The 72,089-nt window shown below is 40.6% G+C and overlaps 1 protein-coding gene across 1 annotated transcript; it reads right to left on the bottom strand.

Moving 5' to 3' along the window:
- Positions 1 to 21,113: 21,113 nt before the first annotated feature.
- ERICH6 (glutamate rich 6) lies at positions 21,114 to 52,297 on the bottom strand. Its single transcript, XM_059388349.1, has 14 exons — positions 51,919 to 52,297; positions 50,951 to 51,008; positions 45,647 to 45,738; positions 42,832 to 42,894; positions 42,501 to 42,556; positions 42,293 to 42,409; positions 39,673 to 39,783; positions 38,626 to 38,783; positions 38,116 to 38,186; positions 37,015 to 37,160; positions 30,971 to 31,056; positions 28,913 to 29,068; positions 26,209 to 26,437; positions 21,114 to 21,377 (listed from the first exon to the last, which is right to left on the bottom strand). The coding sequence occupies exons 1-14, from the start codon at positions 52,295 to 52,297 to the stop codon at positions 21,114 to 21,116; spliced, it is 1,986 nt and encodes a 661-aa protein (XP_059244332.1).
- Positions 52,298 to 72,089: the final 19,792 nt, after the last annotated feature.

Here is a 72,089-nt window from a genome sequence, read left to right as displayed (position 1 = left end):
TTTAGATGGATTTTTTTTTTTTTTTTTTTTTTTTTTTATTTATTTGACAGAGAGAGATCACAAGTAGGTAGAAAGGCAGGCAGAGAGAGAGAGAGGAGGAGGAAACAGGCTCCCTGCCGAGCAGAGAGCCCGATGTGGGACTCGATCCCAGGACCCTGAGATCATGACCTGAGCCGAAGGCAGCGGCTTAACCCACTGAGCCACCCAGGCGCCCTAGATGGATGTTTTAAAAGGAAATGTTAAATCTTTGGATATAAAATTGATTTTAATTGCTAGATTTTCCTGGACGCTACGTGATACTTAGATTTCAAAGTCACAACCAATCTTGATTTTTTTTTTTTTGAAGATTTTATTTATTTATTTGAGAGAGAGAATGAGCAGGGAAAGGGGCAGAAGGAGAGGGAGAATCAGACTCCCCGCTGAGTGGGGAGCTTTTTCTAGGGCTCAACCCAGGCTCCTGTCCCAAGCTGAGGGCAGATGCCCAACCCACTGACCCACCCAGGTGGTCCACCAATCTTGATTTTTACATAAAACAAATTACTCATTTTTATTTTTTAAATATTTTACTTATTTATTTAACAGAAAGAGAGCACAAGCAAGGGGAGTGGCAGGCAGAGGGAAATGGAGAAGCAGGCTCCCCACTGAGCAGAGAGCCCCTTGTGGGCCTCCTTGTGGGGCTGTATCCCTGGGACCTAGGATTATGACCTGAGCCAAAGGTGGACACTTAACTGACTGAGCCACCCACACGTCCCAAAACAAATCTGTTTAAATGCTTATAGTTCTGAGCAGAGAAATGTATATACTTTTAGTTTCATTGTAGTAACCATAACAGAACCCATAAAATCAGGGGATACCCAATCTGAACTTAATTCAACCCTCCCACCAAAGCAAAGGACTTACTAGTTCATGTAACTGAAAAATCCATTGTAGAGTTGTCCTCGGGATTCAAATGTGATTGAACTCTCCATCTAAGTTGGTCTCACTTCTCCATGAGCCTTCACCCAAGTGGAAGAAGACTGGGGAGGGGGGGCTGGCTGGGATGAATGGGAGAGGAATGAGCATGGATAAAGTCTCAGAAAACTACTCTGGTGCAACTTCAGCCACATTCTTATCTTTGAATCCTATTTCTCACTTGATAGCCACTTGAAAAATACCGGGCTCTGTTAACCCTTCCTTTCCTCTAATTACTCCCTCCACCCAACCTCCTGTTATTCAGGATTATAATTCTTTAAGATAAGTTTATGGTTTTGTGGTTATAAACTGCTCAGATTAAGTGTTTAGCTATTTAGGAATTAATCTGGAATGGATAGAGCCAGCATTGGGTTGCTTGGCCTGGTTAATACAGGTATTAGAACCTGGGCAGCCAGTTCTCAAATTCCCTCAGGCGGCCACTGGCTGTGCTCATTGACTTTGTGTACTAGCAACACTTACAAAGAAAAAAACAATTACTACTCCTTTGTTTATTGTTACTGTTGAGTTGCTAGGAGCACATCTGTTTGCAGGTAAGTGTGCTGATGACATTTACTAGAGATGGAATCTAGAGTCACTTTTTTTTAAGATATTAAAATATATGCTTAAACAATAGGTTACGGGTAAATGTGATTGTCCCAGTAAAATTCTATAATATATAGAAATCTGGTGTTGTAAAATATTTTGAGATGTACTTCAGTACTTGAAGGAAAAGACAGGAGAGGCTAAGTATCTTGCTGTGATTCTATAGTTTGTGCAGTTAAAAAGAAAAACAACTACATCCTTGGTGCAGCTTGGGGAGGAAGGAATGACAGCGAAGAGGGCTTCGTTAGAAATTACTTTGGGTGGGAAGAGACAGTAACAAAGCAGACTTAAAATTTTAATCTCAGCTTCACTTCACAACTGTTTATTTTACTTTTACTTTAGCTGAGATGGACTGGAATTTTCCAAATCAATCAAACTAAAAAAGGCGAGGGAGTACAGGAAACACCAGGAGAGAAGGCAAGTTGACATGGCAAATTCTTACCTAACACAAGCAAATGCAAGTTACAGATTAACTCAGCCTGTTTCCCCACCTGGAAAGACCCTTTCCTAAAATCGGATTTACGAACTGCGGTTTTCCTGACCATTTATGCTCTTTACTGCTTGTGTGATAATTGCAAAAGCCTATGAAGAGATTTCCATTTACTTGTCCTAGGCAGGGAAGTTACCTCATCCATAAATAAGTTGAGTTTAAAAACACCGTGCCTGCCTCGGAGCTCGAGTTTGGATCATATGTTATCTTTAGGCTCTTGGATTTTTAATTCAGTGAAGATTTATCATGTCACCAAATTAGGGTTTCTCAGTGTTTCTCTTGAAGCACAGGTCTGCCTGGGACCGTGGCTCGATGTGACCCAAGTGCAAAAAAACTTTGTTGATCTCTTTTAGTTTAAAATCCATGCAGGGCGCCTGGGTGGCTCAGTGGGTTAAGCCGCTGCCTCCGGCTCAGGTCATGATCTCAGGGTCCTGGGATCGAGTCCCACATCGGGCTCTCTGCTCAGCAGGGAGCCTGCTTCCTCCTCTCTCTCTCTGCCTGCCTCTCTGCCTACTTGTGATCTCTCTCTGTCAAATAAATAAATAAAAATCTTTAAAATCCATGCAAAAAAACCACCTCATTTCACTCCAAATCGTTCATACTAGTTTTAACATAAAAATTTTGTTTTATTCTTAATAACGTTCTAAAGCTTCAAGCAAAATTCATACTCTTAAAAACTGTGTTTCTCCTCAGGCTATGTGTAACTTCGGTTCCATTGCATCTATTTCTCTTGGGGTTTGGGGGAGTGTGCTTGTGTGTACACATCCTAGGAAACAACGTGATCTATGTTATAGACTCACTTTCTTTAAGTTTATATGAACTTTCTGTATAATCTGCAGTAAAGCACTATGCTCAAGAATTACTATAGTAACTGAAGGAGTATGTTCCAGGAAATTTGTTTCCAGAAGATGCATGTAGAAAGATCATATGAGAAGCACAACTGTGAGTTATAAAATGTTATGTAGAGTCACAATACTGAAAAGCTATTTATTTATTTATTTTTAAGATTTTTTTTTTTTTTAAAGATTTTATTTATTTGACAGACAGAGATCACAATTAGGCAGAGAGAGAGGAGGAAGCAGGCTCCCTGCAGAGCAGAGAGCCCGATGCGGGGCTCGATCCCAGGACGCTGGGATCATGACCTGAGCCGAAGGCAGAGGCTTTAACCCACTGAGCCACCCAGGCGCCCCTAAGATTTTTATTTATTTATTGGAGAGAGAGGGAGAGAGAGAACGAGCATGAGAGGGGAGAAGGTCAGAGGGACAAGCAGACTCCCCATTGGAGCTGGGAGCCCAATGTGGGACTCAATCCCAGGACTCCGGGATCATGACCTGAGCCGAAGGCAGTTGCTTAACCAACTGAGCCACCCAGGCGCCCTGAAAAGCTATTTAAATACTGTACAGCGTAAAGTAATGACAAACAAACACGCTGAGAACTTAAGCCTCTGAAAGTCTTAAGGAGTGCAAAAATGGTGGTCCAATAAATGCTCCTACAAGTGAATGGGTAGATGAAGGAATGGGTTTTGTTACACCATTGGTTCTCAACTGGGAGTTTTACTCTGTAGGAGACATTGGTGATGGGATACTTTTGATTGTCGTGACTGGGAGGCAGGGGTTCATTGTTTCTGTCAGCCGTGTGTAGAGCCAGAGATGCAGCAAAATAACCTATAATGTCGGAGATAGCTTCTCACCGCAGTGAGTAATCTGGTCTAAAATGCCAGTAGGGCTAGTGTTGAGAACTCTGGGTTAAGGTTAGGAGAGTTGGAGGAGAGTGCTGGGAAAGGGGAAAAAAAAAAAAAAACCCTAAGACTAGTCAGGGGGCACATGCTCAGAGAAATGCTTGTGCAGAGTGGCCTCTTGGGGTCCTGGAATGGAGCCTAACAACCACAGCCTCTAGTTACAACTTAGGCAGGCAGATAACAGCTGAATCTGCCCGATGGGGTGAGAGAAGTCAGCCCTTCTTTTCTACTCAAGCCTGAAAGGGATTTGCTATCAGGCCTAGTGTGCCTTCAAAGCATCTCCTTTGCCTCTTTGAGAAGTTTTTCTGTGTTAATATTTTAAATTACCTTAACAGAGCAAGTCTTTCATTCCAATAATGAAATAAAGGCTAAATTGAAGGTGACTAACATTTTAGTGGGAAAGACTCAGATGTGACATGCCAACAAAGAGAATTTGCTCTGATTAAATCCTTTTTCTTTTTGAATAGGGGAAGATGCGGGGGAACTTTGAGGACTTAAAGTTGATAGTGGGCCACCTCAGGGGGCAGAAGGGGATACAGAAAGAAGAGGTTTCATAGTGCTTTCTAGGGAAGTTCCAATTCCTTGGAATGTGTGGGAAAGTAAAGCTGTGATCAGAAGCAGCTTTGAAATGTTTATAACTTAAGGGGGAAAAAAAGACTTTTGGTGTAGAGTCCCTCGCTACCCCTCTCCCCACAAAACTTTTGTATTAATGAGTTGGATGGTAAGAAGTGGTAACATTCTAAACCACTGGAGTCCAGAAATGCTTTCCAACAAACAAAATAACCTGTATTTTAATCCTCTGGGCTTCTACCTTAGGCTGTCTGAACAGGGAAAACTAGCTTTAGAATCTGCACTGAGAGCCAAGCAAATCCACACTTGTAAGTCAACCCTATTCTTGGAATTTTCCATCTTCAGAATAACGTTTTCATTTAGTTTCTTAAAAGCTTTTTTTGGAGGGTTTCCTATGTGTTTGGTAACGAGGAAGATAAAAGTTGTGAAGATGTGTAACACAGTTTCTCCATTCAGGGAGCTTATAGCAGAAGAGACAACCACTCCAAAATAACAAACAGCAAAACATGTTAAATCCTGGTAAAAGAAGCCTCACAAAAGGGCTGAGGGAACAGAGGGATGAGGCATTGGATTTAAATCCTTGAAGACAGAATTTTCAATAAACTGGTGTGAAGGGGGAAGGCACAGAAGGATCAGCATCTCAGCACAGAGGCACAGGGTCTTTGTGGTAGTGCCTGTAGGGGAAGGGGGCTGGAGCATAGGAATTGGAGGGTGGGGGCAGAGGAGGAGGGATGGATGATATGGTAGGAAATAGGCTAGAAAGGGAAGCTGGGGAAAGATGATTGAGGGCATTAAGAGCTGAGGAACTGGGGGGCATTCTGTGGATGATAGCAACGGAAAGTTTTTGTGCAGATGAGCAATACGATCAGATCTGGATTTTAAATGATTCTGCCTATAGTGAGGATATGCGGGTGGGAATGGAGGGGCAGCAGCAGAGGGAAAAGAAATATCCAGAGTCTCAACAAAAACATTATTCTGGCATTCTCTTTTTATTTCTTTAGACATCTTTGACCTTGGAAATATATAAAATAATTTATTCAATTAAAAAATCACTGTCAGCTTTTGTGTTCTTTTAGTCCCTTTGTATTCCAGGGTTTTCTTTTATCTTAGGGTTCAGTGTCATGCCGAAACTGGACTCCCTCAGAATTTTCCTTAAATCTAAAGTTTCATGTTTATGATCTAGCTTTTAACCCTTAGATATCATTTACATTCCTCTTGGTATCTGTTTTCTGCTGCTTGGCTAAGGAGTGTCCCTTCTTGCCCTGAGAGCATGAAATTCACTGTAATTAAAGTGCCTGTGGTTTAGTGTGATTGTTCTTTCAAGGTGAGATCAGGGTTGGTTCCTGGTGAGGCCTCCCTTCTGGCTTGTGAGTGACTGTTCACTCACTGTGTCCTCACAGGATTTTTCTTCTGCACCCACATGGCAGAGAGAGAGAGAGAAAGGTGTCTCTGGTGTCTTGTCTTATAAGGACACCAGTCCTACAGGATTAGGTCCTCATTCTTATGCGCGCGCTTACTTTCTTGTTTTTCTGAGAAGTTATCCTTGCCCTTTGTGGCCCATCCCAGAATATAATCTTGGCTTTGATCTCCAGGGACAATACATGTCCCCTGAGTACTGATTTCAGGAAGGGCACTGACCCTAGACATTCACTGGAGGAATTAATTTTTCTTAATTAATTCTAAAGAAAATTATATGATAGAAAGTAAATTGATTACCCTTTTGGACTAAATGAGAATTCCATGTCAGTACAAGTATGAATAGGACTGGAGGTGCTATCATGCTGAAATCTGAAATCTTGCTAGGGCTATGCTGGGGTGCCTGATATATATAGGTTCCTCACTCCCACCCCAATCAAGATGTTATAACATACTTGTTTTTTTTCTTAGAAAATAGTGGGTGAAGATTTCTCAAGTGTCCTTCATGGTGGGGTTGTGACTCTCCATCTTCTCCGTAATTTCTGAAAATCATTTAGTTAAGAGATACAAAATGTGTTGCAAAGAGACTCATGCTTCTGGCCATGATGGATTAACTGGAACTGAACTAGCCTTCCTGAATAAAGTAGAAGTAGATGAAATATGTGAAACAGCTGTTTTCAGAAATGGGACAGCAGGCAGTGCAGGACCTTGATCCCTAAGAGGAAAATAGCAAGGAACCACATTCAGTGGTCCAGGCTTTCCCTTGGAGGCTGTATTGGCCCAGGGTGCTCTAACAAAATACCACAGAATGGTTGGCTTAAACAGTAGGAATTTATGTTCTCATAGTTCTGAAAATTAGAAGGCCATAGTCAAGGTGAGATCAGGGTTGGTTCCTGGTGAGGCCTCCCTTCTGGCTTGTGGGTGACAGTTCACTCACTGTGTCCTCACATGATTTTTCTTCTGCACCCACATGGAGAGAGAGAGAGAGAAAGGTGTCTCTGGTGTCTTGTCTTATAAGGACATCAGTCCTACAGGATTGGGTCCTCATTCTTAGCGTTTACTTACTTTAATTACCTTACTGAAGGCCCTATCTCTGAATATAGCCGCACTGAGGGCTTCGACATATTGGAGGGAACACAATTCAGTCCATAACAGGGGCACTTTCCAGACCAAGGCACAGAGATCCCAAGCCGAACATAGTAATTTTACCAAGATGAGGATGCAGATTGGAGGTCAAAGTGGTGGCTAGAATTTTGGGGCAGAAACCATAGAAGTAGGAGCTCTGTGAAGAAAGACACACAAAAGTCTCTGTAGGAGTTTCCTTGAGTATTGCTGAAATCCCAGGAGGCTGCAGAAAGAACGGGGAGTTGTAGGCTGAACAATTCCCAGAGCTCAAAAGGACTGGGAAACATTTGTGTTGTGAGCTGCCAGAATGGAGTTATACATATAGGGCATTCAGTTGAGACTCTGGAAGGGTCACACCTTAGCAGTAGGGCTAAACTAGCCCAGAGTAAAGACTGCCCTCACTCACACCTGTGAGCTTAATAACAAGCCTTGAGCTTAAATAACAAGCCTTGGAAGACTCAACATGATTTAAAATTAAACCAAATGCCTCACAGAACACTCTTAACACCCTGTAAAAGAAACAACAAAATTTAACACTCCCCAACAAAGAATTTGCAATGTTGATTTAATAAGAAATGACTGCACATAGAAAGCAGGAAAATGTGAGTCATAGCCATCTGAAAAACCAATAAATAGAAACCACCCAGAAATGACTAAAATGGTAGAATAAGCAGATTTTAATATTTTTTTAAAACAATTTTATTCATTCCTTGTGTGAGAGAGAGAACAAGCAGGAGGAGCGTGAGGCAGAGGGAGAAGCAGGCTCCCTGCTGAGTAAGGAGCCAGATGTGGGACTCAATCCCAGGACTCTGGGATCATGATCTGGGCTGAAGGCAGACACATAACTGACTGAGCCACCCAGGCATCCCTAATACAATTTTTTATACATATGTTCAAATATTTAAAAAATGAATATAATGATGAGAGAAATTGAATGTATAAAAAAAGAACCAAATGGAATTTCTAGCAGTGAAAGAATGCATTATCTTTGAATAATTCACCAGAGGAGCTTAAGAGAAGATTAAACACTGATGGAAAGATTTGTGAACTTGAAGATACGGCAAAAGAAACTAAACTGAAGGAAGAGACCAAAGACTGAAAAAATTAACAGAGCATCAGTGACCTGTGGGACCTACTATGAGATACAATTTTTGAGTAACTAGAATCTCAGAGGAGTAGGGAGAAGAAAATATTAGAAAAATAATGGAAATATTATTTCCTTATTCCATTATTCCATAATGGAAATACTTGAAAAATAATGAAAAATGTTCCAAAATTTTAAAAGTTTTATTGAACTATCATTCACATGGCATACAATTCACTCTTTAAAACTATACAGTCTGAAGTTTAGTATATTTACAGGCTTATGGAACTATCACTACAACCTAATTTTATTTATTTATTTATTTTTAAAAAGATTTTATTTATTTATTTGACAGAGAGAGAGACAGTGAGAGAGTGAATACAAAAACTTTCCAGGGGAACTGGAAGAGGAGAAGCAGGCTTCCTGTTGAGCAGAGAGCCTGATGAGGGGCTCAATCCCAGGACACTGCATGACCTGAGCTGAAGGCAGAGGCTTTAACCCACTGAGCCACCTAGGCACCCCTACAACCTAATTTTAAATCATTTTTGTTCTTCCTAAAACCCCTGCAATCACAGTCAGTTTTAGAGTATTTTCATCACCTCAAAGAGAAAGCCTATGCCCTGTTACCTATCCTCTCCCTATTCTGGCATCCTCCAGCTGGAGGCAGCCCTAGTTTATGTCCTGTCTCTATAGATATGCTAATTCTGGATAATTCATATAAGTGAAGTCATCATGTAATATATGGTCTTGCCTGACTAGTTTCTTTCACTTAGTGTAATATTTTCAAGTTTCATCCCTGTTGTAGCATGTGGTCAGTACTTTTTATTGCTGAATACTATTTTCTTATATGGATACACCACATTGTATTGCATCAGTTGATGAACATTTGGGTTGTTTGCTTTGCCTGGTAAGAATAATGCTGCTATTAACATTTGTGTGAAAGTTTTTGTGTGGAAATATGTTTTCAATTCCCTTGGGTATATACCTAGGAGTGGAGTTACCAGGTCATTTAGTAACTTTATGTTTAGTATTTTGAGAAATGAACAGACTGTTTTCCAAAGTGGCTGTACCATTTTACGTTCCCACTAGCATTGTATAAGTAGTATATTTCTCTACATCCTTGGCCAACACTTGTTATCTTATCTCACTGATTATAGCCATCCTTGTGGTTATGATGTAGTATTTCATTGAGGGTTTTATTTACATTTTTTTCTTGATACCAGATGATGTTGCTCTGTTATTGGCCATTTGTATATCTTCCTTGGAGAAATCTCTGTTCAGATCTTTGCCCATTTTTAAGTGGGTTATTTGTCTTATTTCTGAGTTGTAAGAGTTCTTTATATATTCTGCAAACTAGATTTTTGTTAGATATGTGATTTGCAAATTTTTTCTCCCATTCTGCAGGATGTCATTTTCCTTTATGTCTTTTGAAGCACAAAAAGTTCTAATATTGATGAATTGATGTCTTTTCCTTTTGGTGTCATGTCTGAGAAACCATTGCCTAATTCAAGGTCATTTAAGATTTATGCTTATGTTTTCTTCTAATGGTTTTATAGTTTTAGTTCCTTTTTTTATTTTTATTTTTATTTTTTTTAAAGATTTTATTTATTTATTTGACAGAGAGAGATCACAAGTAGATGGAGAGGCAGGCAGAGAGAGAGAGAGAGGGAAGCAAGCTCCCCGCTGAGCAGAGAGCCTGATGCAGGACTCGATCCCAGGACCCTGAGATCATGACCTGAGCCGAAGGCAGCGGTCCAACCCACTGAGCCACCCAGGTGCCCCCCCCCTTTTTTTAATATTTTGTTTATTTATTTGAGAGAGAGAGAGATCACAAGTAGGCAGAGAGGCACAGAGAGAGTGGGTAGCAGGCTTCCTGCCAAGCAGAGAGCCCAATATGGGGCTCGATCCCAGGACCCAGAGATAGTGACCTGAGCTGAAGGCAGAGGCTTTGACCCACTGAGCCACCCAGGCGCCCCTATAGTTTTAGTTCTTAAAGTTAGGTCTGGGATCATTTTGCATTAATCTTTGTATTTGGGTTGGGGGGGGCTTTTGGGGAGGGGTACATGAATATCCCAGACCATTTGTTGAAAAGACGATTTTTCCTTATTGAATTGTGCTCTCACCTTGTCAAAAATCAATTGACTATAAACACAAGAGTTTATAATGGATTCTCAATTCTGTTCCATTGATCTATATATATGTCTAGTCATATGCCAGGATGACACTGTCTTGATCACTGTAGTTTTGTAGTAAGGTTTTTTGGCTTTTTTCTTAAGATTTTTTTGGCTTTTTTCTTAAGATTTTTCTTAAGAGAGAGAGAGAAATAGAATCTCCAGCAGACTCCCTGCTGAGCACGAGCCCGCCTGACACAGGGCTCAATGCAGGGCTTAATCTCACAAACCTGAGATGGTAACATGAGCTAAAGTCAGGAGTTGGATTCTTCACCAACTGAGCCACCCAAGTGCCCCTGTAGCGAGTTTTAAAATAGGGGTGTTTGAGTCCTTCAACTTTCTTCTACCTTTTCAAAACTGTTTGGGGTATTCTGGGTCCCTTGTATTTCCACATGAATTTTAGGATTAGTTTGTCAATTTCTACAAAAAAAAAAAACAGGATTTGGGTAGAAATTATGTCAATCTGTAGATTGGTTTGGAGTATATTGCATCCTAACAATATTAAGTCTTCTGATCCACGAACATGTGTGTTACTCTAATTACTTAGGTTTTAATTTCTTTAAACATTGTTTTGTAAATTTCAGTGTATAAGTCTTGGCTTCTTTTGTTACAATATGACTAGGTATTTTACCTTTTGATGGTATCCTAAATGGAACTGTTTTCTTAATTTCATTTCAGAATGTTCATTGCTGGTGTGTAGAAATACCATTTATTTTTGTATATTAATCCTGTGCCTGTGTTCTGTAACTTGACTGAAGTTGTTTATTCGTTCTAATACTTGTTCGTATGTGTGGATTACTTTGGGTTTTCTGTATATAAGATCATTCCATCTGCAAATATAGTTTTACTTTTTTCTTTTTTGATCTGGATGCTTTTTATTTCTTTTTCTTGCTGTGTCAGAACCTCCAGTACAATGATAATTAGAAGTAACTAGAGCAGACATCCTTCTCTTTTCTAATCTTTGTGGAAAGCATCCAGTCTTTCACCGTTAAACCTGATTCTAGCTGTTAAGTTTCCAAAGATGTCCTCTGTCAGGGTGAGGAAGTTCCCTGCTTTTTCTGCATTAATTGAAATGATCATATTTTCTCCCTTTTATACGGTATTATGGTCTGTTACATTAATTTTCAGATGGTAAACCAATCTTATATTTCTGGGATAAATTTGACTTGGTGATGTGTATAATCTTTTTTATATGTTGCTGGATTTGGTTTGCTAGCATTTGTGAAAATTTTTACATCTCTATTCACAAGCAATATAGATCTTTACTTTCCTATGCAATTTTTGTCTGATTTGCTATCAGAATAATGCTGGCCTCAAAAAATGGGTTTGGGGGGTGCCTGGGTGGCTCAGTGGGTTAAAGCCTCTGCCTTCAGCTCAGGTCATGATCCCAGAGTTCTGGGATCGAGTCCCACATCAGGCTTTCTGCTCAGCGGGGAGCCTGCTTCCTCCTCTCACTCTCTCTCTCTGCCTGGCTCTCTGCCTACTTGTGGTCTCTGCCCATCAAATAAATAAAATCTTTTTAAAAAATGGGTTTGGAAGTGTCTATTCCTACTCTCTTTTCTAGAACTTGTGAAGAATTCATATTAATTCATCTCTGACTATTTGGTAAAATTTATCAGAGACACTGTCTTTTCTTTGGGCCTGATAAGCCTTTCTTTGTGGAAATCTAAAAATTACTAATTTGATCTCTTATAGACCAAATCACATTTCCCATTTCATTTTATGTCAGTTTCAGTATTTTGTGTAACCTGGCAATTTCTCCATTTCATTTAAATTATGTTATGTTAGCATCCAGCCACTCCTAGTTTTCCCTCATAATCCTTTTTATTTCTGTAAGTTTGGTAAATGTCCCCTCTTTTATTCCTGTTTGAAGTAATTTGAGTCTTCTCTCTTCCTTTGGCTGGTCTAGCTTAAGGATTGTCAATTCTGTTGATCTTTTCAAAGAACCAAATTTTGGTTCCATTGATATTTTTTTTTCTATTGCTTTCTACCTTCTTGAAACCAATAATAATGAGAAAAATCTTTAAAGCAGCCAGTGGAACACCAGACATGTTGCTCGTAGAGGCAGATGAAGCCCTGCAATACAGATGATGGAATAGCCTTACACTTGAAACAGTTGCATTGATTCTTTAGAGAAGTTGATTAAACAAAAAAAGCACATTTCCTTTGAGTGTGAGGATGTCAGCTTGATCTTTGCATGAGGCAGGCAGTTTGCTTTACGAGAAAACCCTTTGCTGTCCCTAATTCCTGACAACCACTTTGTCCCAGAGTTCTTCAGAGTAGAGATGGTGATTTGTCTTTCTAGCACAAAGGGAGAGAACACTAGGAGTAGTCCCTGCTGCCCCTCACTGCAGCGCTGGTCCCAGTGTCAGCAGGAGTTTGTTCTCATTATGATGCTTTTAGGGAAATGGTTTTTCTCCCTGATGTTAGTCCTAATCCAGTCGTTATCAATCTTGGCTGCCCTGGAGAATCAGCCAGGAAGCTTTAAAAAAAAGTACTGAGGCCCATCTACATACCAGACCAATTTAAATTTAGAATCCAGGCCATTTGATTTTTTGCCTCTGTATATGTATATGTGCATTAACTATAAAAAATATAAATACAACTATAAAAATATAAATACAAAATGTATATATATTTGTATGTTGTGTGTGGTGTTTTTTGTTTGTTTGTTTAGTTATGTGGAATTTTTAAAATATATCCCAAAGTGGAAAGAATAGTGATCGTCATACTGGTGGTGTGTTGAGGAAGAGCTAGTTCATATATTTTTTAAATACATTAAGGGTGGGTGTCACATTAAGGTTGGTGGCATTTAGATTCCACTGACTTCATCTTAGAAAGTAATGTTTTATTTCAAATCGTCAAGATTCACAGTACATTAGAAATTACATTCCTCACAACCTCTTAAACTTATTATGGACCCTTATACACATCAATAAAGGATATGCAAGGGAGAACATGAATTTAAAAAATTTTTTTAAGGGCACGAGAAGGGAAAAGTCTGACCATCACTCATCTGGATAGATTGCTTTTTTCTTTTTGGAGGCCCTATGGCCGTTCACTAGGATATAATTTTAAACCTTGTCTTTGTAGTTCAGTGAAGCAGAAACAGATCCATACTTTACATACAATTTCATCTGTTTTAAGATTGATAAACAATAAATGCGGTAGAAACTTAAATGTGCCCTTACAAAATTGTGTGCGTATGTTTGATCTAGCACCTTTTCTTGTTTTTTTTTTTAAAGGTTTTATTTATTCATTTGACAGAGTGAGCAACAGGCAGAGTGAGAGGGAGAAGCAGGTTCTCCGCAGAGAAGGAAGCTGGATGTGGGACTTGATCCCAGGGCTCTGAGATCAAGACTCGAGCTGAAGGCAGCAGCCCAAGGAACTGAGCCACTCAGGCCATCCTGATCTAGCACTTTATCTAATCTGTGGGTAACAGAGAAGCCAATGTGTTTGTATGATACAAAGTTACTATATCACTGTTTTTAATATTTATTAATATAATTTAGTAGTAATAATGAAATCATTCTCTTCTGAAATCAGCTTTCCATTCCTATTACTACTTTTAAATTATTCTGCGATCTATTTCTAATTCTAATTCTCTTGGTCCTCAGAAGAGAGGTGAGGTCATTTCCTGGTTTAGGAAGGACTGTGTGAAGAGGTTGCTTGTATCCTTGCACGGGCTTTGCTGGGTCTCCGTAGCAGTCACAGTGGCTCCCTTCACTGAGCCCCGCTTGCTGCAGGCTGAGCACTGTACCTGTATTCTCTCTAATGACCATGATAGCTGTGGGGAGTTGATTTTCTCTTTTTCAGTTTACAGCTGAGAGTACTGAGGCTCACAGAGATTAAGTAACTAGCCCAAGGACACAAAGCTAGTTGGTGGAGAGGCAGGACTTGCCCCTGGATGGTCTAACCGACGATTTCCACTTCAGCACATGGCTCTCGGAGCTCTGGCTCTGGGCAAAGAGCATCCAGGTGAGGAACAGAAGGAAGAACATTGGTTCAGATCAGAAGACCAAGGCTCTCTTTCTAGTTCACTGCCTGGTCAGTTGTGAGACCTAAGTAAGACACTTAGCATCTTTCAGTCTGTGTTGTTGGAAATTTGCAGGATTATGTGAGATTTAAACTGTAATCAATATAGGAGTGTGAGAGAGGATTAGTTTACTCTGTCTCCAGCTCTTGCTTTGTTGTAGAATTAGTCAGATACCATCATATCTATCTTTTTACCACAGAGGAGTTCATAATACATCATTTGATTTTACGGAATTAGGAATGAGATTCATCTCCGTTGAATGCTACAATGAATGGAATGTCAAGAGCTTGGAAGTGTATGGAAGTGTGTAGTATCCCTGCCTAATTCTGGCGTTGGGGAAAGGAGTCAGGTAATGTGGACACAGGGAAATGTAGCACATCTTCTTAAATAGAAGAATATCACATGTGAGCATTCTAGATACATGAATTGAATGAACCCAGGTAAAGAATTTCTAAATTGTTCATGTTAAGCTCTGAATCTGGTCTCTGTCTCTGGTGAATTACGTAAGGATAGAGTTAAAAAACAAGAATGTCGGGGGTGCCTGGGTGGCTCAGTGGGTTAAAGCCTCCGCCTTCAGCTCAGGTCACTAGCCCAGGGTCCTGGGATAGAGCCCCACATCGGGCTCTCTGCTCAGCAGGGAGCCCGCTTTCCTTCCTCTCTCTCTGCCTGCCTCTCTGCCTACTTGTGATCTCTGTCAAGTAAATTAAAAAAAAAAAAATTAAAAAAAAAAAAACAAGAATGTCATGTATTAAAGGAACATCACTTATTCTTTGGATGAGAAGAAATTTCTAAGTTCTGGCTTATATGATCCGATTCCCGACTCTAATTTTAAGAATCCAGTTAAAGCTTCTGCTGACTCAAAGGATTGTTGCTTCTCCTAAAAAATTCTTCAAGTGTCCTCTATGTTTGCTTGCCTGCTTCTGGCTAGCCTTTTAAAAGAGAAAAGAAGAGCATTTGGGATATTCAAAATTCTTTATATATAAAGAATTAGTGGAGGCCCATGAACTTACCACCTTGCTTGAGAGATAGTCAAAGCCCCTGCGTCCCTCTGCCCATCACGCATCCCTCCAATGGGAAGCACCAGCCTGAAACCTGATGTCTATCACTGTCATGCCTCTCTTCGTAAGAGGTGTATCTACTTCAATGATACGTGGGATTGCTTGACATGTTTCAGGACTTTATATAAATAGAATAATACTGAAGGTATTCCTCTTCCCTTTTATGGTTTTGTCCTTCAAAATGAGAATGTTTTTGAGGGTTGTTTATATTAATTCAGATAGTTCTAGTTTATTCATTTTCATTGTTGTATGGAATTCCACTGTATGGACACATCATGTCTAGTTTGGGCTGCTGTAACAAAGCACCACAGGCTTGATAACTTATAAACATGAATTTATTTCTTACAGTTCTGGAAGCTGAAAGTCTGAGATCATGATGCCAGTATAGTTGGGTTCTGGTGAAAGCCCTTCTCTGGGTTGCAGACTGATTTCTCCTTTTATTCTTCTGTGGAGGAAAGAACGTGAGCTAACTGTGGGTTCTTCTGAATAAGGTCTAGCTCCATTCTAAAGGGCTTTGTCTTTAAGACCTAATAATCTCCCAAAGGCCCACACCTCCAGAGACCACTGCATTAGGGATTAGATTTCAACATAGGAGTTTGGGAGGAACACCAGCATTCAGTCCATAACACTCCACAATTTACCCATTCTTCTGCTGATGGATAGTTTGTTTTGCTGTTACAAACTGTGGCAGTGCACAAGCTTGTTTTTGTCTCCTTATGTCGGGTATACATGTCCTCGGCCTTACTAGATTGATTGCTGGCCAAAATGATAGCTGCCAGTTTATATTTTCTCCAGAGGTACTTGAGTGTTCCCATGGCTTTTCATCCTTGCTCCCAGCTGTTGTTACTGGATAGGACAGAGAAAAAGTGCAGGGTGATGAGCAGTCGGATGCCCTTAAAGAAAAGGTGTCTATAGAATAAAATCCAAACTCCTTACCATGGTACACACACCTCTGCCTTACCTGGCTTCCTCTTACCTGGCCAGCCTCTCCAGCCTCACCTCATTCCAGGTGTCCTTCAGTGGTGGGGACATGCAGGCAAACTCTTTTCCACCTCTGAACTCGCTGTTCTGTGTGCCTGGAACACTCTCCTTCCAGCTCCGTGCGTGACTGGTTTCAACCTTTGTATAACAACCCCTCGGAGAGGCCTTCTCTGATCACATAATACAAGTGTAGTCCTTCTATTTATATTCCTACTTACCCCATAGCTCTCATTCACATTACTGGTTTGTTTGTGGATTTGGGGTTTTTTTTTCATTGTATTTATCAGAATTTGAAATTAGTTTGTTTTTGCTCACTGGACTATAAACTCTGCGAAGGCCACATACAACGCCTGACATGTGCCAAATTTTTATTGAGTGAATGAATGTATATATGGATGCCTTCTCTACTTGGTGACTTGTTACCCTACCCCTTCCTGTCATTTCTCCCACATTCACTGTCCCAGCATTTTGCTGACCACTGGTGTGTAGATTAGGGTGAATGTAGAGGACTCTGATGGTATCCATACAGATACCCTGTCTAGTGCTATCTGTTTCCTTCTGATATGTCCCAAGATCTCATGCATTGACTCTATCCACAGTTGAACCTTTCTCTTTGGACTGAAGGTAGGTCATCCCCTATACCTGCAATGCCCAGAACCAGTGACTCCTACCATCTTCCTAGAGGTCATTGTGGCTTCCATAAGTGCTTAGTAAAGGATGAGGTTTGCCTGATTCACCTCTGGCCCTTTCTTGCTGACTGATAGGTGTGGAAGACTCCTCAAGGCACTGAGGATAGATTCAATTACTAATGTCCAGGTGGTGGTAACTTTGTGGGCATCATTTCAATCAGTTATGATTCCTGCATCCAATTGACATAAAGGGATTACTTGTTGCTTGTGGAGAAAATACTGTGATTATTCTGAGATCAGTCAGTTGATTTACTCACCTTCCTGGGCTGGGACAGGTGGTCTCTTTTGGGTGCTCCGTGTACTACTCCCAATCATTGCACTTACCTCATTGTTCTGTTTATGCTCTCTTTTTCCCTGAGAAGAGGAAACTGTGAATTTAAGCATTGTATCACCAATGCTTGGCACAAAGAGGTCATTTAATAAATGTTTATTAAGCCGATGAACAAATAAATGGATGGGGTGAATTCTGGACCTAGAATGAAAACCGGTTTATTAATATATCTGATTTATACAGAGAGAGTTGCCAGCTGTATGTCTTACTGAAATTTGTAAGCAGTCATAGCTTAGCTCTAGAGAAAACCAGGTTCTCCACACACTGTTGAGGCAAGAACTAGCTTTTGAATGGGACAGTGTTAGTCTGTCCTAAACCCACGATGCCAAGCACGGCTGGAGCAGCAATGAGACACCCAGAACTCTGCTCCAGGCCGTTTATGTCCCTGGTAAAGATTTCACTTTGTTTCTTCATTCAGCATTTGTCAGGTCTGGGTATGTTTCCACGTGAACAAGGGAGCAAGAGGCTGATTGTTTTCCCACTGTATTATCACTTTGCTTAATTTTCACAGAGGATGTGCCTGGGTATTCAGAAAATGACTCACTTGAGCATCACCACTGAAGAATCTGGATGGATGTTGCATTGTTTTCATTTCCCAGTGCCAGTCCTGTAGAACAGTGTGTAAAAAGTGGGTGCGAATAGCAGTGTTGCTTTGCACCTAGACTCTTCTGTGCATCGTCTACTGCTGGGCCACCCGAGGTGTGACAGAGAGAGTTCAGCGGTTCTCTTTCTGGCTGTGGACACACATACAGTCTCTTTATCACCCTCTTTTGATTTGCCAGTTTGGCTCCAATCAGCGCATCCTAATTCTTAGATTTCACTTTGAATCATAGGGGAAGAAAATGGTTAAGACACTCCCCATTGCTTCGCAACCTGAAGGTCAAGTTAGCATCTGATAAGATATCCCTCCAAGGAAGCACGTAATTTGAGGAGAGTTAACCTTTTCATTATAAGAGGACTAGAGGATGTGTTTTTGGAAGTTTAACTCATTTCATACTGCCTCAGTTATATTTACATGCTTTAAAATTATTTTATTTTCCTATATTGAATATATTCCTAAAAGATTCCTTACATTGTTTCTGGAATAAGGTAGAACAGAAAATATACATACATAATATTTTTTGTAGGACAGTGAAACAATAGAATGATAATAAATTATTTAGTTTGAAGTAAAATACATTTTTAAATCACCTTTTGTGTATTATCTAACATAGTTGGAGAAAAGCACAGTTCATTTCTGTGTTTTACAAATTACTATTATTATTATTTTAATATTTATTTGAGAGAGAGAGAACAAAGAGGGAGTAAGAGGGAGAAGTAGGCTCCTTGCTGAGCAGGGAGCCCAGTGCCAGGCCTAATCCCAGGACCCTGAGATCATGACCTGAGCCCAAGGCAGATGCTCAACTGACTGAGCCCCACAGGCACCCCTAAAAACTATTATTAAAATATAAAATTTGCTTCTGAATGTTCACTGAAGGCAGGGGGAGCCTCGGGGCTCAGTCGGTTAAGCATCTGCCTCTGGCTCAGGTCATGATCCTGGGGCTTCTCCTTCTCCATCTGTCACTCCCCTTTTTTGTGCTCTCTCTCTCTCTCTCTGTCAAGTAAATAAAAAAAAACTTTGAAAAACATATCCATACATAAATCCAGATAAGGGACTAGAAATTAGCAATAGAGCACCATATTAAAGATGGCTATTTCCCTGTGGTGGAATTATGAGTATTTTTAACATCTTTATACTTCTGTAATCTCCCAGATTCTCTACGAGTTCATATTACTTTTGTTAGCAGAAAAGACCACCAATGAAACGGACTTTAAAATATTTAGTTCATATATCGTAAAATGTTTGCACAGGCTGATACACTGGATGTGGTTTTACATTCTGATCCCAGCAGGGCTTTGCTGAACACACTGCTGCCAATTTTACCTGGAGCAAAGAATTATAATTTCTTTGCTTATCAGTTACATTGAAGTGCATATATGTCTTCTTAAAATGTGATCACTTTATCTGTCAAAAATGTATACATAAAATCTAAAATATGCATAAACAAAAATAAAAGTCATAATCCTGAGATCAGAAATAAAAAGAGACAAATCTTTATGCTTTAAGTACATCAGTGATTTCTTTAATGTTTACATCTGAAAAAAACTACACATGTAAAGTGTTTTCTTCTCCCTCAGTTTATTAAAATAATACTAAAGTATTAGTATATGACAACTTTATGGCCATAAGAGTAATTTTTTTGAAGAGCTTATTATATTAAAAAAAAAACACCAACAACCCATGAATTAACAGACTGGATTATTCAAAAATGAGATTGCCTAAAACAGCCATATGGAAAAGCAGACATTGATATATAAAATGTATGGCATACCCCAATCCACTTTTTGTACATATTATTGTATTGTTATACTGTATCATTATTGCTATTTTAACAGTACAATCCTTTAAATAAATAAAACTGCCATGAGATATGATCCTAATAGATTAGGGTTAATAGATTAATAGATTTAGATATATTTTTCACTTGGAAATATTTTATTTTTAATACATTTTTAAAGAAGCAACATCGGGGCACCTGGGTGGCTCAGCGGGTTAAAGCCTCTGCCTTCAGCTCAGGTCATGATCCCAGGATCCTGGGATCAAGCCCCGCATCGGGCTCTCTGCTCAGCAGGAAGCCTGCTTCCTCCTCTCTCTCTGCCTGCCTCTCTGCCTACTTGTGATCTCTCGCTCTCTCTGTGTCAAATAAATAAATAAATAATCTTTAAAAAAAAAAAAAAAAAAAAGAAGCAACATCAATTTCTTTATTACATGTAGTTATTTTTAAAGTTAATTTTGTGAAAAGTGAAACCTTTATCTGATCTGAAGAGTAATCAGAGTATGAAAGTGAAGATAATTTTAAATAAATTCTGTCACTAAACATGAAGCAGATTGATTAAAGATGTCATTTCATTATCCTGCCAGTCCCCAATTAAGGCCTCATTCAGTATCCACTATGGGTTTAGCATCTCCAAATAATTCTTACTGATGTACAAAAAACAGATTCAGTTAAGGCTTTGTTGTGATTAAGTGTTGTACTACATGCTACTTTTTCAGAGCTGTGCAGATACATATTAGTTCAATTAGTTTAATACTTGTCTCACTTGATAGAAACTAAAAGCTCATCAGTGAAAAGGAAGAGGGAGAGGACAAAAATAAAATTGAAACATTTAGCATTGATGAAGACGTGAGTCTAGGAACCTCTGTGCGTTCCCCAGCCGGAGGCCTCACTTTGCGAGGGAGAGCGGCAGCCTGGGTCAGGCGGGAGGGGTGGACGTGGGGTAGATGGCGCTTTCCTGTGCTCCTGTGCTCCTGAAGCTGCAGCAGGGGTTGTCCTTGACCTTCATTTCCGGAGCCTTTTGGATGGGTTTTGGAAGCATCTAATACTGCTTTCTTTCTATTTTTTTTTTTAAGAGTTTATTTATTTATTTGACAGAGATCCCAAGTAGGCAGGGAAGCAGGCAGAGAGAGAGAGAACCAGGAAAGCAGGCTCCCCTGCTGAGCAGAGAGCCCGATGCAGGACTCCATCCCAGGAGTTCTGGGATCATGACCTGAGCTGAAGGCAGAGGCTTTAACCCACTGAGCCACCCAGGCACCCTGCTTTCTGTTTTTCTGATAGAACTCTGATAATGGACACTTAGAAATGATTATGCTCATTTTCTGGTGTCCTGAAAGCGAGTAGTTTTCCAACTACAAATGTAAGCTACTGATGACTCAGGATGTGTTCTAAATTTATAATAAACCATATTTCTTGGTATTTCCTGGTCATTACACTTTTCTTGAAATCTCTCGCACCCCCTCCCAAAATAACAAAAAAATGAAGGTATCATCATTTAAGTATTTTCATTTATTATAGCTGATATTGTGTTTATTGTATCTTTTTTTATACCAGAATTGTGACAAAGGGCAATTAGTTTTACAGAAAGTGAAGAAAGATAGGAAGGTTGCTTTAATTTTTCCCAAACCTGGCTGGAGGGAAAATTCGCACATCCTTTAAGTTTATGAAACAGGCGCTGAATCTTTATTAAGTTGGCCAGCAGCAGCAGATCATCCCCATTCAGGTACCGGAGAACTGGAATCTCCTCGGGGTTAGGGAACTTTTCAGCAAAGAGAAAAAGAAAGGAAGCTCAGGGCCCCGCCTGTGGCAGCGGGGAGTTTGTGAGGAAGCAGCACCAAGTTGCAGTAGGATTCCCTTGATTCCTTATCTACAAAGCCGGGTGGGAGGGCAGATAAGGTTGGGCAGCGGTGTTAATCTAATCTGAAGGAGGAATGAGCTAAAATGCTGTGGAGATTTGAGAGACCAGAGCAGGCCTGACCACATAGAATTTGAATACTTTCAAACGCTCACATTTTATTCAAGTAAAGTTATCAGTATATACTGAGGGGAGCACCAAGATGCCTGGAGCATAGCTCCTTCCTGGGGAGATGCCCAGTGGGGAGAGCATGGTCATTGCTGGACCGGAGGCTAGGAAGGCACTGAGCAGGCAGCCTTCCTCAGAGAAGGGAGCGCCTCAGCTGAGTTTTCAGGTAGGACACGGACTGCTGAAATTCCTTTCCTTCTAGAATGTGCCCCTGCCCCCAGGAAGCCATTACACGTTAACCTTTCCTTGACCCTCCCTTGGCCTCTGTGCTTACCCTTCCTCACAGCCTTTGGTGATTCAGGCTGATGTCTGAATTCCTGCAGCTGCAGGAAGGGGAATGATCTGTCATGACGGTTTTGCCTGTGTGCCCACATGTGGATTCAGGACCAGCTTAGGAGGGGCGTTTAGCCTTAGTGGGTTGGGCTAACTGTAACCTGCCACCGTCAGTGTTACCACCTACCTACAAGAGACTCAAGAACGCACAGCATTCCCTTCTGCATCAGAAGGTTAGAGGGGAGGGAGGGAGGGACAGGGTGTATGAGACAAGAATAACAAAGAATGGACCAGCATTTATAAGTTCCCTTCAATCCTGATTCCATAGAATCACAGAAAACTTTTCAAGAGAGTAAATCAATGATGGTTTTAGGAAATAGAAAAGATTCTGATCAGCAGGAATAATCTTAGACAATTCCTGAATATCAAAAACAGATGGGACCATATCCATAGAGAGGTAATATGATCAAATAAAACCACTAACCCCGAACACATCCAGAAGTGAGGAGGAGGAGGGACCCTGAGGTAAATGCTAGAACAAACAGTTGATCAGTTGGGAGGCCCCGCCCTTATGTGGGTGGGGCTATACCTGTTTTCAATCTTCGTGTCCCCGGGGCTGCACAGGTTGGAGCTGGAAGTCTGGCCCTGGGGATAGCCTTCTGCCCCTCAACATATACCACCTTCCCAAAGGCCCCACAAACAAACTTCAGTAAGCAAAATATGCAGGAAAGTAGGGATTCTCAAATACAAAATGAACACACAACCTGGAATCACCAAATATATGAGGAAATTTGAGGCTGTGAGAGAGAGGCCAGATAAACCTATCAGAGATACCAATATTCAAGGAGACAATAGCCAGAGGAGGACTCTTGAATATGGATGGTTAATATTTTCTGAGGGAGAGAATTCTTGTCAAAGAGAAGCAATAACTAGAGGACTTGGAAATTCTATGCATATAGGAAAAAAGATGTGTTAACAATTTTATTTAAAAAAAAAAGATTTATTTATTTATTTATTTGACAGATGGAGATCACAAGTAGGCAGAGAAGCAGGCAGAGAGGGGAGGAAGAAGGCTCCCTGCTGAGCAGTGGGATCATGGGATCATGGGACCTGACCTGAGCCGAAGGCAGAGGCTTTAACCCTCTGAGCCCCCCAGGTCCCTGATGTGTTAATAATTTTAGAGTGACCATTAAAAATGTATTAAAAGATTGAATCTGTTAGGTTGAGGAAAGCAACAAAATCCAGTTATATATTGTTTGCAAGGGACACATCTAACTTAAAATTGTATAAAAACATTGAAAATCAAATAATGCAAAAAAAAAAAAAAAAACCCACACCAAGCAAATGCTAACTAAAAAGAAAGCTGGTATAGCAATTTAACATCATACAGAATAGTATTTAAGGCAAAAGTCACTTGTAGAGACTGGGAATAATACATGTTGAAAATATAATATTTTTGTCAAAATAAAGACAACTTCACTGATAACACTGAATCTCATAATGGGCAGAGCTGAAGAACTAATAGGTGAGGTGGAAGATCGGGCTGGCCCAAGGCAGAAGGCACAACACACCAAGGAGATAGTCAACATCCTGAATTTCCTAACCACAGCCTTAAGAGTCAACTGGGGAAGACCAGAAGCAGGGAGACTCATTAGGAAGCTCTTACAATGATTTAAACAAGAGATGAACTTGGCCCAAGAGGCAGACAAGAGGGTTGGTGTTAGAGGACATGTGAAGGTTTGAGACCGAGGCTTTGAGACCGGGAGGGGTAGGGGGCGTGGGGTTTATAGGACCTGCAGGGAATAGATGTGAGGCTCTGATGTGGAGAGAAGGAATACTGCTCCAAAGTGGCCTCAGCAGGGAAGGAGTGCAGGTGTCACTGTTTGAGGTGGAGAACACTGGGTGGAGGGGGGCGGGCATTTTCTAGGATCTAATTTTGCCAGGTTTTTAATGCCCTCTTACACATGCAAATGGATATGCAGGGTTGGAATCCAGGATGTGAAAGCTAAAAGTTCAGGGAGAGAAAATGAAAGGATTATCAAGGTGGAGGTGGTATTGAAGGGCAGGAGACTCCATGAGACCACCTAAGGAGGGATTCACCTAGGAATATGAAGAAGAGCCCCCAGGGGGAGGCCTGGAGCCCCTCAATATGTAGAAAATGCAGAGGTGAAGAGAGCAAAGAAAAAGGAGAAGGAACAGTTCCCGAGGTGGAAGGAAAGTCAAGGGAAGCAAGGCAAGAAATGCTTCCAGAAAGAGGAAGTGAATAACTGGCTGGTACCACTGGGAGGCCACTCCATGTGGCAAAAATTGTACTGCATAGAAAATGTTATGGAGCCATTAAGAATAAAATAGACAGGAGCGCCTGGGTGGCTCAGTGGGTTGAGGCCTCTGCCTTCGGCTCAGGTCATGATCCCAGGGTTCTGGGATCGAGCCCCACATCGGGCTCTCTGCTCGGTGGGGAGCCTGCTTCCTCCTCTCTCTCTGCCTGCCTCTCTGATTACTTGTGCTTTCTGCCAAATAAATAAATAAATAATATTAAAAAAAAGAAAAAAAAAAGAATAAAATAGACAAATAACGCTTGGAAATGTAGATATGGAAAAACCTCTAAGACTCCTTAAGTGGAAACCAAAAACAGAATCCCCCACCAACAATACAAGCAATATGATCCAATTTTTATAGTAACAAAGATGTGTATGAATAATTTATAAATACATTGAACAGAGAAATCCTAAATTTGGGGTAGTGATGACCTTTAAGAAAGGGGTTAGAATAGATGATGAAAGGATGAAAGTGGAATCTCGACTTTTTCAGTCTATTTCTATATTATTTGAATCTTCGAATGAGAATATTTAACATACCACTTTTGTAATTTTTAAAAACCTAAAAAAAGGCTGATCATGAATATAATGAGAAATGGAAAAAATTTTTTGGGGGGGCATCAAAATGACTTCTGATTAAAATTCATTTCTAGGGAGCAAAGGGGGAGAGAGAACATTTTTTACTTTTTTGGTAAGAAGGCATTTACCATGAATGTAACCAGAACGCAGCCTATTTCATCAATTTCTAACAAATAAAGAAGCTTGTCTGGAGCCTAAACAGAGGACCCCAATAGGCAGATGGATGGAAAGTGGCTGGAATAGTGCTGAGTGCGTGGTAGACCCTCTTGGGGGTTTGGAGTTGGCAGACTCAGAAGTGTCCCTTTTGGTTGGTCTCTCTCAGATATTCCTGCCTGTGCTGAATATGGAGGTCATATTTCCTCTTATTTAAAAGTGTAGAAGTTTTCGAGGTTTGACAACACCTTTGAAGTCTGTAGCAATCTCTTCCTTTTAATAACTGGTGAAACAAAGGGCTTTGGGTTTAAGGGACTTGTTCAGAGCCTAGATATGCTACACAGACCTCTCTCTCTCTCTCTCTCTCTCTCTCTCCATATATATATTTCAACATTATTGAGTTATAACTGACAAACTCTGTGTGGAGCTATCATTTATTGAATACTTAGTTGGTACCAAGCACCATGCTATATGACCTATACTTTGTATTGTTATTGAATATTTGGCAATCTATTTGGTGAGAATCATTATCCCCATCTTATAGATGAGGGAACTGAAGTTCTATCACTCACTTAGCTAAGTGGCAGAGTTGAAGTATGAAACTATGTCCCTGTAACCTGAAGGCCACCTTCTTAACCACTGCCACTCACTGACAGTGTATTCTAGGCCATGCCCTGGGTAGGGTAGAGCAATCCGTAAGGCAGAGATTTTGTCCTGGAGTTCACCATTTGGTAGGCAAGGCAGCCACAAGGGCAAGTAAGGCAGCATGGTCCATCAAATGCAGGGAGAGAGGGGAGTACATGAACACCCCCAGGGAAAGCCATGATGGACCCTGATTGGGCAAAGGTCTAGGTGGTCTGGGAAGTGTCTCCAAGGAGATGGAACTTATACTTGGTCTTTCACATGGTTGGAACCCAGGGTCTCCTGACTCAGCCCAGGGCTTTCTGCCAGAGCACAAAGGAAAGACACACACAGTACACAATTCTAAACCCAAACCCCCAAAGTAGCACTACTTGGTTACAGAGTAAACACAGTAAATGTTAGTTTTATCCGCTCTGTACTAAAAGGAATTTCTGAAGAACAAACAATAAGGTTTTTCACTATGTGTTTTTTTCATTGAATTCCAAAACTCTTAGTGGATAGCAGATTACACACAAGTATAATCTCTCAGTCATAATACTAACAAGAGTCATTTACTCTCATTATTCTAAATGCTTTGAATTGTTTTCAAAAAATGTACCTACCTTCACTTTGGTCCCAACACTGATCCTTGCCTGTTGGCCCATTGCTAGAAAAGTGATTGAAATCTTGTCTTGTTCTAAGATGCGAATTCCAATGTAATGGTTCAAAGCCAGAAAGACAGGTTTAAATGAAACAAAGGGTGAGGAAGCGACAGAACTGGACCAATTCCAAGCCCTTATTCTGTTGCCAGCTTGATCTGAGTATTGACCTCCCAAGATATTGATGTATACCCTGGGCAGAAAGGAAATTGAAAATTATAAACCGTCATATTTTTCTTTAACCTTGAAATTAGCCCTGTTGCTTGCTAACAAAGGGGAGCAGCAGTTTACGCTAGCCAGCGGCATACAAATAGTGCAGAACCTCAGGTAATCTTGTGAGTGGTCATACTGTGACTGGATTTTATACTAATTTAGAGTGGTGGATCCAATCCAAGACCTACTGATAAACCAAACTGGGTCCCAAAGATGGAACCACGATGGTAAAGGGATCTGGAAAACTGTGTGCTGGGAATAATGAAGGGGGAGCAGGAAACGTTTATTTTGGACAAGAAGACATGGAGGTGAGACAAGCAGACTGTATCTGAAGAGGGGAGAAGACCAGTGCTTAAATTTTCCCCAGGACACAATGAAGACCAGTGGCTGTTAAGTCCTAGGGAAGATCCCATTGGCCTCAGTAGGGGACAGCTGTGTTCTAACAGTACCCAGTGACTAGGAGCCAGGAGTCCTCCTAGGAGGGTTCTTGTCAGGGCTGGGTGTGGGCAGGAGAGACTCTGGGAACATCTCTGAAATGGCTCAGGATGCCAGTGAAGAGCTTTGTGATGGAGCACAAAGTAGAGCTTAGACTAATGGGGCCTCCATAGTCTCTTGGCATAGCTGATGCCACATTTACTACATTATATACATATCGGGCCCGGCACAGACTGAGCCCTAGTGGCACTAGGGACTGCCATTCTACTTAGTTATCTCCTCGTGCTCTCTGTCTTCGAAGTTGGATCTCCTTCCCTTTCTTGAGAGGGAATACAAACAGCTCTGGGTATTTAGAAAGTTTGCTGAATTTGATAATAAATTTTTTTTAACCTAGATGAATTGGCCATGAGGGGTCCTAGAGTAAGATAATATCTTATTTCCCCACTGCTGATTAGTGACAGTAATCTAATAACAGAAGTGTAAATGAGAAATTGAGGTGATGATCTTGTTGTATGTGGGAGGAAGAAGTTTCCTTTCATCTTGAAATGTGGATGAAAATAAAACTTGGGTAAAATTATGTAGACAAATTGTTCACTTAATAACATTCTTTGAGTCTGTATCATGTACATGCTTATAGGGACAAAGATTCAGAGTGTGACTTCAAAGACCATCTGTCCAAGAGGGGAGATGGACTCGCTACACAAAAGGCAGAGGCAGGTAGAAGGGGCTATGAGAGTATGCAGAAGTCACATCAGAGGGTCAGGAATTCAATTAGTGGGTCAGGGGACTTCACAGACAGGAGAGCAGTCCTAGAAACCAATGAAAATTTGGTGACAATTAAGACAGTGCCCCCACCACATGTAATATACAATTGCTATTGAACCCTGAAGGATAAGTAGAAATTCTCCAGAGTACATGTAGGCATAATGGACTGCTGCTTTATATCTAAAAAACACAAGTGTCTTAACTTTCTTAAGTACTGGTAGAATGTCCAGACTTTGTCAATTATGAATGGAGCTTCTCAAGATGAGATAGTTATTCCTGTACATAACTTAAAGGGAGAGTGTATGTCTTTCAGAAAAGTTCAGGAAGTTGGAACTGCATTCAAAGTTAGAACCCAAATTTTCACTTTCTCAGGCTAAATAATATGAGGCAAAGTCACAGAGTAAATAAGTTCATAGATCAAAATGGGATCAGGATCTGTAGACATTTTGTAGGTATGTTATTGTAAGTTATAGCTATAAGAATATTGGAATAGTTATAGACATATCTCAAAACATAACACACAGAAAAACTCTAACAACACAGTATGGAAGCTTCCATTGTAAATTATTTCCATAGATGATGATATATATAACATTATCAGGCATATCCCTAGAGAAACCACCTGGGTTCGTATCCCAAATCCCTCATGTGACCATATAATTTGTTTGGAGATTTTTTTTCTAATACTGAAATACTGAAATCACAAAGTTCATCATATTCTTTCTGTTTACAGAAAGAATATGATGAGCTTTGTTTTATGTAGCTGCCTGGTATTTTTCCACTGAGAAGATATGGGACGACATAAAAAAAAACTTCTCTGAGTTAAACATTACTATCTAAAGACCACTAACTTAAAAAATTCTTACATTCTGTTTACTTTTATCATTTGAAAGAAAAAGAGAAAACCTCCAGCTATAAGATGAATAAATTCTAGGGATCTATTGTATTGCATAGAGATTATAGTTAATACTGTATATATATTTAAACATTGCTGAGAGTATACCTTCAATGTTCTCAACACAAAAAAGAAGTGGTAATTATATGACATGATGGAGGTGTTAGCTAATTCAATGCAATAATCATTTTGCAATATGAAAGTGTATCAAATCAACACATTTTATGTTTTTAACTTCTATGATGTTATGTCAATTACATCTCAATAAAGTTGGAAAAAATGAAAGAAAAATAAATTTTCAAAACCAGTCCCCCCTCCCAACTCCCGCAAAATGGCAGCAGGAGAAACCTAGAAGCCTACCAGACATTTCCATTGGGATGATAGCATGAACTTCTCCCAGAAGAATCTAACAATGCGAGGATCGCAGGGTCAGTTGGCATATCTTCTTGGACTATACAAGTAAAACCATTTATTTTATTGGGCACTCGGATGATGGCTAGGTTTCCAGATGGGTAACTGAGATCAGATAAGGTCCTTTGAGTTCTAATGGCCCTTGACTATTCCGAGAATAAATTCAATTTATGAGAGAGGCTTTGAAACCATTCAGGAATGGGAGCTACAAAAAGCATTTTATGCTTTTTAGGGGATCAAAATACATTTACAAGATGCAAAAAGTCTCGACAAAATACCAGTGAATGGAATCTAGCAACGTATAAAAAGAATTATATACTATGCCAAAGTGGAGTTTATCCCAGGAATGCAAGGTTGGCTTGACATCTAAAAATCAATCGATGAAATGTATTGTATTGATAGAATAAAGAGCAAAAAAAAAGCGATAATCTCAATATACACAGAAAAAATATTTGACAGAATCCAATACCTTTTCATGAAAAATAACTCAATGAAGTAGGAAAAAAAGGGAAACTTCTCAACCTGATAATGTCTAATAAAAACCCACAGCTGACATCATACTTAATGGCAAGAGGCTTTAAGAGTGATTTCCCCCTAATATCAGGAACCAAATGAAAATGTCTATTCTTCCCACTTCTATTCAACATTGCACTGAGGAGTCTAACTAGAGATATTTTATGAAAGAAGAAACGAAAGGCATCCAGATTGGGAAGGAACGATGTGAAACTATCCTGCTCTTGTATATAGAAAATCCTAGGGAATCCATGGAACAATATATTAGACTAATAAACGAGTTCAGCAGGGTTATAGGCTACAAGACCAATGTACAAAAATTAAATTGTACTTCTGTATACTAGCAGGGAACATTCTGAAAATGTAATTACAAAAATAATCCCATTTACAATAGCATCAAATGAATAGAGTCTACTGAGGGTAATTTACTGTTAATACTCAGTCCTATCTAAGCTGATCCAAGAAGATTAGAGGAAAGGTAAACACAAGATTGACTCCGAGTCATTTTGAAAAGCAGCCAGGGCCTTCAAGAGAATTAAGAATTAAAGACAGGGCCTAAAATGATAACTAATGAGAAAAGCTGGAGGGTGTTATGTAAAATTTATTGATGTATTTAAAACAAGACCTACAGTTTTTCTCATGGGGACTTACCTAAAACTTCATTATACTTCCTATGCCATGAAAGTCATTTTTCTGCTTGATTATTGGGGTTTGATTAAACTTTTAGGAAACTATAACCAAACATGTCTTTCTCCTATAAAAGTGGGGCCTTCAGCCACCAAAAATCTCTCCTCATTCCATAGCTCTGTTTTTTCCTTTCCTTGATGTATTAAATGGCCTTTATGTCAAAATAGTCAATGGCTTGGCCATGAGTTGGAGGTTCAAGTGATGAATAACTTAGTGTTCCATAAAATGGATATTGTATTTTTGTATTAAAAAGTAATGTGCTGCTCAGAGATGTATAAATTGGTACACATTTTCTGGGGGACAAAATCTATCAAAGCTTTAAAATGCCTAATTTCTCAGTCAGAGTTTCTAGCCCTAGACATTCAATTCAAGGAAATAAGTGAAAAGTATACAATGAAGTCTGCATAGAGCTGTTCATTTAGCTATTGCATATAATAACAAAAAATTGTGATACTGCCTTTGAGGTTAGGTTAAATGAATTATAGTACATCTCTATAATGAAATACCTTGTGGTTATAAAACCAGTGGTGTATTTCTATCTTTATTACATATTATATGCTCATAACATTGCTATTTAATATTATTATATAAAGAGGGCAAGTTGAACAATATGAATAACGAGTTGAGGAATTGACTTAAAGAATTATATATATATATATATGCTCATAGAAAAAAGGAAAGGTGTATAAAAAAGATGTTAACAGCTTTTCTCTAGATGACAGGGTTTGGGGTAATATTCTTTCTTTATAGTTTTCTATATATTATATATATAATAAAGCTAATAAAAATAACTTGTTGAAAGGATACAATATTTGTGTTGTTCCATCAGGAAATGAAGTCAGAAACTTGCTCCCATGTTTGTAGTGCTTCTCCAAGAGCTCTTTCCTCATGATCTATGTATGTACAACAGAAAATGAAAGGTCCCTTAATGTTAATTGTTCCAGATACAGTGTATTAATTATGATAATAACAGGCATTGGTTGCTTGCTAGGCAGTGATACAAATCATTTCTTAATTTAAATTTTCGGGCCTGCAACAGTGACAAGGAACAATCTTAAAAATCATTAAAGATTATTCCTAGCCCCTGCAGATAACTTGATAAAAGCTTTCAGGCAGGAATCTGACATTACATATCTGTTTGAAAGGCTTTAAAAAACATTTTTTTAACCTTATTCACATATTACTCTAGAAACAGAAAATTAAAGAGCAGCCCTAGCACAATGGAAATATTCTATGTGCTGATTATAGTAGTGGTTACATAACTGCCAAAATTCAGAGTGCTGTACTTCTAAAACAGGTGAATTCAACTGTATATAAATTATACTTTGACAGAGTGACTTTGAACTCAAAGCTACAGACGCTAGAATCTGTAGCATCTGGTCTCTCTTCAGGATTGCTCTTGAAGTTATTTGAGTAGAACACTGATGGCATATGAGAAGAAAAAAATACAGGGAGATAATTCTTCTTACATCTCCAATGTAAGGGAAATGACTTTGTGCCCAGTAACATTTTATAATGAAAGGTTCTTTTTAATCCTAATCTTATATTGATTCAATACAATTGATTATATTGAATTACAATTGTATTGAATTACAACAATGTAATGTAATCAATTCAAGGATTTCTAGGGCTAAACAATGAAACCACCGAAATACTCATGTAAGTGTTGCCATTTATTTTGTTAGTGAGTAATTACATTTAATTACAAAGTGAATACCCATTGTTATCTCCAACCAGGTCAAGAAATAGAATAATACCAGTACTCTAGGAGTCCCACTGTGTGTCTATCTCAAAGTCGATACTTTCTTTCCTAGACATAACAGCTACTCTGACTTCATTTCCTTGCACTTTCACAATTTCTAAACAATATAGCTTTAATTTTTCTCATTTTGAATTTTACATAAGTAAAAACATTCATCATGTGTCTTTAATATTTTGTTTCTTTCTGTCAATATTATGTGTGAGTTTCATGCATATTCCAGTGTGTAACTGTGGTCCACCAACTTTCATTTGTGATAGTATTTCAGGGTATGAATTTATCCCTATTTATTTAATGGTTGCCTGAGTCATTCCCAGTTTTTGACTATTGTAAACTGAGAACATTCTTATGCATGTATGCTGGTACTCAGTTCCCCTTGGATATTATGACCATTTGAGAAAAATGGGCCAAAAAAACCTCTTGAACACTTCTGAAAGGAGAAATCTCAAATGGTCAATAAGTGAAAAAGTGCTCAATATCATTAGTAACCTGAAAAATTAACCTGGAAAATTAAAACCACAATTAGAGATCAATGTATATCTATCATACTAGCAAAGAAAATATAAATTCTGATAGTACTGACTATTGGAAAGGATGAAGAACAAGAGTCACTATTTGCCTCTAGCGGATCAATGTAATACAGTCCAACAACTTGGAAATCATTTTGGCTTCATCTAGTAAAGTGAAAGACAGGCATAGCCTGGGATTCAGCAATTCCATTTCTGGGTATAGTATCTGAGAGAAGGGTAAATATTATAGCTTAACTTCAGACTTGGATAAATTAAGTTTACTTGCTGAAAATTTCTAGGGTAGCCAGAAAAATAACAGAAGCAGAGAGTATAACTCCCAAGCTTGTAGAGGTAGAACAATAAACAGAATGATATATTTTAAATACCCCTCCCCAAAAGACAAGAAAGGATAAAGGAAAAGAAAAACACATAACAGGGAACAAATAGAAAATATCAAAGAATGTCAGTATTTATGTGTAAATAGACTAAATACTCCAGTTAATTAAAAAAAGAGTGTCAGATTAGTTTTAGTTCTCTTTTTAAGGAAAAATTCCAACCATATATTTTTTACAAGAGACAAATCTAAAATCTAAGTATATAAAAAGATTATAAATAAAAATGATACAGGAAAATACTGAATAGTATTACTAGAGATAAAGAAGATTACTTCATAATGATAAAAGTTTAAATCCACCAGGAGGATAGAAAATTACAAAATATTTTTCCCATACTTAGATAATTTCAACATAAAAAGCAAAATTTTACAAAAGGAAAAGGAAAAATTAAAAATTCCATAATCATAATGGGATATTTTAGCCTACCTCTCAAAAATTGCAAGGATTTTTAGACCAGAAAGGTAATAATAAAATAAAATATTTGAATAATGCCTTTAATAAATTTGACCTAATGTTCATGGATTGGAAGATTAAGTATTTTAATGATGACATTCTTCCCAAATTGATTTATAGATCCAATTAACTACAATTCACATTTTAATAAGATTGTAGTATTTGTATGTGTTGAGGTAAGGGAGGTCTTCACAAGTCGATTCTAAAATTTATAGGAAATACCAAGAACTTAGAAGAGCCAAGATATTCTTAAAGAAGAAGACTGAGAAAGAGGAATGTGATCTACCAGATATTAAGATCTATCACAAATTAGAGTAATTAAGACAGTGTAATGTTGGGGCTCAATAAAGAAATCTATGATACAGGATAAAGAGTCCAGGAGTGCCTGGGTAGCTCAGTGGGTTAAGCCCCTGCCTTCGGCTCAGGTCATGATCTCAGGGTCCTGGGATCGAGACCCACATCAGGCTCTCTTCTCAGCGGGGAGCCTGCTTTCCCCCCTCTCTTTCTGCCTGCTGCTCTGCCTACTTGTGATCTCTCTCTCTCTGTCAAATAAATAAATAAAATCTAAAAAAAAAATAGAGTCCAGAATCAAGATCATGTAGTCATAAACATCTGATGTGGGACAGCTGTGCCAGTGCATGGTAATGGAGAAAGGAAAATCTTTTCCATACTTGAGAGAGAGAGCATGAGGGGAGGGGTTGAGGGAGGGGTAGAGGGAGATGGAGAAGCAGACTCCCCACTGAACAGGGAGGCTGATTCTGGACTCCATCCCAGGAACTTGGGATCATGACATGAGACGAAGGCAGATGCTTAACCAACTGAGTCACCCAGGTGCCTCTCTCTATTTTTTTTTTTTTAAGATTATTTATTTATTTATTTGACAGAGAGAGATCACAAGTAGGCAGAGAAACAGGCAGAGAGAGGAGAGGAGGAAGCAGGCTCCCTGCTGAGCAGAGAGCCCGATGCGGGGCTCGATCCCAGGACCCTGACATCATGACCTGAGCCGAAGGCAGCGGCTTAACCCACTGAGCCACCCAGGCGCCCGCCTCTCTATATTTTTTAATCGAAATTAGAACCACTACCTCACATTATATGTAAAACCCAATTCCAAGTGGATTAAAGACCTAAATGTGAAATGCAGAGCTACAGAGATTTCTTTAACATAGGAGAATAACTTTATTATCTCAGGTAAGGGAAAGATTTACCAACTAATGAAAAAAAGCAGTATCCATGAAGGATTTGATAAATTACAGTTAAAATGGTGAAGGATAAGCCAAGAAGGGAAAAGTAGTTGCAGCAATATGACATACAAAGGACTCATATCCTAAATGTATGACGTATTTTTATAAATCAACATGAAAGAAGAAGTCTAATGTACCACTTTTTCTCTTCATTTTTCTTGAATATCAGACCATCCAATCACACAAAGCACATTCTTTTGAATTTCCTTTAACGTGGGGCTACTGGTGACAAATTTTCTTTGACTTTACTAGACAATATCTTTTTTGGACACGTTTTCTTGAAAAATACTTAACCGGTTATAAACTTCTAGACTGACGGCTTTTTTCTGTAAGCATGCTAAAGACATTCCAATGCCTTCTGGCTTCCATTCTTGCTATTGGGAGGTTATCTGAGAGTGTAATTCTTCGAATATAAACAGAACTTCTTGTTCTCTGCTGCTTTTAAGATTTTTTTTTCCCTTCTGTGTTCCCCAGTTTTGCTCTCACATGTCTAGGATTTTTTTTTTTTTCTTTATTTCATTTTGATTGGGATTCATTGGGCTTCTTAAACCTGTGGGTTATTCTCATTGATCAGTTCAGAAAATTATCCATTATCTCTTCAGATACTGCCTCTTCCTGATTATCTTTCTCCTCTCCTTTTCGAATTTTGAATAGATATGTTGTAGACACCTCATTTTCATATCATATCATAAACTTTATTCTGTATTCTTTATTTACTTTTATTCCCATAGAGAATTTTATAATTTTTTTTAAAAATCTTTTTTCCAGGTCATTAGTTCTCTTTTTAGTTGGGCCTAACCTGTGTTTAACTGTCATCTTTCAAATTTTTAACTTGTTTTTATTTTTCATTTCTAGAAGTTCCATTTTTTTCTTTACAAACCGGTTATGTCACGATAGTTTTCTGTTCCCTCCATATATCTTAAAGCTGATATTTTATTTTCATGAGCATAGTTTAATTTCCAAAGTCTTTGCAGGTCTTTTTTTAATTAGATATTATTCTTCCGGGTTTTCAATTGTGGTGTTGAGTTTTCTTGTGTTCTTGATTCTTTGTCACTTTGTGCTAGTAACTGAACCTGAAGGATAATTTGCAGGAGAAATTTGAGGGCCAGGCAAATTGGACAGGGCCTGTCGTCCTGACAGGATTTGGGTTTGAGTCTGTCAGTCATCTCAGTTCACTGCCATGGCTTAAATCTTTATACCCAAGAGAAACAAATATGGTCTCCATAATTTAGTTTCTACAGATATGTTATGAAAAATATACTTATATAAAAATCCACTTATACACAAAAATATTCAAAGAAGTATTACTTAAAAAAAATTGTTAACCTGCATGTCTAATAATAGGGGAATAGTTTGACAAACTACATTAAAAAAACCACACAGATATTGAAATGCTGTTAATGTAAGCTATATAAGATCATGGAAATATTTTTTAATGAAAAATTTTAAATAAACTCTTAATTTTAGAACAGTTTTAGATTTTAAAAAAAATTGTGAAATAGTACAAAATATATCTCAAACCCAGCAGTGTATCCTATTATTCACATCTTATATGAGTATGGTACCTTTGTTATAGTGAAGGAAACAATATTGGTACAATATTATTAATTAAAGTCCTTACTTTATTCAGATTTCATAGAAATATTTTTATAATAAATTTAAAAATGAGATAAAAATTACACATGTAATATAATTACAAGTGTTATTAACAAAAACCAATGGGTAAAAGTCTAGAACAGTGCCGTCTAATAGAACTTTTGGTGATCAAAAGAATGTTCTGTACCATCAATATGGTAGCTGTTAGTTACACACAGCTGTTCAGCACTAGAAATGTGACTAGTGTGACTGAAGAATTCCATTTTAAATTTTATTTAATTTTAGTTATTTTAAATTTAGATAGCCATATGTAGTAGTTGCTACCCTATGGGGCAGTGTGGATCTAGAAAATATTGGAGTATTAAAAATGAACTGGGGAGGGGGCGCCTGGGTGGCTCAGTGGGTTAAGCCGCTGCCTTTGGCTCAGGTCATGATCTCAGGATCCTGGGATCGAATCCTGCATCAGGCTCTCTGCTCAGAGGGAGCCTGCTTCCCTCTCTCTCTGCCTGCCTCTCTGTCTACTTGTGATTTCTCTCTGTCAAATGGATAAATAAAATCTTAAAAAAAAAACAAAAACAGCAAAACGAATTGGGGAAGTGCTTGAGGCTTTTGGTGATTTTTTCCCCCCTTCTTTTTAGTTTTTAAGGATTCTAAATGTTCCAATGATCACATTTTAAAATAAAAACCCTTTAACTAAAATAGCTCACCATAAAATATATGTAAAAGCATTGATACAAAGTCTAGTAGAAGTTAAAGAGCCAAGTCTGTACCATTTCTTCTTGACAAAGAGTTAAATATGTTCTGTAGCCAACCTGTTATATTCATTATGACAGCTTTTACAATTTTAGGAAGAACTTATTTTAAAGAGTTGTGAGTAAAAAAATTACAAGAGAATTACCTTTCCACATGCTATTCTAGCATCACAGCAAACAATGGAAATTTTTTTGTTTTCTAGTTGGAAATCAAGTAGTCTGTCAGCAATTGGCTCTTTTTCCGGGATATCCACAGAAAGTTGATAAGAAATTGTTTTTAAGTGCTTTGAATCTAATGGGAAAAGAATCACATGAAAGTGGATATTTAAAATATTCAAAAACCTCTCTTCTAAAATGAAATTTTAAACCCTATTACAAAAGGATCACTTCATCAGACTTTTTTTTTTTAATGGAATAAAAATGACGTCCTTCATTAAATTAAAGTGAGCATCTTCTTTTGTTAAAAAAATGAAAACGTTCCTTTGTTAAAAGAAGAAAGATGATTTTTTATTAGGTGAAATTTTCTGGCCTTATGTTTAGTAGGAAATAGTGGAATATCAAGGAACTTTATACTAGAGATTTAGTTTAAACCACAACAAACATTGATCTTTTCTAAGTATCTTTTCAATGGCTCTGAGTGGTAGAGGAGCAACCCCATGTTCAGAAAGATTAAGTAATTTACCCCAAATCAGCCAACCTATAGGGAGAAGAGCAAGGATATATATCAAGAACTTCTGATTCTAAAAATCAGTGCTCCTTCAATTTTACCCCTAACTAGAACAACTGTACAGCTACCTGTAAAGTGGTCTATAGATGTTGCTAATTTATTTCGATCAATAACAATAGTAAGCAGAAGACAAAAACCTCCAAAAGCCACATAACCGAAACACCAGATTTTCTGAACCATTTTAACTGAGGCATTGACTAGAATGAACAATTTATTTATTTTTAAATTATTACTATTTTTTTAGATTTTATTTACTTGAGACAGAGCAAGTGAGAGAGAGAGAGGGAAGGAGAAGGGGGAGGGGCAGAGGAAGAAGCAGACTCCCTGCAGAGCAGGCTCAATTCCAGAACTCCCGGATTAGGACCTGAGCCAAAAAGGCAGACCCTTAATGACTGAGCCTCCCAGGCATCCCTGGAATTAACATTTTAAATATTATTTTTTAAATAAGCCAATTTCAGCTCTTAGTCATCTGAGCTTTCTATGTTCAACTGATGGATAACATCAGCGTTGAGGAACTCACCTTCTTCAGAAAAATTAGTCTGTTCATTTGTCATTATTGCAAATTGTCTGGCCATTTGTCGCTCCTGTTTTCTACAAAATTGAAAAATATGATGCAAAAGTCTGAAATGTGTTTTGAAGCTTAAAACAGAATTTTAGTACAAATTTTAACTGTTTAAATGCTGCCCCTTATTATTTTTATCTTTAAATACTTGTGAATCCAGGCATTTGATCAGTACATACGGGTCTCTACTCTTTAGTCAACAAATTTCTCCAACATGGGAATTCTAAATTGAGCTGAGAATTTGCAGTTAGTAGATTTCTACTTTAAATTGGTGTGTTCACAGAGTTTCTGGGAGCTTCTGAATCTCAGTAACATCCACCCAGAATTTTAGTGGGTTTGCTTTGGCCAATTTTTATTTCTTTACTGGGAACATATCTTCAAAATTATAAATTTTGAAAAAACAACGTTCGTCAACAAAAAGCCCTCTTCTTCAGTGGGCCTGAGTTTCAATATCAAAGGCTCAGTTACCTCCGTAAGGCTTTTTCCTTTGCTTTGAGTCTGTCAACTTCACTGCCATGGGCTGCGTGAGGGTTAATACAGATTAATTCCGCTGTAGGGCCCTGGGTTTTTTTTTTTTCCTCATAGATGTAGTCAATCAGATTTTGAAAATACCTACAACAGGAGGCCTGAAAAATAAAGAGTCCATTTTTCATCTCACTAGTCCTCAATGAAGATAATTAGAGAAGGAAAAAAACAAAAATGGGTAATGCACTTTTGATAACGATCAATGGTTACTTTTTTCTGGTAACTGCTTTCTTGAGTGATAGTTTTGCACAGAGTTGTGCAAAACTATCACTGCAGACAACTTTTAGAACATGAGCCCTTATCCCTCGACACTTCCTCCCCATCCTCTTCTCCTCTGAGCTCCCCCAAAGCCACTAACCTGCATTCTGCATAGGTTTCCTGTTGTGTACATTTCATGTAAGTGGAATCAGACACTTGTGGTACTTTATGATTGGCTTTTGCTTAGCATAACGTTTTCAACTTTCGTCTATGTTGGAGCATGTAAGCATGGATCAGTACCTCGTTCTTTTTATGACTGAATAATATTCCATTATATGGATACACCACGTTTATTGACCTGTTTACCAGCTGATGGTTATTTGGGTTGTTTTCACTTTTCAGCTGGTATGAATCATGTTACTATGCACATTGGTGTACAAGTATTTGTGGAGGTAGAGGTTGTCAGTTTTCCAGGACATAAACTAAGAAGTGTAGTTGCTGGGCTGTAGGTAACTATGTATTTAACTTTTCAAGGAATTGCCAGACTGTTTCTTGAAAGCCATATAATCTTCCAGTTTCTCTACATCCTTGCCAACATTTGTTAGTATTATTCGTCTTTCTGATTACAGCCATCAGAGGGGGTATGAAAAGTTATCCTGTTGTGATTATGATTTACATTTCCCCACCAGCTAACATGTAACCCTGTTAAGCCTTGTAAGAAGATGCAGGAGAAAATACTTCATATGTTTAAAAGTAACACCATTTCCTCCATGAACCTGCTTTAGAACTTACTTCTATTGATTCTGAGTTATTGTCATCAGAGATAATATCCATATTGGAAAGAAATGTTCTTAGATCGCCCCCACAAAATTCACACTGGGGTGATATTTCCTCCTCTTCTTCCTTCAGGGAGGGGAAAGCAAAAATGAATCAATGCCCACAAGGAGGCCCAGAGCCTCTGGGAGCAGCAGGAGTCAGGGCTCTGGGTGGGGCCCGCAAATGTCCAGTAGGGGAGCAGGGGTGGGGCTGGGGGATGTGCAAACCTGTCACAATCCCTGGGGGCTGAAATAGTTGGTGGGGGAACTTGCAGGGGGCTGAGATCCTATACCAGAAGGCACCAAACTTGCAAGGTCTGTATATTCCAGTAATGAGACATTATTTCTATTCAAGGGCTGGGGAGGCCTGAAGAGGCAGAGGTGGTGTTTTGAGGGCCTCTGTCTGGTTCACCAGAGCACAGAGAACCCATCGGGAACTTGTGGGTCCTTAGGGTGCCTCCTCAGTGAAGAAAGAAAGTTGCACAAATGACTTTACTATTGACTTTACTATTTACTATTGACATCAGAGTCTGGTTGGAAGTGTGTGGATTACAGTGTGTGACTTGATGCAGAAGACAAAGGATAACACACATTAGCCCGCAGGTTGGGGTTCTGAATTCTCCTGTCTGTGCTGTGAGGGTAATTTTGAAGGGGCGTGGGAGGCCAGGGGAAGCAACAGGAGACTTGGAGTTAGGGGCTCAAGGGTAGAGGCACTATGGCTAGGTGAGTGTCTGAGGTCACAACTGTGACTGCAGGGGCTCCTGGCAGGCCAGCAGCCAAGCCCAGCACAGGCCTCTGGGAAAAACCCATCTCGTGCGTGGCTCGCAGGTCTTGAGCACTACCAGGCCAGCTGTATCTTCCATTCTTTAGGACTGGCAAAATAACCACTGTGGGGCCAAAGGGTGGATGAGGTGGTCGGTGCCACCAAGCATTCATCACTGGGGAGTGAGGGCTACTGTCTTGAGGCTGTTGAACTACCCGATAATAAGTACTGTGCATGGCTGAAAGTGGAACACTTTGGGAGGGGTGGGTAAAGCCCCGCCCTGGACAGATGGTGGTGGAACGTCTAGTTTGTCTCTCATGTGACAGGACAGGCGGAAAGAGAGTGTGGCGATGCCATTTCCCTACCAGGGTCTGGGTCATTAGCTTTTCAGCCCATAGTCCCTTCAACCCTTCACCTGTGGGAGAAGGAAGGTGGAGATGCTTCCAAAGATCACGAGGGGGGCTGGCCTCTGCACCTGAAGAGGCTGCAGCTGGAAAGGAGAGCTGGCAGGCCAGCGCCTGGTGCCCTTGTCAAAGCCCCATGAGATCTGCCGTGTATAAAGATCCGGGGGCCAGTGTAGGGACCACTCCCCTGGAAGAAAGGCCACCAGGCTTTCTTCATGTTCAAAACCATCTCGGGGGGTCAGCAGAAGAAAACGCCAGACACTTCCTTGGGTACAAGCTTTTGTGGTTCAGCAAGAGGAAGGAGCTAGGTTTGAATCAAGAATTTCATTCTGAAGAGTCTGAAGGGTGAGCCTAAAGTTTAGAAAAACCTGGACAAACACAAACAGCAAATACTGACCAATATTACATTCCATGGCATGTTTAATGTGTCCACCACATTAGACTTGTAGAGTTTAATGTGCTGCCCCGAGCGGCTATGAGCAGCATGGGGTGTGTCCGCCCAGCATTCCCACACACACGTCTGCCTCACACCGCCTCCCACGATGGCTGGCTCTTATTCCCAGGGAGGAAGCCTGCACCTTTAGTGTACCCCGAAGTAAATAATGAAGGAGGTTCCAGTCTGGGGATGGTGAAGCTCTCTTCACATGGCCAAGCCATCCCGAGTTTGGAAATAATCATACCACCCATCAGTTTCTCCCAGCTCTGGTGCAGCAGGACAGTGTGCGGTCCTGTTGGGATTATGAGGGCGGCCTTTCCCTTCCCCACCAGGCAGAGGCAGTAACTGGTCACTTAAGGTGATCAAGTATGGCAGACATTCACCTTTGTTGCCAGGCCTTGTGGCCACTGTTACAGGATGAATCGTGTCCCCTGAAACAACAGTTTGGAAGTCCCAACCCCTGGTCCCTGGAAATGGGGCTTTATATAGATAGGGGGTCTTTGCGGATGTAAGCAAGTGAGGATGAGTCATTAGGTCATAATCCAACAGGACTGGTGTCCTTGGAGAAGGACGACACCGGGACGCAGACACACAGAGAATGCCAGGATAGCTGAGGCCACATAGGAGTGGAACAGCCCCAAGCCAAGGAAGGCCAGGGTTCCATGGCCACGCTGGAAGCTAGGAAGAGGCAAGGAAGCATGCTGTCTGAGAGGGTGGACCGGTTGGCGCATGGACTTTGAACTTCTAGCCTTCAGAACTGTGAGACAGTAAGTTGCCATGGTTTTAAGCCACCTGGTTGGCGGTACTTAGGTCCAGCGGCCCCAGCAGACAGACACAGCCACCCTGAGTGCCGTTCCACATAAAAGAGCTCTTTGCCTGGCTTTGTTTTTTAGAGTATGTTCATATCTTCTGGGCAAATCGTCACATGGCTTATTACATTATGTATTAATAAATGAAATTTAAAAATATTTAAAACAACACGAATTAAAATCACCTTGAAGTTAATGCCTAAATTGGAACTCTCTGGTTTGAATGTCAGAATGGATGGTGGCCCGATGCTAGGCAATGTTCTCAGAGAAGGCTCAAACAGGGTGATGAAATCTTCTTTAAACTACATTTTTAGAAAGAGAGAGAATCGATGTTTGAATAAGTGATATTTACCATGAACATGCTTGAGTATTGGACTGATAAACGTTTCTTACCTCCAGCTCACATAAAATACTCAGTCTTCGCTCTTCTGGATTAATTACCCATTTTTCTGAAGAGAAAAGCATCAATTTAGAAAGCAAGTATAAAATCTTTGTAACAGAGTCTTCTACTCTCTCGTCACCCACTACCCATCTCAAACACACACACACACACACACACACACACACACACTTTTACAATGTCTTGAAACCTTTTCCCCACCTCCTCGGGTAAATTCTTAAGGGAGGGCATTTTGAGAGGGGCGGGCACATCCCAGTTAAGTGTGGTTCCCCAGTGGCAGCTGGCCTTCTCAGGCAGAGGGAAGGACTCCAAACATCCATTTACCTCTTAACTTAGAAGCCAGATTTTCAGGTTCAGTTTCTTTGATTACAGAGGTTGCTTCCTTCCCTGTAGAATGAGTGTACATTTGTCATCAATCCTGACAAAGTAGGAAAGAAGTGTAATGTAAAAGAAAATATGCCTGTCGGAAAAAGAAATACCCTTATCTGTGTTTGTTTGACCTTTGACCTTGTACCTTTTACTTTTTTGTTTTTTAATCAATTGTGGGGAACAATCGTAGCTTTTTATCAATCGTGGGGAACAGAGGAGAGCCACCACTGAAGGATCATATTTAAAAATGTGTCCCTTGGGCGCCTGGGTGGCTCAGTGGGTTAAGCCGCTGCCTTCGGCTCAGGTCATGATCTCAGGGTGCTGGGATCGAGTCCCGCATCGGGCTCTCTGCTCAGCAGGGAGCCTGCTTCCTCCTCTCTCTCTGCCTGCCTCTCTGCCTGCTTGTGATCTCTCTCTGTCAAATAAATAAATAAAATCTTTAAAAAAAAAAAAAATAAATAAAAATGTGTCCCTATTCCTTTCTGGTCCTAGACTTCTACAGAGATGCACACTTTATTTGATTATAAACGTTATTTGCAGACTCTTTTGTTTCCCTCTTTCTAAAGTACTACTTTGTCTACCTTATGTCTGTTATTCTGTAAAAGACTTCAGGTTGAAGGGTGCTAAGGGTTCTCCTTTAAGACACTGAACTCAACCATGAGGATTATTCCCTCCACAGATTCCATGGCAGTACTGGAAATGGGGAAGGTAACCATCAGCAACTTTAAATAAATGTCTAGAGGATTTAAACGGATAGAACTGGAATGATGGAAACCAACCAGATCAACCTACAGTGGGACAGAGGTATGGGGAGGGAGCTGGCCCGTTTGCTCACAGAGCCAGGACCAGCAAGGACTGCTGTGGGAGAAAGAAGTGGGCTCCATGCACTTCCTATGTGGAGTATCCGGAAAAATTTTAAATGTGTTTTAGGTATTTTGGCCGACAGAAATACCAGCACAGGTATAAAAAAAATGTATGCACAAAGATTTTTATTAAGGCATGAGTTGTTAAGGGGAAGAGCTCAAAACATCAAACCAAACCAAACCAACTCTGAAATATCTAGCCATCAGTTTTATTACATAAGCCACAATAACTGTATATAAAGTAACGCTATGCTGTTGTTTCAATGAAATAGATCTATCTTTCATGACATGGAAAGGTGTCCATCATGCACTGCTAAGTAAAAAAGTTAAAGAAGAGATAAAATTGCCATTACTCATGGGAAATGTTAATTGTTCTGCAGACTTTCAACTTACAAACTATTAGCATTAGTAAGAAATTTCAGCAATGGGTGGGTCCGATACAAGATTAATATATAAAAATCAATAATTTTCCTATGCAATGACAATAATTAGAAAATGGGAAAAAAGTGTCCAATTGTTACATCAATACAGGACTATAAAACACCTAGGAATAAACTAGGAAGAGCTGCATGAGTCCTTTATGGGGAAAATATCCCCCACAAAACTATGAAAGAAGATCTGAAAGAAATGGAGGAGCACACTTAGGCTCACTAGGTTCCTGCTTGGTTCAGACTGAGCGGCCATTAGATGAGGTGGCCCGGCTGCCTTCCTTGGTAGCCTAGGTAAACAAACCGAAATCCACGCCAGTGAATTCCTGTAAATGCCTCAAGGTTAAGAACAGCCAATGGGGACAGCCAAGGAGGTTTCCCATATATCTCAAACCCATAAGCTCTCCAATTAAAAAATTTCCTTGTTCTGCTCCGGGGTCTTCTCTGTAAGAACCTCCCCCTGCCCCCGCTCTTGTCTGGGGAGCACTCCTAACTATGTCCTGTTGGGCACTGCTCCATTTTCAATCCATGTTTGCTCAAACCTAGACATCTGAAAATGCCTCAGTTTGTCTTGTAACACTGCTAAGATGGGGTGACAAATCAACTTGTCAAGTTCCATTGAGAAATCCCATCAGAATTACTGCATAGATTAATTTGGGAATGATTAACATCTTTTTAGTATTTGGTCCATTCTCCTGTTAGATTTTGTCACTCTTCTGTGCAAACCCTGGAGTGTCTTTCTACTTCGGTCCCATTTATAAAGATCTGGTCCTCAATTGTCCCTTTGACCCTCAGATCCTCCTCCTACTTACTTCCCTGCAGCCACACTGACTGCCCCCTTGCTCTGGGAGGAGGCCTATGCTACTCCAGTCCCTGTGCCTGGAATCCTCTTTCCCTGGAAACCGTTCTGGCTCATTTCTCTCACATCCTTGAGGTCTTAGCTTCTCAGTGAAGATTTCCCTGAGCACCCCATGTCACCTTGCCCCCCTCCCACCCAACATCTCCTGTCCCTTCCTCTGCTTTTTCTCCTTAGCATGTCTATTGTCCAATGTACTATGTATTTGTGTATTATCTACCTCACCAGCCCCGCACACACCTTCCACACTTTAACACCAGATCACTGAGACAGGGTTTTTTTTTTTTTTCTTGTTTGTTTGTTTTTCTTCATTGCCATTTCCCTAAAACCGGGTCTGGACTATGATGGGTGCTTGGCACGTGGTAGGTGCTCGATAAGCCTCTGATGAATACGTGACATAATATAAAAAAATAGAAACGTTCAAAGAAAAGGCTATTCATAATTCCTTATACTGGGATAAATTAAAATTTTCATTTTTATATATTTCTTAATGGTTCGCATTTAGAAACAGCATGCATTTTAGTTCTTAATAAAAAATGAAGACATATATCAAAACATAAGGGCAGATTTTTTCTTGATGCGAACATATTGCCAAGCCAAAGCTAAGAAATTAAACTACTCACTCCTCCGCCTTTTGCCAGAAAATTCTTGAAGCCAGCTTTCTTCTGTTTGTACTGATGTTGGAATTCCTGGATACAAAGTGTGATACATAGTCCTGAAGTTTAAACAAAGTGTTAGTTTTGAGTGTATCTATAGAGTTGTTAGCAGTTCTTCGGAACACAGCACATTTTAACAGTCAAATACTGCAGGTACATAGGAGAGCCTGGTTTCTATTTTCTTTGAAATATATTCTTCCATTGTTATCTCTCAGTAAAGTCAGGCACAGTGTGTTTTCATCATAGGGCAGTGTTCCTGAGTCCCAGAGACTCCCAATGCCATATCCCCACCCCACCCCACCCCCGCCCAGGGAATAAATTACCACCACTATTATCAGTGCATGTGCGTTGGTGGTGACAGTGATGGAATGTGTGTTTAAACATTTATTTTAATTTAAATGAGACATATTGTACATTTTATTTATTTAAGTAATTTCTACTTCCAACATGGGGCTTGAACTCTCAATGCTGAGATCAAGAGTGCTATGCTCCTCCAGCTGAGCCAACCAGGTGTTCCACTTAAGTAGCTTAAAAATAGTCCAAACCTTTTTTTTTTTTTTTTAAAGTTGAAGCTCAATGCTTTGTAATCAAACAATTGGTATTCTTTCTACAAGTAGTTCAGTTACTTGAGTTATCACTGACATGATAGAAAGGCAGAAATATATTTTTACTAGTTAAGATGACTGTTACCAGTAATAAGTGAGTAATAACTATTGCTTCAAGTTTCTTTGTCTCTTTGAATTTCAGGTTTTTTTGGTAATAATTTTCTGGATCTTCTGAAGTTATCAAATCTTTTTCAAATAATTGAGTCAATTTTAGGTTCTCACTTTTTTTTTTGTTAAAACCATTCTTCGTTCTCTTTATGTCTCTACCTTCCTTTTTTAATGCTTAGTTCCTTGGCACACTGCATCACTGGGATGTTTTAATCCTGAAATGACTGTGTCTTGTAATAAGTGAAGAATAACTCAGCCAAAGCCACCTCTGCAAATCTCTGGGGGATCCTGTTTATCTCACCTACCAGATAAATAAGTTACGGGGACCAAGGGTAAAGGCATATATATATATATGCATATATATATATATATATATATGCATATATATATATATTTGTGTGTGTATATATATATATACACACACACATATACACACATACATATATAAAGATTTTATTTATTTATTTATTTATTTATTTATCAGAGAGAGAGAGAGAGAGAGAGAGAGCACACACAAGCAGGTGGAGCGGCAGGCCGAGGGAGAGGGAAAAGCGGGCTCCCCACCGAGCAAGACCCTGACGTGGAACTTGATCCTAGGACCCTGGGATCATGACCTGAGCCAAAGGCAGATGCTTAACCAACTGAGCCACCCAGGTGTCTCAAGGGTAAAGGCATATTAAAGAGCAATCCCTAGACAGCACTGTATGTCTGGTGCTTTTTTCCCGAATTCAATGGTTAGCAAAATCAATACATTATCCACCAAAGGCTCTTTGCCTTCCTGAAACCAATACCAAAGATTGTTTTTGAAATTCTGTGTAAAGATAGCGGGTGACCGAGGATAACAAAATTAACGTTTATAGAGAACTTACTATGTAGTAGTCCCTTCACAACAGTTGCCTTATTCACTCTATTTCATTCCAATTAACAAAAACTAATCAAGGCTGTATTAATATTTCCTTTCTCCAGGCAAGGAAACTGAAGCTCTAGGGAACTTCTGAAACATTGCATGGGCCAGATGGAGATGGGGCCCTAACCTGTTCAGCTTCAAAATCTGTTTCTCCACATTCATCTGCCGCCTACAGTTGGCCCCATTTTCAACCAGAATAGTAATAGGGCAATTAAAAATAGGAGGTGAGCCAATAGTGGTTGCATTTTTATGACTTTTTAAGGACAGATTTCCACAAAAACGCAATCTCATGAAATTCACCAGAGAATGCTTGGAAATCTAAAAGAAGCGTCTTCTTAGGAAGATTTATGAAGGGAAATTATGAATTTCATCAAGTAAAGAGATAGATGTTCCCACATCATAGGAAGTTCAGGTCAAGCTGGCATTTGAGCACCCAGTTCCCTCCCTATCCAAGATCTTACTGAAATAACAAACACAAACAAACAAACAAATACAAAAATAGCCCTGGAGGGGGCCTGAGTGCCTCAGTCTTTTAAGGACCCACAGTCCTGGGATAGAGCTCCCGAGCCCCTCATCAGGCTTCCTGCTGGCTGAGAGCCTCCTTCTCCCTCTCCTGGCTTGTGTGCTCACTTTCTCTCTGTTAAATAAATAAATACAATCTTAAAAAAAAGAAAAAAGAAAAAAATCCCTGGGAAATTAGAAACACGTCATCAGTAGACCAGTAATATTGAAGTCCTTACAGAACAAAAATAAATGGCTTTCATTTGATGGAAAACCAGAGTGGAGAATACCACAGCTTCAGACAAAAGAGGTAAGTAAAGTTCTTCTGGGAAGTTCTTTGCTCAGACTCAACCAAATGCAGTAAGGAGGGAGCTAGGGACTGCCATCAGAGGAGTTCAAGAAGTCAACTCAAAGCAGTTGGCCAGTGCCACAGCCAGGCCTGTTCTTCTCCCCTTACACAGGAAGGTTGTTTTTATTTCCAGATGAAGCCCAAAGCACTGCTCCCCACAAAGAGTGGGCAGCCTCTCTGTGGAGATTTTGGGTCTGAAAGACAAGCAGAGCACAGTGAGAGTTTCCACAGGACCTGCCGGATAGGCCTGAATGAGGAAGGAGGGACACCCCACCCAGAAATGAAATGCCTGAAGAACTCCGACCATGAAGCAATGTGTCCTTATCCTAACTCTGGTAATAGGGGGGCATCCTGCTTGCCTGCTTCCAGCCGACACTCCAGGAGAGGCTGGCTCTGACAGGCCCCATCCACCCACGCATGCACGAATCACCACCAAGCCTCAAGCAGTGCTGTGAAGAACTACTCAGCTGCAGAACGACTCCATTCTGCCTGCCTAACGGCCATTCATTTATAAATACAAACTGATAACACAGGCTTACCAGTCACCTAAGGGCAATCAATAGTATGGAAGAGAAGCACCAAGATAAACAGAACTCATCCTGAAAAGAATGAACTTCAACGAACAAAAAAGAACTTTAGTGTAAGAATACTCTCAAAAAAGACCTACAAGCAACAACTATTTGAACAGCGACACAGAGCAAGATCTGGTTCTTGGAAATGACAAATATGAAAAACGAAATAAAAATTTTTGTACAAGGGCTTTGTATTATCTTATAAATACCCCAAATCTTAAAGATACCTGAGAGGGCCAACAGCTATCCAGTAGGATTTCTAAAGGAAAGAACAGAGACAAATGAAGGAAGGAATCAAATGCCACCAGTGTCTGAGAATCAGAACGATCAGCATACCAGGTACTAAAAGGCAAAGAAACAATATCTTCAGAGCTCTGAGGAAAAGGGCTTTAAATGTATTCTTTTATGCTATGTTATATTAATTAAGTATGCGGGTAAAATGAAGAAATCTCCAGATAGGCAAGAACTCAGGAGTTTGAATACCTATGAGATCTGCATGAGATAATTACCTGAGGAGTTTCTCCAGCTAAGAGGAAAGGAATAGAAGCTGGGAATCAAGAAAATGTGGCCACTGCACCCAACTCAGGAAAGCTAAAGACAATTAAAAACAACTGAGAGGTGAAAAGTTCTCCTTTTAGGAGCCAAGTTTTACTAGCATAGGATTTTTTTTTTTTTTTTTTTTGGTGCACTAATCCAATCACATTATTGGATTCTTAGCATGAAATTATATTGTTGATTGGCTTTCAATTTTTATAATTAACTTGTACTGACTTAATTATGATTATAAAACACAACATGAACATAAAACTTGGCAAAGTAAAATGACTTTATATGACTATATATTACACATTAATATAGTTTGTTATAAAATGTATATAATGTATTACTTGGGATAGGAAGGGGTGTGAGGAGAGATAGAAGAAAGTAGAAGTGCATTAGTGGGTTAACGTTTCATAATAAGAATTAATATAATAGGTAGGGCTCCTAGGTGGCTTAGTTGGTTAAGCAACTGCTGCTGTTTGGCCCCACGTCATGATCCCGGAATCCGGGGATGGAGTCCTGCATGGGGCTCCCAGTGGAGCTGGGAGTCTGCTTCTCCCTCTGACCTTCTCCCCTCTCATGCTCTCTCTCTCTCTCTCAAATAAATAAATAAAATCTTTTTTTTAAAAAAAGGAGTTAATAGGTAGCCGCTAAAGTTGATAAATCAGATAGTAGAGATTTAAATACCTTAAAATCCTAAAGGCTAGAAAAACTAAAAATAACATCACTACCAAAAATGAAGAGGAGAGAAATAGTAATGAGTTATAGTCCTCATCTTTCATGGGTGGGAAGCCCATAAATGTCACAAATGGATAAATCAGAGAATGAAAATACACTATTTAAATTTATATTGGAGTGGTGTCTGGCTGGCCAAAGTCAGTATAGCACGCAACTCTTGACCTTGGGGTTGTGAGTTTGAGCCCCACATTGGGTAAAGAGATTACTTAAAAATAAAACCTTAAAAAAAAAAAAAAACCAAATAAAATTATATTAGAAACAAACTGTTAACAATATGTTAACTGGTGAGTGGGAGTGTGAGGATGAAGAAGGGCATGGAGATTTTTTATTTTATACCTTTGTATACTTTAATATTTTAACCATGTACATATTTTTTACTTAAAAAGTTGAATTAAAAGGATAAATAAAAACATAAAAGTGGGACAGAACAATCCTGATGCTTAGGAATTTAGAATTTGCTTGTAAAAGCAAAGTTTAGGTGAATAATAATTCAAGATTGTGGACTCAGGTTTGGTGTGAGATTTCAGGGAAGATTTATAAACATGTCCCAAAAGGTATTTCTCTGGTCTCTTCCTGTGTTTGAAGGCTAATAGCAAGAATAACAATAAGAAAAAGAGAGAAGGGGGGAAAAAAAGACTATAATTTCCAGTCTCCTTCACAGAATATGTCTGTAATCACGGTCTCATTTAGCCAATAGAGACCTATGCCCTAAACATTCAGAACCCTGGCTATTGTCTACCTGGCAGAGTGTTATTATTTCATGTTTTATGAAGTGGACATGCCATGTCTGTGGGTAGATGGACAGGGACCTTGTCTCTATCCCCAAAAAAACTTTTTGAAGAAATTACTTGTAAGTGTCCTAGATTATTTTACTCTATTTCCAGACATGTTTATCCAAGAGGTAAACACCATCAGCTTCCAAAAATAATATGAAAGCAAAACATTTCTTACCTATTTAAATTCGTTTCAGAAAAGTCTTTCCTAAATGTCTGGAATATTTTAGGAAAACCTGTTGAATGAAACATTAAACAATTTATCCACTCTTCCTAAATCAGTGGCTCTCAGAAGGGCAATTTCTTCCACCCCCCACCCCCGCAGGAGACCTTTGGCAACATCTAAAGACATTTGTGATTATCATAGAGTGGGGGCTCAGGGCGTAGCCCCCTCTAGAGGCAAGAGATGCTACCAAACATCTATAATGCAGAGGACAGCCCCCTCCCACGCTCTGCCCAACAGAGGAGGATCCTGGCAGAAATCAATACTGGGAGGTTGAGAATCCTCTAGATAACTGCCCTGCCTCTCTTTTTAAGGAAGAGACTATTGTGGTTTTAGCACAGGAACTTAAACACGAGGTAGGTTTTTTGGAGGACGGTCTTAGAAGCATAACACTCTAAAGGCACTACTGTTCCAGGAGTGGAACGTTCGTGTGTGTGTGTGTGTGTGTGTGTGTGTGTGTGTGTAAGTAAAAGAGGTGGGGGGGGTGGGGGGGCGTGGGGGGGGGGGTGAGAGAGGGAGTGTGGGTGAGTGAAAGGGGGGGGGGGGGTGGGGGAGGGGGGGGGGGGGGGAGATAGAGGGAGAGAGAGGGAGGGAAAGGGAGAGAAAGGGAGAGGGAGGGAGGGAGGAAACAAAATCACGGCCAGAATGCACAGAGGAGTACTACCAAATGCGCTCCTTATGGCACCACCCAAACTTCAGCTTCGCCCAGCGTTTCAACGATGTCCTAAACTCTGAGCCATCACAAAGGCTCGGCCAAGATTTCAGTGCCTCTGACAGAAGGGCCGGAGATAGACTGGGTTGTGTGTGGAGTGTGCATGTATTTAAAAACCAGCCGCGCAAGGAGACCAAGGCTCTGGAGTCGGACGACCCGCAACCCCGAGGGCCCGGGAAGCCGTAGAGGAAGGGGCGGGCAGGGGCTGTACTTTTCTGGGGAGTGGAGGTGCTCCACTGCGAGCTCCAGCTCTGGGTCTCGCTCTGCGACGGTCTCAGCCTCTGGCTGAGCGGCGGGGTCGGGCTCAGGCTGGGGCTCAGGATGCTGGTAAAGCGGGGAAGGTAGGGCTCTGAATTTTCGCCATTGCCGACACCGAGCTCCAAAGCCTTCCAGAAGTACTCATCGCTGAATGTCCCGTGGACCTCCACCTTCTTCTTCTCTGGGTCTACGGCCTCCTCCTCCTCCTCCTTCTCCACCTCCTCTTCTTCCTCCACCACCTCCTCCATCTCTGCCAACACCTCCTCTTCCTCCTGCCAGTCCTCTTCCGTCTCGGGCTTTCTGAAGCTGCGACGCGAGTGCAAGTTGGCCATGGCTGGCGGGAAGCTGGGTGGCCGCTAGCGCAGTGGCCGGCGCTGCGGCCGGTCTAGGCTGGAGAGCGCGCAAGCTATTGTGCATCTGTCTCCCTGGGCAACCGCCCGCCGCGCGCTTCCGAGCCGGGGGATTTAAAGCCGCAGCACCCGCGGGGCGAGGGGAGGGGCGGCGGGGCAGTGAGCTGCTAAGGAGCCAGGACCGCGGGCAAGCTTCTTTCTCACCCGCTTTCCCCTCGCAGCCTGTGGCGAACTGACCTCCCTTTCCCGTCAGGTCCTTTGAAGCGTGTTTGTTTGTTTGTTTGTTTGTGTGAGTGGGGTAGGCGGAGTCACTAATGACATCGTGAGGCCACTTGGTATGGTTGAGGCTGGATTTTGGTTTTTGAGTAGATACATGTTTGTTGGAACTTACTGTAAAACTTTATTACAAAAAAAGTCACCAGCCTTTGGGTCGCAGTTCGCTGCTTTGCTTTTTTAATTGATTTTATCTCGATTAATGAGATTTTGGGTGCTCCTTAAATTTTGTGCCCGAGATGGGTGCCTTGCTCTAGACCCAGTCATGCTTGTCGCAAAGCCTGAGGCATCTGGCTACTCTAAGTACCACCTGTATCTTTCCGGGGGCTTTGTTTTCAGTTTATTGTATTTATTTTTGTAAAATATTTGTATACACATAAGGAGGCAGATAGAATGATAGGTAATGTACGTTGTTTACTTACCACCCAGACTGGAGCATACATCTTCACTGTAGAGTTCAGCACCCTTTGAAAGGCCTCTCACATCTGAGAAACGTTCCTGGTGAGAGAAATTGTGTTTTTGCTGTTTGACTTCACCTCTAAGGTAAAGGAAGTAAACTGAGATTCTCCGTGGCTGAGGACACCTGACTGTTGTGAAAAAGGCCTGGACTGACCCTTATATTAAGTGAACAGGATTAGGTCTAAAAGTCTTCTTGTCTGATCTCTGTTAAATCACTTGACCTTGTTCAACTTCAGTTTCCCTGGGGGTAAATTGGGAATAATCATACTTTACCCCTGAGATGTTTGTGGATATCAGTGAATGTGAAATGACAGCCTATAACTGTTAGAGCCTTTCAGCCAAAGACCATCCTAGGAACGTACATGTGCTTAAATATGTTATCATCGATTATAGCAAGGTGTCTTGTAAGAGCGTAGTAGGGTGTAGCATTTAGTTAGATGATTCAGGAGAAGGTTTAAGCAAGCAGGGTTTTGCTCTGAATTGGACACTGTCAGAAAGTGGGAGCTGTTCTATGGTGGAGTATTTTGTGGTGGCTCGGTAACTTTATTTTTATGATTAGACAAAACCATGAAGTTGCTTTGTTTTATTTCATTTTGTCATGGTGTCAGAGGGACCTTGCGTTTTGCTTAGTTTGGGAGGCTATATCGAAATATCATAAACAGGGTGGTTTATAGACGACAGAAATCTATTCTCATGGTTCTAGAGGCTGGGATGAACAAGATCAGACAGACTTGATGTCTAGTGAGAATCTGCTTCTGGGTTCATACGCCTCTGTCTTTTGGCTCTGTCCTCATGTGGCAAAAGCAACAAGGGAACTCCTTGGGGCCTCTTTTATTTTTATTTTATTTAAAAATTTTTTTTTATTTTTTTATAAACATATAATGTATTTTTATTCCCAGGGGTACAGGTCTGTGAATCACCAGGTTTACACACTTCACAGCACTCACCATGGCACATACCCTCCCCAAAGTCCGTAATCCCACCCCCTCTCCCCACCCCCCTCCCCCCAGCAACCCTCAGTTTATTTTGTGAGATTAAGAGTCACTTATGGTTTGTCTCCCTCCTGATCCCATCTTGTTTCATTTATTCTTCTCCTAACCCCCTAACCCCCCACGTTGCATCTCCACTTCCTCATATCAGGGAGATCATATGATAGTTGTCTTTCTCTGATTGACTTATTTCACTAAGCATGATACCCTCTAGTTCCATCTACGTCATTGCAAATGGCAAGATTTCATTTCTTTTGATGGCTGCATAGTATTCCATTGAGTATATATACCACATCTTCTTGATCCATTCATCTGTTGATGGACATCTAGGTTCTTTCCATAGTTTGGCTATTGTGGACATTGCTGCTATAAACATTCGGGTGCACGTGCCCCTTTGGATCACTACGTTTGTATCTTTAGGGTAAATACCCAGTATTGCAATTGCAGGGTCATAGGGTAGCTTTATTTTCAACATTTCGAGGAACCTCCATGCTGTTTGCCAGAGTGGTTGCACCAGCTTGCATTCCCACCAACAGTGTAGGAGGGTTCTTTGAGTCCTTTTTTAGAAGAGCACTAATTCCATTTATGAAGACTCTCCCCTTAGGACCTAATCACCTTCCAAAGGCTCCACCTCCAAATACCATCACCATGGAAATCAGGTTTCATTGTAAAAGAGAGCACATTTAGTCGACAGTATCTTGTCTGAGATTCTTATTCTTCCAGAATGTTTCTGTCCAACAGAAAGACAAAATGACCTGGCTGTGTCAGACCAGTTTGTAACAATCATGAGCTCTAGCTGTGAATATTAGGTCAGTTCCTGACATCAGGGACTCCCATTTATGAGCTTTCCAGCCCAGAAGACTTGTACTAACAGGGCTCTCAAGGGAGCAGGAAGTGAGAAGATAGGTATGGAGAATCACAGGCAATATGACTGTCAAATACTTAATGAGCACTAGGAGCTAGCCCTCTGCTGGGTGCTGGGCCATGGCCGTGAAGAAGAAAGGGACGGTCCCCACCCTCACTACGCGAGGACAGTACCAACCCCTTGGCAGGAGTCTGGCAAGCTATGGGGTCCTGAGGCAGGACAGGGCAGATGAAGGCACAAAACCGCCCATGCACTCCAGAAAATTAGAGGGAAAGATATTGTAATATTCCTGGAAGAAGGAGAGTTCTCATAGGCTAGCAAAGCAGTCGGTACAGATAAGAGATAGTTTTGCTGCTCTGGAAGGAAGAGTGAAATGTGGAGAGGAGGCGTTTGGAGAGGAGGCGAAAAGCAGTTGAAAGCATGTCAGCAGGCTCAGGGCAGGAAAGGGACTGACACAGGGAAGTGTGGTAGAGAGGACGAAGTACAAATAAGATAAGTGGTTTTTTTTTTTTTAAAGCCCAACCTTTTTTTGGGCAATAAAAGCATTTTGATGCCAGAAGGGCCCTTTGAGGTGACGCAATTCACCAGCTACTTGTATGTGGGGAAGTGACTTGTTCCAGAGGAGGCAAGCTTATTTCTTCCCAGGGTCCTAAGACAGCAGAATGGAAATGAGATGTGGGTGTGTGTGTGGGGGGGGGGGGGGTAGGGTGCAGGAAGGAGAGAGCAAGTGTGAAAGTACTTGTGCTTAGTCTGTGTTGCCTGCCCCTAGCTTGGTTCAGTGCCGGTTACAGGGTTACAGCATTTTCTCAATGGTGTAGTGAACTCATTTTTATGTGAGCCTTATTTAGGACCTTTGGTAAGGCCTTTTTGACAGTCTTAGGAATCCTTTCTTTGGATTCATTTACTCTACAAAAAAATTTATTTCCTTTTCATGGAACATCATTCTCTGTTTTGGCCAATGAGAGATAAGATGGCACAGGGCCATTATTGCTTCCCTCCCCTGGCCCAGGAGCTCTCTGAAACCCGAGGCCTGGGACTGGAGAAGCGGGCACCGCCCCTCACTCACTCCGAGCTTGTTCAGCATTGGTCCCTCCATGTGAGATTCCCGATCTGCCTAATTCACGGGGCTGTTTTGTTATACAATTTGATTATTATTTTTATTATATTATACATATGTTATTGAAATTTTTTCTTGTTGAGAACTAATCTTTTTTTTTTAATTCTATTTTTTTAAAAAAGATTTATTTATCACAGAGAGAGTGCGAGCCAGGAGGGAGTGGGAGGGGAACACAGAGGGAGAGGGAAAGAAGCAGACTCCCTGCTGAGCATGGAGGCCTGATTTGCAGCTCAATCCCATACTCTGAGGTGGTGACCTGAGCCAAAGTCAAGTGTCAGTCACTTGACCGACCAAGCCATCTAGGTGCCCCTGGTGTTTTACTTTTAGAACCACACAGTTTTGTTTAGAAAATAATGTTACTTTTATAATCTGTAAAATGTTTTAGGTGCTTCCAATCTAAGTTGATTTTTAAACATTTTCTTCTTCTCAAAAGTATATAGTCCTATATAATTGTTCTCTGTTGTCATCATTTGGTATATTGTTTCTCTTTCCTCCGTTGTCTGTCTGAAGACGGACATGAATACATCCACCTTGAGAAAGGCAAGAGAGAGAATTTTTGCCCAGTGCAAACAATATTTGCAGGCAGAATATTTTGGTAGATAGCTCTCAGCTCAGAAGGAAAGCACTGGGACTCTTCAGAATGCCTTGGTTAAGCATTGCTCTCATTCATAATAGAGGAACAATAGCAAAGAACCACAACCTTGATGAGGGCTGAGGAGTAATGAGCCTGGCTGTGTCCATTTGGGTTGCTCTGACAAAAAACCACAGACTGGATGGCTTTTTATAAACAATAGGCCTTTATTTCTCACAGTTCTGGAGACTTGAAAGTCCCCCGTCCGGGTGGGGGCAGATTTAGTATCTGGTGAGAGCCTGCTTCCAGGTTCCTATACCTCTGTTCCTTCCCCTACCCCTCTTCAGGTGGAGGAAGGGGAGGGGGCTCTGTGGGGTCTTTTCTGAGAACCGGATTCCCATTCACAAGGGGTCTACCCTTAGGGCCCAAGCACCTCCCAAAGGCCCGACCTCCTAACACCACCGCATTGGGCTTTATTTAGTATTTCAACATAAGACTTTGGGGAGCGCACAAGCATTCAGACCTTAACAATTAGCTATGAGAGGAATCTTTGTAAATGTCAGGCCCCCCCCTTTCCCACAAGCTCCTTTCACAAGATGATTTCTGAAAGCATGCTTAATGCCTCTTAATTAGCAGTGACATCCACTTTATCTTTCCCTTTAATATTTTATATCAAACGCTATCCCCCCTGGTTGCTACGTGCGCAGCAGAGACTGCCTTGGGAAAGCTGCTGTGGCAAACACCTGTCTCTACCCAAGTCCCTAAATCCTGCTGCTTTCTCCTCCCTGGTTTCCTATCATCTCACTCGTTCTTTAGAGGTCAAGCCTGGCTTTAGAGCCCTTTTGCTTCCATCCCTTTCAATCTGTAAGCCTAACTCTAGTTATCATTTCTTGTCTCTGGACTGTCTCTACAGTTACAGAGAAATAGATGCTCTTTATCCCCGCTGAAACTAACCAGTGAGGGCGATCCCTCCCCTTCCTGCCTCCTCCTGGACTCCCCTTCCTTCCTCCCATCCATCCATCCATCCATCCATCCATCCCTCTAGTACACTCAGTAATTCAGTGATTTGTTTATTCAAAAAACGTTTCTCAAGCCCATGCTCTATAGCAGGCCCATTTCAGGTCTGAGGAAGCAGTGATATACACGGCTTCTGTTCTCACTTGTGCTGCTTAGACTGGAGGAGGACCACACAGTAAATAATTAGTGTGCCTGAAGGTCAGAAGTGCTGTGGAGAAACAAAGTGAATGTGTGTAGGAGGGATGCAGAGTTGTGGGTGGGAGTAGTTGCTTTTTGATAGAGGTGGGCACAGAAGACCTCTCTAGTAGGATAATATTTGGGCAGAGGCCTGAGGTCACTGAGGGAAGCTTGTCAGGGGGATCTCTGGGGAAGAATGTTCCAGGCACAAGGAGGGAGTGTGAGGGTTGGAGGGGCAGGGTGGCTGGAGTGGAGGAAGCAAGTGATCCATTGTGGAGGGCCTCTGGCTTTTCCTTTGGGGAAGATGGGGAGCCATTGGAGGCTTTGAGCAAGGTGTAGTTACATTTAGAGTCTGCTAGACTCACTAGACTATGGGAGGGCAGGATCAGGGAGGATCGATAGGATGGAGAGAAAAGGTTATGGTAACGGGCAGCATGTTTGAAGTGCAGCCCTAAGGCCAAAGAAATACTCTTAGGAATACAGAGATGAGTAAGGAGGCAGAGAGGGAGGGGAGATGTGACAAGTTCTCAGATAACTGTAAGAGCAGATGAAACGTGTGGCCGGCTGCCAGACAAGCACAGAGGATGTCTTAGAGCTCACTGAATTCCCTCCTGGGTAGGGAACCAAGAGGAGGGGAATCAGGAGACACTCAGGAAGGAGGCAGCCGTTACCTGGTATGACCTGGTAGATTATTTCTAAGTCAGAACCCCAGACATTTAAAAAGTAATATACGCTCACTACAGAAAATCTGGAAATGCAGAAAATAAAGATAAAAGGGGGAAAAAGCCTACCCATATTTATAGCATCTTGAAACAGACACTATTAACTTTTTTTTTTTTAAGTTTATTTATTTATTTATTTGAGAGACAGAGTGTTGAGAGTGGAGAGTTCAGAGGGACAGCAGACTCACTGCCAAGCAGGGAGCTTGATGTAGGACTCGATCCTGGGACTCCAGGATCAGGACCTGAGCCGAAGGCAGTTGCTTAACCAACTGAGCCACCCAGGCATCCCGACACTATTAACTTTTTGAGTTATTTTCTGTCAGCCATCTTTCTGTGCATATTTATTCATTTTACATCTTGTGAGTGTGTATAATTTTGTACCATGCTTTTCTTCATTTGAACATGACATCATAAACATTCTCCTTGTTTAATTTTTCTGTCATATCAGGAAGACATACCTCCCTTTATTCCATAATTTTTGCATTCACTTAGAGAATTATTCAACAAATACTTGATCTCAGTGCTTTAGTCTCTGTGAGGATACGCCTGGGAGTAAGGCCCACGAGGCCCTGGCCTTCATGAAGTTTATATTCTGGAAGGAGCTTACAAGAAGGCATTAAAGAAGGAAACAAATAAATAAGCAGTTCTATCTGTAAGATAGTAAATTTGTGCTGTTTTAAACCACTAAGTTTGTGGTAACTTATTATAGCGGCAACGGGAAACCAATACACAAAGCCATTTCCACCTCCGGGCTCGGGCTCTCGCCTCAGCTCTTCACGTGTCTGCTTCCTTCTCAGGCAGGTCTTACCTCAAGCGGCATCCCCTCACAGGGGACCACACCTGTCCTCCAACATGTCATCCTCTTTCATTTTTTTCGAATTCTCCCATAGAGCCTTTAGAAGGAACCAGCCCTACCACCATGCAGACTTATGACCACAGGAGAAAGAAAAATGGACAAATCGGTGGAGGGCGGGTAGAGGACCACGTTTTCCCACTCTATCAGTTGGCTAGGGCTGCCATAGTGCAATACCACAGACTGGCTGGCTGAGGCAACAGAAATTAATTTTCTCATAGCTATAGAGGCTAGAAGTCATGACCAAGGAGCCAGCAAATGTGGTTTCTGGTGAGAGTCCTCTTCCTGGCTTGCAGATGACTGCTTAGCTTTTTCTTTCTTGCTGCGTGAGCCCAGTGGAGGTGGGGGGTGGGCGGGTGGGCTTTCTGTTGTCTCTGCTTATAAGGACTCTAATTCCGTTGGACTGAGGCCCCACCCTTTTATCTCATCTAACTGTGATTGTTTCCTCAGAGGCCTCATCTCCAAATATAATCACCCTCAGAGTTAGGGCTTCAACATGAGGAATCTGGGGAAGGCACAAACATTCAGTCCACAACATCTACCTTGAAGGAAACAAAGGGGCCAAGGTTTCAGGTGAGCCATTGCGCCAGAGGTGATGACTGAGACCCGAGAAAAGACGTCTGAATCTTGGTGACTGGATTGCTGTTTGTCAGGACAGTTTCAGGGATAGGGCAGAAGGGTTCCCATTCTTCAAGAGCTTTTGTGTCCAAGAGGTAAATGCCAAGATGGGGAAAAGTCTGAGAAGAAAAGGGGAGAAGGAGCCCCAAGAAAGGAGCCCCTGGGGCGCCTGGGTAGCTCAGTGGGTTAAGCCTCTGCCTTCGGCTAAGGTCATGATCCCAGGGTCCTGGGATGGACCCCCACATCGGGCTTTCTGCTCAGCAGGGAGCCTGCTTCCCCTCCTCTCTCTGCCTGCCTCTCTGCCTACTTGTGAGCTCTCACTCTCTGTCAAATAAATAAAGAAAGGAGCACCTAAAATCCATGGTTCAGGGCCTGGACTCAAGGAGCAAGGATCCTTGAGTTTAAATCCCGGCCTTGAAACTGACCCTCAGCATGACCTGACACCCCCACCTTCTCCGTGCCTCAGTCTCCACATCTGTAAAACAGGAGCCGTATTTAGTCCTCCTGACAAGCCCATGAGGTAGGCACTCATATTCTTTGTACTGATTTTACAGGCCAGTCATGAGGGTTCGATGAGTTAATATATGTAATATCTCAGAGCAGCCCCTGACGCACTGATAGTCTGCCATCTTGCAGGTAGAGTACAGTAACAGTTTGTGGATGGGCACAGCCTTGTAGATACCTCTTTGAAAACTTGTCAGCGATCTGAAAAATAAGTGAGGTCAGGAAAAAATAGACTAAAAAATACTCAAGTATATTGATGGCCTGAGAAGGAAGTGGCAGGTTGATTATAAACTGTTTACATGTTCACTCTGTTCACTCTGTCCTGTCAGGGATGTCTGTTGGTGAACGGCTCAGCCAAGTTTCAGGTATAGGCCGATTTCCTAAGCCAAGGGCCCCACTTCTCCTGCTGTGTCTTGTGAGACCTTTACCCACCCCTGGGTTCAGGTTGCACCAGAGGTCTTTGCGCTCCTTAGCATACCTGCCATCTCTCTCCTCAGGACCAGTACGTCCTGAGAGGCAGGACCATCCTGCTCCCCATGTACCCCTTCCCTGTGCCTCACCTGGCTAACGCTTTCTCGATTTCCATAAACCTCCCCCCTATACCTTGATGGCCCCTCTGCGACTCCTCTCAGGGGAAGGCACAGATCACAGGCAGTTCCTGCTTATCTATTTGTCCGTCTGTACTTATTATATTGTAAGTCCCACCAGGGCAGGAAATGAATGTCTCTATCTTGTCCTCCAACATGTCTTGAAGGCCTCGTAGGTACTTAATAAAAGGGGCTGGATCACAGAAAATGAAATGGGTTTTAGGTATCATTTAGGATCCCTCACTTCACAGGGGAACAGCCTTGGCTCAGAGAAGCGTGGTGGTTTATCTCAGGCCAGAACTAGATAGTGAGGACTACAACTCAAGTCATCTGGCCCCCCCAGGCAATGTTGTCTTCCCAACACCACAGAAGGTCCATCTGTCCCTCGTGCTATTATGATCAACCTGGGCCAATTTTTTAAAAATATGAAGTTTTAATGAAAATACACACATAGAATTTCTCAAACACATTAGGACAAGCTTTACTGATTAGAAATTAGTTAAAATATGAATAATTAGTATAAATGCCATAAACTTGGTGTGAAAGCCGTCACATTTTCTTTTCCCAGTTAATCACTGAAGCCCTTAAATTAACTCACCTGCAGAGGCAGCTGCCCTCGGCTTTCCAGAGAGGATCATCCTCTCGCTAGTTGTGAAGTGTCCCTCTCTTAGAATCATAAAGACAGAGCTCTTAGCCCCTTCTGTTCCCATCATAGCTGCCCCATACCAGGTCCCAGGACCCCCCACCTCTCAGACCTAGATCTCCTGTCAGCCTTGAAGTCGTGCACTTGAGGGAAGACCTTTTCCCTTAAACATCCAGAGCACAAAGGTTCTGAGAAGATGCTGGAGCTACTTGACCTTCTGACCAAATGATACAGCTTCTAGGAGACATCCCAGGAATTCCCAGATGCCCTACACAGGCCCTCAAAGAGTCTGGTGGCTTAAATCAGCTACAAATTCCCACCCTCCCTGTTCATATACTCCTTTGCAATGTAGTTTTCCTCCTCCTGTCAAGAAGTGAGCCCATGTCTCTGCTCTGGAAGCTGGGGTTTCTCATGTGATTTGCTTTGGCTAGTGGGGCATTAGCAAACATGATGTAGGTAGAAGCCCAGAGCCCTGGTTGGGAAGTTAGCAGCTTTTGCTGGTGGGACCCCTGAGATCACCACGTGATGAAGTCTGGGGTAGCCACTGAAGGATGTGAGACCACGTGGGGCCAGGACAAGCTGGTAGGGCTGAGCCCCCTCCCACCTACCAGCTACCAACCAGCCAGCTGTGAATGAGAGCTCCAGCTCATGCACCAATGGGCCACAAGGATGAGCCAGCTGGCCCAGGTCAGAAGACCTGCATGGCTGAACTACGGAAGCATGAACTAAATAAAAGGGTGAGTTTTTTTGTTTGTTTTTGAAGTCACTAAGTTTTACGGGGTTTGTTGTATGGCAGTAGATGACAGAGTTAAAAGTGATTTTTTGTTGTAGTCTAGATAGTGTGGTAGCTGGAACTTCTCTAAAGAAATGAATAAACGGGGCACCTGGGTGGCTCAGTCATCAAGTTTCTGCTTTCGGCTTAGGTCATGATCCCAGGGTCCTGGGATCGAGCCCTGCATCAGGCTCCCTGCTTGGTGGGAAGCCTGCTTCTCCCTCTCCCACTCCCCCTGCTTGTGTCCCCTCTCTTACTGGGTCTCTCTCTCTCTGTCAAATAAATAAATAAATAAAATTTTTTAAAAAATGAATAATACACATTTGATATCCTTCAGGTACGGTAGCCTCCTAGGTATGGATGGAGATACACACATGTGTATACATACACATAGAGGAGAGGGCTTTTTTCTTTTTTAATGTCAGGAACAAATAGCCCTGGGGAATAGGAATGAGTTAGGGGTTGGTGGGAAGTGAAGAAGCCCTTTAATTTTAGCTCTGTATGCATGTCTATATAGATTTTTTTGCAATAAATATATATTTACAATACCACCTGGGTCATTTTTGGGTGGGGGAGGGGCAGGGGCAGGGGGAGAAGAAGAGAGTATCTGAAGCAGCCTTCATACCTAGTATGGCGCCCAACACAGGGCACCATCTTGAGACCATGAGATCATGACCTGAGGTGAAATCATGAGTCAGAGGCTTAAGTGACTGAGCCACCTAGCGCCCAAGATACAAAATAGTTGAATACATTTAAAATGTGTGTAGGACATTTAGGTTCTTTCCATAGTACCCCTGGGGATAAAAATATATGTTTATAAAATGTGTGTAGGTTCACTGTGATACTGCACAAATAACTGATTTCACTTGGTGATTATAGCCAATCAGTGGTTAAATAAATATTGACATCATGCTGAGGAGCTTCCATTTTGTTTCCAGCTTGTGGCCTAGGGGACCCAATCCCCTTTTCTCTCAACCACAGTCTTTTGGGGTTTTTCTTCCCTCAGGAGATGAGAGGAGAGCGTCTTTGTTAGAGGCTCACAGCAGCCTTGGGAAGCTCTCTGCCCCATTTCAGTCCTTGCTCCTTGCATCCATTGGTGGGTGCAGGGTGGTGGAGGGAAGGTTATGGGAGAAAGGGATGGAGGAGAAAGAAGTGGAAATGGGTTCTGTTATTTTGAGAGGTGAGGAGATAACTTCACGTCTTTGGAGGGGTTGTGGGGGAGTGCCCTTTTATTAAGTGCCCATCACCCCATTTGCTGATGCAGAAGCTTCTTTCACTGGATGACTCAGTAGGAAAGTTGTGCAACTTTAGGTTTTGAGTGCAGAAGAGTGGAGAGCAGATGGGGTCTGGGATTTCCAAGGACAAAAATAAAACAAAACACAAAAACCAGTGTCATGCAGGAAAAAAAAAAAAAAAAAAAAAAACCATGAATGAGCATAGAGAAAAATGTAGGTCTCTAAGGTTCTTTATTAAGGATGGGTTTAAATTAGAAACCTTCTGAAAGTTGACGTGTCCCCTTGCTTAATTTTATTACCTGTACACTCTGTGTCCCTGTCATTATAAAGCCCTTTGGTGGGCAGTGATTGTTCGTGATGGCCCAGCATTCCTTCTCTCTACTCATCTTCCTTGTGGAGAACCCATTTCATAGGATTTAGATGAGGATGATCTCAAAATCTCTCTCCATGATCAGGAGTCAGCCTACAGTTTCCTAATTCTAGGAAATTCCTAATTCTATTTGGAAATTATAGAATTCCAGAAAAAAATAGAATCTGTTCTGTCCTTTTTAATATATTCAGATCCCCTGTTGAAATTCAGTCTTGTCTTTGGTCCATTTTAACCTTGTGAGCATAGCTATTTTTAAGCCAATGTCCAGTAGCTCCAATATCCAGAACCCTTCAGGTGGGTTTCTGTTGTATCTTTTTCTGCTCATTTTGTAGTTATTATTGTTCATGAGTTTTGTCTCTTTAAATACCTGGGTTTTTTTTCTTTTGGATTTTCTTATATAGTTCACACATGTTACGTTAGTTTCAGGTGTACAACACAGTGATTGAACATACTACATGTTCAGCTATGCTTACCACAAGTGTATCCGTCACCGTAATACGTGGTTATTATTTTTTTTGACTTGTGCCAGACATTGTTATTTGAAAAAATTATAGAAGTAATTTGAGGTTTATAAAATATTATCTTTTGCTGGACAGGAATGACATTTGCTTTAAGAAGGAACCTACAAAGCCTCGTAATCCAGGATTACCTTAATCCAATTTCATGTGATTATTGTGATTTAAAGCTAGATTGCGTCCCTATGAGGATTATACTACTTCCACGTCATCCTCTGCTGAAATGCAGCCGTCAGTGTCTGTGTCCCGTCTCAAGTGTGGTAACCCCACAGCACCACCTCTCTCCCGTAGCTGGTGGGGCTCTAATTCTCTCTCTCTCTCTCTCTTTTTATATGGCTAATTGTGGGATAAAGGATTTCATCTTTTTTTTATTAACCTATAATGTATTATTTGCCCCAGATCTGTGAATCAACAGTCTTACACAATTCACAGCACTCACCACAGCACATATACTCCCCAATGTCCATTAACCAGCCACCCTATCCCCTCCCTCCCTGCACCCCCCAGCACCCCTCAGTTGTTTCCTGAGATTAAGAGTCTCTTATGGTTTGTCTCCCTCCCAGGTCCCATCTTGTTTCATTTTTTTCCCCTCCCTACCCCCCTCATGACTTCCCACCCTGCCTCTAAAATTCCTCATATCAGAGATATCATATGATAATTGTCTTTCTCTAATTGACTTATTTTGCTTAGCATAATACCCTCTAGTTCCATTCACGTCATTGCAAATGGCAAGATTTCTTTTTTTGATAACTGCATAATATTCTATTGTGTGTGCGTGCGTGTGTGTGTATGTGTATGTATATGTATGTATATATATATACATGCATATATATACATACCACATCTTCTTTATCCATTCATCTGTTGTGGACATCTAGGTTCTTTCCATGGTTTGGCTATTGTGGACCTTGCTGCTATAAACATTCAGGTGCACGTGCCCCTTTGGATCACTACATTTATATCTTCAGGGTAAATACTCAGTAGTGTGATTCCTGGGTCATAGGATACCTCTATTTTCAAGCTTTTTGAGGAACCTCCATGCAGAGTGGCTGCACCAGCTTGCATTTCCACCAACAGTGTAGGAGGATTCCCCTTTCTCCACATTTGTCGTTTCCTGACTTGTTAATTTTAGCCATTCTGACTGGTGTGAGGTGGTAACTCATTGTGGTTTTGATATGTATTTCCCTGATGCCGAGTGATATGGAGCACTTTTTCATGTGTCTCTTGGCCATCTGGATGTCTTCTTTGCAGAAATGTCTGTTCATGTCCTCTGCCCATTTCTTGATTGGATTATTTGTTTTTTGGGTGTTGAGTTTGATAAGTTCTTTATAGATTTTGGATACTAGCCCTTTATCTGATATATCATTTGTGAATATCTTCTCCCATGCTGTCAGTTATCATTTGGTTTTGTTGACTATTTCCTTTGCTGTGCAAAAGCTTTGGTCTTGATGAAATCCCAAAAGTTCATTTTTGCCCTTGCTTTTCTTGCTTTTGGCAATGTTCCTAGGAAGAATTTGCTGCAGCTGAGGTCAAAGAGGTTGCTGCCTGTGTTCTCCTCAAGGATTTTGATGGATTCCTATCTCACATTGAGGTCTTTCATCCATTTTGAGTCTAGTTTTGTATGTGGTATAAGGAAATGGTCCAGTTTCATTCTTCTGCATGTGGCTGTCCAGTTGTCCCCAACACCATTTGTTGAAAAGACTGTCTTTTTTCCACTGGACATTCTTTCTTACTTTGTCAAAGATAAATTGACCATAGAGTTGAGGGTCCTTTTCTGGGCTCTCTATTATGTTCCATTGATCTATGCATCTGTTTTTGTACCCATACCATACTGTCTTGATGGTGACAGCTTTGTAACAGAGTTTGAAGTGTGGAATTGTGATGCTGACAACTCTGGTTTCCTTTTTCAACATTCCTTTGGCTATTCAGGGTCTTTTCTGGCTCCATATAAATTTTAGGATTATGTGTTCCATTTCCTTGAAAAAAAAATTGATAGGATTTTAGGGGTGCCTGGGTGGCTTAGTTGTTACATGTCTGCTTTCAGCTCAGGGCATGATCCCATGGTCCTAGGATCGAGCCCCTCATTGGGCTCCCTGCTCAGCAAGAAGCCTGTTTCTCCCTCTCTCACTCTTTCTGCTTGTGTTCCCTCTCTTTTTGTGTCTCTGTCAAATAAATAAATAAAATCTTTTTTAAAAAGTATGGTATTTTGATAGGGATTGCGTTAAATGTGTAATTGCTTTAGGTAGCATAGACATTTTCACAATACTTGTTATTCCAATCCATAAGCATGGAACATTTTTCCATTTCTTTGTGTCTTCCTCAATTTCTTTCATGAGTACTTTATAGTTTTCTGAGTACAGATTCTTTGCCTCTTTGGTTAGGTTTATTTCTAGGTACCTTACAGTTTTGGGTGCAATTATAAATGGGATTAACTCCTTCATTTCTCTTTCTTCTGTCTTGCTCTTGCAACTGATTTCTGTGTATTGATTTTATATCCTGACACTTTACTGAATTCCTGTATGAGTTCTAGGAGTTTTGGAATGCAGTCTTTTGGGTTTTCCACATAAAGTATCATATCATGTGCAAAAAGTGAGAGTTTGACTTCTTTGCCGATTCAGGTGCCTTTTATTTCTTTTTGTTGTCTGATTGCTGAGGCTAGGACTTCTAGTATTATGTTGAATAGCAATGGTGAGAGTGGACAGCCCTGCTGTGTTCCTGACCTTAGGGGAAAATCTCTCAGTTTTTCCCCATTCAGAATGATATTCACTCTATCCTCTATCCCTGCACTGTGAAGAGTTTTGATCAAGAAAGTATCCTGTACTTTGTCAAATGTTTTTTCAGCATCTATTGAGAGTATCATATGGTTCTTGTTCTTTCTTTTATTAATGTATTGTATCACATTGATTTGAGGACATTGAACCAACCTTGCAGCCCAGGAATACATCCCTCTTGGTCATGGTGAATAATCCTTTTAATGTACTATTGGATCCTATTGGCTTGTATTTTGGTGAGAATTTTTGCTTCGTGTTCATCAAGGATATTGGTCTGTAATTCTCCTTTTTGGTGGGGTCTTTGTCTGGTTTTGGACTCAAGGTAATGCTGGCCTCGTAAAATGAGTTTGGAAGTTTTCCTTCCATTTTTATTTTATTTATTTATTTTTTTGGGAACCGCTTCAGGAGAATAGGTATCAATCCTTCTTTAAATGTTTGATAGAATTCCCCTGGGAAGCTGTCTGGCCCTAGGCTCTTGTTTGTTGTGAGATTTTTGATGATGTTTCAGTCTTCTTCCTGATTATGGGTCTGTTCAGGTTTTCTATTTCTTCCTGATTCAGTTTTGATTGTTTATGTGTCTCTAGGAATGATTCCTTTCTTCCAGATTGTCATATTTGCTGGTATAGAGTTGTTCATAATATGCTCTTATAATTGTTTGTATTTCTTTGGTGTTGGTTTTGATCTCTCCTCTTTCTTTCATGATTTTATTAACTTGGGTCCTTTCTCTCTTCTTTTTGATAAATCTGGCCAGGGGTTTATCAATCTTATTAATTCTTTCGAAGAACCAGCTCCTAGTTTCATTGATTTGTTCTACTGTTCTTTTGGTTTCCTTTTCATTGATTTCTGCTTTGATTATTATTTCTCTTCTCCTGCTGGGTTTAGGCTTTTTTTGCTGTTTTTTTTCCCCCAGCTCCTTTAGGTGTAGGTTTAGGTTTTGTGCTTGAGACCTTTCTTGTTTCTTGAGAAAAGCTCATATTGCTATATACTTTCCTCTCAGGACTGCCTTTGCTGTGTCCCACAGATTTTGAACAGTTGTGTTTTCATTTTCATTTGTTTCCATGAATTTTTAAAATTCTTTAATTTCCTGGTTGACCCATTCGTTCTTTAGTAGGATGCTCTTTTCTCCATGTATTTGAGTTCTTTCTGACTTTCCTCTTGTGGTTGAGTTCTAGTTTCAAAGCATTGTAGTCTGAAAATATGCAGGGAATAATCTCAATCTTTTGGTCCTGATTGAGACCTGAATTGTGACCGAGGATGTGATCTATTCTGGAGAATGTTCCATATGCACTAGAGAAGAATGTGTATTCTGTTGCTTTGGGTTGGAATGTTCTGAATATGTCTGTGATGTCCATCTGGTCCAGTGTGTCATTTAAAGCCTTTATTTCCTTGTTGATCTTTTGCTTAGATGATCTGCCCATTTCAGTGAGTGGAGTGTTAAAGTCCTCTACTATTATTGTATTATTGTTGATGTGTTTCTTTGATTTTGTTATTAATTGGTTTATATAATTGGGTGCTCCCATGTTAGGGGCATAGATATTTACAATTTTTAGATCTTCTTGTTGGACAGACCTTTTAAGTATGATTTAGTGGCCTTCCTCATCTCTTTTTATAGTCTTTGGCTTGATTGTCACCCCAGCTTTCTTTTGATGTCCATTAACATGGTAAATTGTTTCCCACCCCGTTACTTTGAATCTGGAGGTGTCTTTGGGCCTAAAATGAGTTTCTTGCAGACAGCATATCGATGGGTCTTGTTTTTTTTTTTTTTTTTTTTTTTTTATCCATTTTGATACCCTGTGTCTTTTGATTAGGACATTTAGCCCATTTACATTCAAGGTAACTATTGAAAGGTATGAATTTAGTGCTATTGTATTGCCTTTAAGGTGACTGTTACTGTATATTGTCTCTATTCCTTTCTCGTCTGTTACTTTCAGGCTCTCTCTTTGCTTTAAGGACCCCTTTCAATATTTCCTGTAGGGCTGGTTTGGTATTTGCAAATTCTTTTAATTTTTGTTTTTCCTGTAAGCTTTTTATCTCTCCTTCTATTTTCAATGACAGCCAGCTGGATATAGTATTCTTGGCTGCATATTTTTCTTGTTTACTACTCTGAATATATCATGCCAATATTTTCTGGCCTGCCAGGTCTCTTTGGATGGGTCTGCTACCAGTCTAATAATTCTATGATTGTATGTTACAGACCTCTTGTCCCAAGCTGCTTTCAGAATTTTCTTTGTTACTGAGACTTGTAAGTTTTATTATTAGGTGACAGGGCGTGGGCTATTTTTATTGATTTTGAGGGTGGGGTTCTCTGTGTCCTCTGGATTTTGATGCATGTTTCCTTTGCCAAATTAGGGAAATTTCCCTCCTATAATTTGTTCCAATATACCTTCTGCCCCTCTCGCTCTTTCTTCTTCTTGTGGGACCCCAATTATTCTAATATTGTTTCATCTTATGGTATCACTTATCTCTTGAATTCTCTCCTCATGGTCCAGTAGTTGTTTATCTTTCTTTTTCTCAGCTTCTTTATTTTCTATCGTTTGGTATTCTGTATCACTAATTCTCTCCTCTGCCTCATTTATCCTAGCAGTAAGAGCCTTCATTTTTTATTGTACCTCATTAGTAGCTTTTTTAATGTCAACTTGGTTAGATTTTAGTTCTTTTATTTCTCCAGAATTGGATCCTCTATGTATCTTCCATGCTTTTTCAAGCCCAGCTAGCACCTTGATAATTGTCATTCTGAACTTTAGTTCTGACATAATACTAATGTCCATATTGATTAGGTCCCCAGCCATTGGTACTGCTTCTTGTTCTTTTTTTTTTTTTTTTTTTGAGGTGAGTTTTTCTTCTTTGTCGTTTTATCCAGAGAAGAATATAAGAATAGGGGGCGCCTGGGTGGCTCAGTGGGTTAAAGCCTCTGCCTTCAGCTCCGGTCATGATCTCAGGGTCCTGGGATCGAGCCCCACATCAGGCTCTTTGCTCAGGAGGGAGCCTGCTCCCCCCCACCCCCTGCCTGCCTCTCTGCCCACTTGTGATCTCTCTCTGTCAAATAAATAAATAAAATCTTAAAAAAAAAAAAAAAGAATAGATGAAGAGAGAAAAAATACTAAAAGGGTAGCAATGACCCCAGGAAAAAAAATACACTAACCAATTCAGAAGAGACCCAAAACCAGGGGAGAAGAAAGGAGGAAAGAAAACAATGTAGTTAAATATATATATTTATATTTATATATTTACATTTATATACATTTAATATATAATATAAATATGTATACACATATATAAATATAAATATTTTATATATATATATATATATATATATATATATATATATATATATATTAGGCTGATGAATAGAACAGAGCCACACACTTGATTTTGGGTGTATTTTGGTCTGTTAGAAGAAGCTGTCTCCCAGAATGTTAAAGAAAGAAAACATATATATATACACAGAAATAAGGGTAAACATGATGTAGGGGTGGAATATGACTGTAAAGATGAAAATTTAAAAAGATTCTAAAAAAGGAATTGAGAAGAAGTTGATTGAAGAAGAAAAAAAAAAGAGGGAAGAATGTGATAAGGCTGGATACTAGAACAAAGCCATGTGCTAGATTTAGGGTATATTTTGCTCTATTAGAAGAAACTGTATCCCAAAATTTTAAAGAAAGAAAAACGTATATGTATACAAAAAATAAGGTTAAATACAATGAAGGGATAAAACATGACTGTAACAATGAAAATTTAAAAAGTTTTTAAAAAGACATTGATAAGATAAAATAGTTAAAAAACATTAAAAGAGGAAAGAGGAAAAGTTAAAAAAACAGAATAAGAAAAAATAAAATTAAAAAGATTTAATTTTGAAAGACTAAAGGATCATGGGAAAAAAGCCATGAATTCTATGTGTTGCATTCCCTTAGCTCTGGACTTCTGTGCTTCTCATTGTTCAGTGAACTTGGTCTTGGTTGGATGTTCTTGCTGATCTGGCAGAAGGGCTTGTTACAGTGATTCTCAAATGTCTTTGCTGGAGGCAGAATTGCACCGCCCTTGCCAGGGGCCTGGCTAAGAATCTGCTCCGGTTTGCTCTTGGAGCTTTTGTTCCCTGAGTACTTTCCGAAGAGCTCTGGAGGACAGGAATGAAAATGGCGGCTTCCCAGTCTCCTGCCCAGAGGAGCCGAGAGCTCAACCCCTGGTCCTCAGTGCATCCTCAGAGAAAAGCAGTCAATCCCTCCCATCTCCCTGGTCTCCAGCTTTGCTCTGTGCTCACCCGGCCTGTGACCGAGCATTTCTCTCTCTGGCACTGGGCCCCATTTGGAGTCTCCAAACCCAGTCGATTCCTGCAGCATGCTCTCCAGTGTTGCTCCTCCTGGGGGAGGAAGTTGAGTCTCCCTGGATCTGCTGTTTGTGTGGTCCCTGCTCCAAGAGCAGAGGTCTGACTGTGCCTCAGGTCACGGTTTAGGTAACTCCAAGCCGAAAGAAAGCCTCTTCTCAACTCCATTTCTGCATTTGGCCTCCCTGCTCTGATACCTGGGGGCTCTGCCACACTCAGACACCTCCTGGTCTTTCTGTGACCCCAAAGGTCCTGAGACCACACTGTCCCCATGAGGGCTCTACTCCCTGTTTAGTCTCTGGAGTAATATCCCTTAGTGGAGCAGACTTCTAAAAGTTCCAATTTTGTGCTCTGCTGTTCTGCCGCTTGCTGGGAGCTGGCCACTTCCCCTCATA

This window comes from Mustela nigripes, chromosome 2, assembly GCF_022355385.1.
Source record: "Mustela nigripes isolate SB6536 chromosome 2, MUSNIG.SB6536, whole genome shotgun sequence".
NCBI lineage: Eukaryota > Metazoa > Chordata > Mammalia > Carnivora > Mustelidae > Mustela > Mustela nigripes.
This window is presented reverse-complemented; position numbering and strand designations above follow the sequence as displayed.

Bases quoted from the DNA above. Each gene is read 5' to 3' on its own strand.
- ERICH6 (XM_059388349.1), bottom strand. From the start codon at position 52,297: ATGGCCAACTTGCACTCGCGTCGCAGCTTCAGAAAGCCCGAGACGGAA. The intron at 51,009-51,918 runs GTACAGCCCCTG...TTCATTCAACAG, and splicing joins CACCTCCACTCCCCAGAAAA to GTTTTCCTAAAATATTCCAG. The intron at 37,161-38,115 runs GTGAGTTCCTCA...TTTTCCCATTAG, and splicing joins GACTAATTTTTCTGAAGAAG to ATTCAAAGCACTTAAAAACA.